Source organism: Cyrtonyx montezumae, unplaced genomic scaffold, assembly GCF_038088225.1.
Source record: "Cyrtonyx montezumae isolate F1298 unplaced genomic scaffold, pur_monq_1.0 scaffold_8, whole genome shotgun sequence".
In the NCBI taxonomy this organism is placed as follows: Eukaryota; Metazoa; Chordata; class Aves; order Galliformes; family Odontophoridae; genus Cyrtonyx; species Cyrtonyx montezumae.
In genome coordinates, this window is record NW_027072089.1 from 41,042,631 (window position 1) to 41,114,719 (window position 72,089).

Sequence of the window (72,089 nt, forward strand, 5' to 3'; positions counted from 1 at the left end):
ACAGGAACTTTCCAGCTTGGGAAGCTCGAAAGAGACCTGGGACAGGATCTGAAGGATTTAGGAAGTCATAAAAAGTGTTAGAGAGTCCCAAAAACTTATTTCTCTCTTCCTATTTTTTCATCATTTATAAGCTGATTGGATTAAAAATCTAAAAGCCCTGATACAGAGTTACACGGAGGCTCGTATGGCTTATCTTCCCATGGTGAGTGTAAATGATTCCACAGGAAAGAAAAAAAGGTGAGGCTGAATGGAAAGCCAAAGGCAGAATTGAGCTGCTGCTCTTTGAGCAAAGCCTGAGAGACCAGCAAGATACAACTGTTATTAGGTGAAGGAACCAAAATAACTACCAGCCACCGATGTAGACTTGTCCTTTGGTAACAACAGCAGAGACACCAAGTTTAAGGGAAGTACATAGTGCCATTTTCTCTTCTCAGTAAAAAAGCTATTCTACAATGTCCCAGGAATTTTCTACCCTAACTACTACTTATTTTTCTCTTTTCTGAAGCCAGCTGTGCAATAATAATTTGCAAAACTTAGAAATAGATGCAATTTAATAAAGAAAATCACCGGATAAAGAAGATTAGACATCTACTTCTGCATCTTAACAAAATGTGTTAGGAGATTAAGATGCACTAAACACCTTAATAATTAGTGATTAATAATTAATGAAGTCACTTACATATGACTGAATAGATGTTAGGGCATTATATGGCACTTCATATGAGCTACACAGCATAATATGTCTTTAAGTACATCACCAAGAAGGTATGTAGTTTTAAAGACTCCATTTGATTGACTGTGAATACCTATGGCATACACAGGTAACACTGCAACAATTTCAGATGCCCAGAGAAGAGTAATACTAAGAGAACTAAAGTACTGGCATTATTTCAAGCTGCCACCTGCACTGGTTGCATTAAACTATTTAACTGTACTTACAGCAGCTCCTGATGCCATTTGATTAAAATACATTGGCCACAGGTATTTTGCCTATGTTCCTATTTACACTAATTGAGTTGGCCTAATGTTAATAATGCTAACATATTTAGTTATATATTTAGTGATATTTATTGATTTTTTTAGTGATATTTATATATTTAGTGATAGTTCATACAATCATAAAAAAAAAAAGGTTAGAAAGCAAGGAATGTTTTGTTATGTGAAAACCATATGGTAACAAATAATGTACAAATAATGTACAAATAATTCTAAGAAAAGAAAATAACAAATAATGTACTTACACCATTATTTTGTGCCTTTCACACTACCAGTGCTTCGAACAATCACTAGCTTAGGAGTGTGCAAAACCTTTGGAAACTATTTTAAATCCAAATATATATGCGACAGTAAAATGAAGAAGTGTGTCAGATTATTCCCAGCCTCTGCCCCAAGAACCTCTCAACCTTTTTTTTTCCTAACCAAAGATTAAATGCTGTAATACAATGCCCTCCAAAAGAATGGCTACCAGCTTCTCACTTTGCTATCATCACCTATGATGAGAAAGCAAGTCTCAAGAATGAATGAATTTCATAGAATTAAAATGTCAAAGCACAATTGCCCAGGGAAAGGCCTTTATGGTAACCAATGCAAAAGAGTATTTTTAGACTCTTATTTAATTCTCTCTATACTCTTTGCATACATAAATAAAAATTTTAGATACCCTTCTCTAGGATATTAGTGTCTAGCAGAGCAATCAAACAGACCAGAAGCGGCAGTATTGGATGAAGTAGTACTAGACATAATAATAGAATTACAAAACAAAATAGCCACAAAACTACTACTAGAAGCAGTAATATTTTCAAAACCTGTTCAGTCAAATTTCTTCTTTGCCTGTAGTATTTGTTTATTTTTCTGACTTGACACTGTATATAAATACCTCAAACTGATTATATTCTCAGGAGTGTTAAAAAATAAGATTTGAACATATGCCTGCATTTTGTAAAATTACGTTTCCATTTGAAGCCTGATTTTGCTCAACTGATCAGGTGAGAATCAGTATCTCACAGATAGAGAAAAAAAATCTTGGGCGAGTCTCTGTTTCCAAATAGAATTCACATGGTTCTGACTCATTTTTATTCCGGCATTCATTTTCGTTAGTAATTCTGAATGTTTTCTTGATATTAATTATGAACAGAAATATACAGACATTTATCTTAGAGAACTCACTTCCTAGGAAATTTCACCTTCCATAACAGTTTTGAGCTGTTGGGAAGAGAATTGGGGATCATGTCCACAGTTCAGTGATACATACATAGATCATAGTTGTCTTAACCCACAAACCAGTCCAAAAGACAGACTAATGTAGCCAGAGCATAGCCAAATCTTTTACCAGAAAAATGATAAAACAACTTTCAACTAGGCTCTCTCATTTGCCTGAACAAATTGCATTTGATTCATTAACTGGAATTAAACAGTAGTTGTTTTGGCAAACTGTCAATATCATACTGCCATTTTAGCATTTTGTTGAACACTGTGCAATGCTCTAATGTTCCTTCATTACATGCTGTTTGTATTTCTCTTATATATCCCGATCTGAACTACATATTATTAAAATGAATTTTTAGACATAGGCCCATGATATTAAATTCTGTCAGCTTTTGCTCTACGTTGCTCATGTCATAATTTTGCTATTCTAGTTCCTTCTTTGTTCATATTACTATGTCTGTACTATCACTCTACTATTTTCTTGATGTACTATCTTAAATGTCCCATTACTACACTGAATATAATCAAACCAAAATACATTCTAAGAGAAGTTAATTAGTGAACCATCTTTTTCCTGCTAAAAATAATGTCCCAATATTCACTCTCATTCTTCAACTGGAATTTATTCTATAGTAATACACATTCTAAAAGCTCTTAGGAATACATTATTAAATCTACATTCTACGCCCAAATAATTGCCCAATTCTTCCTAATCTTAAATTAATTTATGTATTTATATACGTTTACACACACTGTGTATTCCTAAAATGTATTCCCGACTTTATGTTAGGACAAGCTTAAGCCAGATTATCTTCTTAAATTTTATGAATTTTCACCACTGAAAAAATTAAAGCCTGGGAAATTGCATCAGACTAAAATACAGAAGAATGAAGTCCTTTGTTTTTTATTCTAAGGAATCTAATATAAAGTTTGAAGCAAAGTACAGAATACACATATTGCCATGAATACAAGACTCTTAAATACCAGCTGTAAAAATGTCAGCAAAACTCTGCCAATTAGTGGACTGGGTGCATTCACTGCCTGATGTGGTACCACTAGTATGTCAGCAAGAAAGTGAAGGTAAAAGGGAAGGGGTGGAAGAGAGAAGGAAAGAAAGGAGAGGAGTCACGAGTAAGATTTAGTCAATAAGGAATATTTAAGGAAAATTGGCAGCGTCACTTTCCAGAATAGCATAGCAATGCTTCTACTACAGACAAAGTGTCACATTCACACCAGTCCAGTCACTCCTTTCAACTGTTTGCTCAATTTATCCTGATAGGGCTTGGCTTTCTGAGGTTTTGGGAGCTAAGCAAACTCTCGGAATTGCTCCATCCTATCACTGCGTTTTACCAAATGAATGCTTCACTTAAAGTCCAGGAGTGAAATCCTGGGCTTTTGCCAGTGATTTCAGCAGGGACAGGTTTTCATACCTGAAGGCATGCAGAGTCTCAGCCATTGAGACCTGAACAGCCGGACTTCAAAGCTTAGGCAGCCATCCCCTTGGCATCTCTACAACCACAGCTGTGGAGAAAACCCACACCATGATGGCATCTCCCCAGTCCCTGCCTTCTGCCTGCTGCAGCTGTTCCTAGCTAGATGAGAGGTAAACATGTTGAAATTCCTTCAAGAGGCATGATCAAAATAAAGGGCAGCAAGATGTGCTGCAAAAGAGAACCAGTTGCCCCCAGCCACCGTGGTGAGCCTATCGGCTGCTGTCACAGCACGGCCAGTCATCATAGCTACGTGCCGTGCTCTGAGCATCCCAGGGCAAGACTGCAAAAACAACTTCCAACACAGCATGGATAAGAGTGCCACATTTCTCAGGAACCAGTCAATAGGACACCAAATTTGTAAACTCCCAACTCTCTGCACAAAGTCAGCGAAGAAACTACTCACTAATAACTGTATAAATAAAACAATGTAGTGTCATATATGTAAGACAGGATGCTTATTTAGCAGCATTCAGCTCCAATATCCCGAACTTCAGCACTTAATAGGAGATATTAAAAAGGAAAAATAACAATATCACGTATGAAATGTATAAAATATTATTATTATCTGACATTCATAATTCATACTTGGTCAAAGCACCATGAAGGCTGCTAAGGCTATGCAAAATCTGTCTGATGACCAAAGCAAAGCTGTATGTGCCTCAAAGTGGTTCTCCTCCATGTATATCCTTTCAGACATAGTTTACTTGTTTCTTCATGACCCAGAGAAGACACAGGTATCACTGAAGTCCCTTTTTTAACTGCAGGGTGACTTCCCTTGCTATCACTATCAGTGACAGTTCTCACATGCTCTGAAACTTCAGTAATGTGCCAATGAGGTCAACATTTGCTGTTTCGATTCTGCCCAGCTGCAATGGTAACCTTCTTGCTTGGGTTTGTATGATAGTTGTAGCAGATTTATGTTGATATTTATTCAGTTATCAAAGAGGGGAATTTGTTTTATGTCAATATGAATAAAAATATAACCACATGTCCTTAGACACTGCCACAGCAAAAATGTTAATGTGAGTCTGGGCATCCCTAAATGACTTCTGCTAAAGTCATGAGTAGTTTTAGAACCAGTACTCATGAGGAAGTTTGAAGTAGAGCACTGCATTTGTGTTGTAAATTCTAGTCAGCTTTCCAGTATCACAGTGAAGAACATTACAGTCTGTAATCTACATTAGTTCAAGAAGAGTCTATTAGAAACTGTATTTTATCTATTTTTCCTTGCTCTTCCAGAAATCTCCTGAAATTTGTTATTACGAAATTGAGATTTTGATAAAGGCATCTCAAGGCATGTTCTCTTTACCAGTAGAGAAAAAATGTTGCTTTGGCCTTTGGTACAATAAAGACTGAGAGCATGACTTATTTTTAAATGAGTCAAAGAAATATTACCCATGATAACTTATCACTGACTGTTTCCATGATACCTTCCAGAGTTCTAAGGAAGAGAATTGTAAATCTAGAATCTGGAGTCATAGCTGTGCATCAAAACTTGTAAAAATTCCTTTCTGCCTCATATACAAATTAACTGAATACATGATCCATAGGATTAATTGAATACAATAAAATTCAGTGCAGCAAACACTGCCAGCATATTAAAAGCAAGTATGAGCCTGTAAAACACTTCATAAACTTCACAAACATCATACTTATAGCACAGAGTTTTCTTGTCTTGTTCATTTGAAAAGCACCTTCAGTTTTAGTTGCTTGAGAGTTGCAGACCATATACATCCAATGCTTTTTGCAAGTTTACTACAGCTAAAAATTTCTCTCCATAATCAGTGTTTACCCTGATTATTTTTTTAGAAAATCAAAACTGTTCTAAAACATCCACTTTGATAGCTTAAATAGTCTTTGAATGTTCTAAAACGCTTCATCCTACTATTATATTGGCTTTTCTCTATATCAGTTCTAATTTATATTATCCTATGAGTATGGATGATAAGATCTTGAAATGACATTTTAAAAGACATCTTACAAGAAGGACATTGAGGCCCTGGAGCGTGTTCAGAGAAGGGCAACAAAACTGGTGAGGGGTCTGGAGCACAAGTCTTATGAGGAGCGGCTGAGGGAGCTGGGATTGTTCAGTCTGGAGAAGAGGAGGCTCAGAGGAGACCTTATTGCACTCTACCACTTCCTGAAGGGGGGTTGTGGTGAGGAGGGGGTAGGCCTCTTCTCCCTGATAAGTAATGACGGGACGAGAGGGAATGGCCACAAGTTGCGCCAGGGAAGATTTAGATTAGACCTGAGGAAGCATTTATTTTCTGAAAGAGTGGTCAGGCACTGGAATGGCCTGCCTAGGGAGGTGGTTGAGGCACCATCCCTAGCGCTGTTCAAGAAGCGTTTAGATGAGGTGCTAAAGGACTTAATTTAGTAGTTGGGTAGAGATAGTGATAGGAGGATGGTTGGACTAGATGATCTTATAGGTCCTTTCCAACCTTATGAACTTATGAACACTATGTACCTACTTATAGTACTACTATACTATGTATATTGCTAGTACAACCCAGTCTTTAGTGAAAATAACTTAAAATGCCCTTCTTTCACTGTGACAGAATAGTCTTTTTGTGACCTACCAGTAAATCCCATTCCCTTTCCTGTAGTTTTCAACTTCTGTTCATAAGCCTTCGATTTAGAGTAGAATTTCTGGATTTTGTTCCTATCTGCATTACATTCCATAATGTCATTGTATCCTGCTTCCTTAATTCCAGTTCATAATGTGTGACCAACGTGTTCCTATTACCAGTGGCATGATTTTTCAAGTGCTGCATCGTCCATGCCACAGATTATTAACATAAACATTAATCTAATTTTTAAATGGATTCCACAATTGCTCCTTGGAAAATAACATGGTTCTCCTTTATCCATCTGCACAATTCTCTTTTCAATGTATCTTACCATAGTCTTCCTCTCAGCTATTTTAATAATTTCATGTTCCTTGTTTTAAGTTTTAATTTCACTTCAATTCCTTTGATATTAATTTTAATTCCTTGATTTTTAATTCTTGATTCCTCTTCCTTTCAACATCTGCTACTTTATATTGTGGGATATTAAAGATAAATGGTTTTTTTTTTTTCAGATATCTTGATTTATCTTTTCAGATATATTTATCACAGTTACTACTCTCTAATGGGAATAAATAAAGTGTAATTCTCCAAATTGTAGTTTATTTTAAAATCACAGCTACTTGACATTATCCAAGCTGTTCAGATTTCACAAAATATATCCTTATTTCTGCTCACCATACCTGTGAACATTTGTATTTCCTACTTTGTTATATAATGTTTCCTTAATTATATACAGCATTTTCCCCATTAAAATTGGACGCTGTTCTATTAAAATTGGAAGTATTATTATCTGTGGTGTGTAGTGTCAGTTAATCTCCACCAGATCCCCAGCGTGGGGCCCTGTTTGTCCTTTTCATACTACACTACAGTACTGTGCCTAGAAATGTTATATTTTCCTTCAGTTTCTTCAGTGCTTAGCTCTGACATTTTACCATCCCATCTATGCTTTTGCATTTGTTTACTTTCCAACTGAAGATGCATTTTGGTAAATTCTCTGATTATTTAAAATGTCCTACATTAGGTGTTTCTTGGTGGGTCCATAGTTCTTCTTTACCTGTGCATTTCTTCTGCTTGAAACTCAAGCCCAGATTATTGAAATTTTCTCTTCACCTGATGCTAAGTCTCTTTTACATTTTACTCCATGGGTGCCAATTAGTTGTTTCACAGTCTCAAAGTCTGGTCCTCTAAAAACTGAAGCCTCTTCATTCATCTGTTTGTCTGTCCTGAATTTGAACCTCCTGTGGAAGTTTTGAACCTATTGCAATCACTCATTCCAAACCTTCTTTCTCAAGCAGCTTTTCTCCCTACTCACACCTTGCTCTTAAATTAAGATTCACAGCTTTTAAAGAAAATACAATATTGCAGCATTTATAGTTCAGTGATATTCCAGAAAGGAAAATTTTCTGGTGTTATCTCTAACAATATCTAACCTGCGATCACCATAACATTGATTACTATGTCAATCTATTAGGATTTAGTTTAGAAACTGCATCTAGGATAATCAAAATTCCTGATGACTGAGACTACTATGCATTTTTTTTCTCATAGTTCCAAACGGATTTCTATACATATTCAACTATGAATAAGAAATTATGAAAATTCTCCCCTGCAGTAGAGGAATGCTCTTTTACTTTTAAAATAACCTTTCCTGTGAGTGATTTCTACCTCACCGTTTTATTACATGCAGTGAATATAGACAAAGTATTTCAGTTTTGATACCTGACATAAGTAAAATAGAGTAATAAGATGAGTAAACACAGGACATAAAGTAAATACTTGATGATTAATACTCCAGCAGCTCGCATCATCCCCTCCTATGAAGTTTTACTATGTATCTTTGATGTAAGACAAAATAAAGACATGAAGAACAAATAATTCTCATTTTAAAATAAATCTTTAACAAAATATTTTCACTCTTCTATGATTTAATTTTAACTTTTTTTTTCCACTTAGATATACTACTTCTTTAAATAATTTTCTTAGTACATAACCAGACAAATACAGAAGCACGATGCACATACTTTATTTATGCCGTTGGATTTTTTTATAAAGCAATAAATCTTACTTTATTAACACACTCATCTTAAGTCAAATTTCTATGAAAGTTTAGAAGATAGATTTTATGAGAAGTGAATTAAATTAAACCGCATCCTATTGAAAGTCCAACAGATTCATCCTGTCTCCAGCAACGGATAGTAACTGATATTTTGCGAGAAATCAAAGCATGTGTGGTACAGACTTCTCCCTGTATGCTCTCCTACGCTGCCAATCAGTATTTAGGGACTTTCAAAGTCAGGATCTCTAGCAACCACTGAAGAGCACACACTTTGTTATTTTTTTCCTTATTCTTCTGCTGACATATTTATGCTTTTGTCCTCCAGTGTTACAGTACTGAATTCCACCATTTGTTTATTTGCTGTGTAAAACAATAACTGCTTTCATTCATTTTCTCGATTGCCTGATCATTTCGTTTGGTACATTCCACATTCTCACCTTGTAAGAAGTTGTGACTAATTCATCCTTATTTATTTTTCATTTGTTGGACTGCAAATCTGTTCCTCCGTAAAAAAAACCAAAACAAAATCCTTTATTATTCCCTTCATAGTCCCTTGGAGGTAGAATATTGATTCCTCACTTCAAAGTGAGGAATTTTGACCTTCAAAACTAGTTTTTTTTTCAGGCATTTCACATTTTTTTTATCCAAGATATATGCATGCAAATTTAAGTAAACTATTTCAATTTAATTTAAACATGCATTATCTTTTTAAAAATGAATTTTGTTGAAGGCCAAGCTATTTAATAAATGTATCAAATTCTAAAAAGATTGCTACGTGTAGATCTTAATGTACAAATATTTAAATGGCAAAGAAAAAAATCATCTAGGATTTGTTTGAAATAGCACAATGAAATATTTATTTATTTCCCAGTCTTGAAAGAGTAGGTGAAAATCAAACTATGCTGTGACAACAGGTACATTCAGATCATCAGAATGGCAGCTTTTGTTAGGCAAATAGTAGTCTCCATATAAGAACAATCATGAGAATTTCTAAGTCCAAACAAGAAAAGACAGCTTAAGTGCAGCAGATGTATAGACTCATAAAGCTGATATAACTTCAAATTTAGACAAAATTTTAATTGAAAGAAATTTCAAAATAGGAGATTTCATCTAAAGTTTCAGAGAGTATTACTATGAGCAAAAGAGAAGTCCAAAAGCATGGAGCTGTAGGTTCCAGAGTCTTACTAAATCCAACTGTCATGTGGAAATGACTAATGTGTAAAGCTTCAGACCACTGATGATAATTATTCTTTAAATTAAGGGTGAGCTTTATCCAATGTTCTTTGGTGACTAAGAAAGCTATGTTTTTAAAGCTAATTAGTTTCTTAGTTATGGTCATTGTTGTTTATTGTTCAGTCCCCTTTAGGGTAATTTAGGCTGACCTAAATTAAGAACACTTCATATGTTCTGTTGACAATGCACAATAACAGAACCCCCTGACCAAAACACGTGCTCGACTTTCATCTCCCGAGGTGGTCCACTTAGGAAGAAATATATCCAGGGATGCTTCCAACCCAAATGTCTGTATGTGGGTCCTTGCTTACTTGGCTAGCAAAGTTTATCATCCCACTCAAATGGAAAAAATAGCCTTAATGTTTTCCTAATCCTGTGATGATGTTGCATTTTTCCAAGCAAAGAGAGGACCGGAACGCTGCCAGCCAGGAAAGTTTTCTGAACTACATAAGGAATTAACAAGAACTGGCTTGCTCTTGTAGCCCAATGGTCTGCTGCCTTCAATGGCAGAAAGCAGGTGGTATTTAGTGAAAGAGCAGAAAGCAGGATATGTTGAATGTTCCTTCCCATTACACACCCTGCCAGCTTACAACAATAGATGTCTTATGATGGCAAAACTGAAGGTAGCACTGCTTGTAATACCCCTGATCAAACTGATTTTGTACTTAACTGAAAAACAGCACTCCTTCCATCTTACATTCCCTCTCCACCACATCATACCCATTGTTTTTTTGCAAGAGTATTGCTCTACATGGGCTTCATAATTACAATCTTTTCTTGGAGCTTTTTTTTTTGCAACTTTCTTGGTTCTACTACTCTTAATGAAATAATTAACTAGAATTGCCAACACTTTTCAATATATGTTCTTGTGGTCACAGAGAACACGAGGTTGTTTTTGTTGTGTCTGTTGAAACAATTCCTTCTGGTTTATTTCCTTTTGATTAACATTGGTTATGGAGCTGAGGAATCCCCAGAGAAGTGCCCCAAATCTCTTCTCAGTGATGTAAAGGCAAAAGGCTAGTGCCTGCAATTCTGTACTTGAGCTGTTTCTAATTTTTTTATTATAGTAATTTGAAATTTCAGTTATGAGTTTATTCACTCAATATGGTAATATTCTTTTGTAACTTCCTGCAGTGAGACATATTTGTTTATATATTTTCCTCATTTTAAACCAACTATCCATTACAGAAAGACCTTTCCTTCTATTGCAATTTTCATTTGCCTTTCTTGGAGATAAGATTTATCAAATTTTTGGAACTCTCCAGCTCTGATTGGGTAAAGCTTAGCAACACTCTTACTAGGTCCAGCAATACATTCTGGTTGATTTGTAATATATATCTTTCCCTTAAAAGTCATGCAAATTATTATCCAGTATTTCATATAGGCCCATGTGCCTACTAAGTCTAGCCTTTAATAATTCTGATTAGCAACGGAGACTCCAAGCTAACCAAATTACAAGTTATATCTTGTTACTTATTTATCATTGTTTTTTTCTTAAATCTATGACTCAGAATTTTATCAAAGTGCTAAAGTTCAATTTAACGCATTGGAGGAGTCATCCTGCAGTAACATGATCCTGTTGTAGGTATCTGTGGTGCCTTTGAGCCCAAAGTAGCTTGAAATGATGACTACCTTTTCCCTCTTGTCCTTGTTCTTTCACTCTACCCCTAAAAAGACTAAAGTTTCCCTCAGGGAACATCCAATATAAACACATCCATGGTCAAAAACCGTGCGAAGGAAGAAAGGTAATCCAACATCTCAGTTATGCCAGATTCCTCACGTTCAAAGCAAAGCCTCAAAATGCGTCCATAAACTCACAGACACAGCAAATGGGGCAGGAATTTACTGCAGTTGTGCAATACAGCTCTTCTGATGGGCAGGTCAGCTCATTTTCAAATAACCTCTCTAATACACAAATGCTTCCTGGAGATGAAAAAGCCGTGACCAACTCTTAAAAGTGCTGTGACAAAAGGCATTTACTCACTTGTGTGGATTTTCCAACTGGATTTTTGAACAGCAGAGCAACTTTGACACTGAGGAATGCCTTCATTTTCCGGAAGAGGCTCGGAGAAGCACAGGAGCAAACAAATGTTTATCAGTGCCAGAGGCCTACCTGGCACAGTTGTTCTTTTTCCATCAGAGGCCATAAAGCCATGCAGTAAAAAAACGGCAGTCATCTGACATTTCCAACAGCTTTGGACTGAGGATACCACGACACACTTCACTGCTAGTCCTGCATGTGTCTCCCTTATAACAGCATTTGCCATTTTTCTCTTTAACTCCAGCAATGGCAGCAGGAGCCATATGTCCAGTGTGTGAGAGCTGGTCTGTCTGCGGCCGAGGAAAACAAGAGTGGTACGGAGCCAGGGCAGTGTTTTAAGGTTCTTAATTAGGGCTTTTGGAATAGACAGTCTGGGTCATCCGAGTCTGAGTGCCTATTCTGACAGATGTGGGTTTGTTTCACACTGGCACTAAATAAAGAATTCAAAAGGTTGAGAAACTAATTTCTGACCACAAGGTTAGTATTCTAGATTATAATGTTTGGAAGCAATTGCAGGTCTAGACAAATTCATTCCCTTTCAATGTCCACAATTACTTGAATGGAGCATAATGAATTAAAACGTTTAGCACCTTTCACGGCCTGGGCTGCTTCAAAAAACAAATCAGGCATTACCAGGTCTCACAAAAATAAATCAATTGCCCATTGCAGCCATATTTTCCTGCTTCCCCTGAGTCTGTACGATGGAGTCTGGTGCAATGCTGTGCATTTATGGTGCAACCATCAGCAGAGCCAGGCTGCAGCTTGAATGTGCCATTGGGCACTGCAGCACATGGTTGTGAACATCACTGAATCAAAGAATTGTAGGGGTTGGAAGGGACCTCTAGAGATCACTGAGTCCAATCCCCCTGCCAACACAGGCTCCCCTTGACCCCAGGTTGCACACACACGGCTTGCCACTGCACCTCATACCCAAGAAATCTGATGCCCTTCTTCACCAATAAGCAACTGTACAGATAGCTCACAGGGCTAGTGGGGGCCATTGCTGTTCTTTCAGCCACTCCAGCATTTCTTATGCCTGTTCTGATGTGCAAGTGGGCTCCTGCCTGACTCAATATCCCTATCTTCTTGCCACCTACTACACTGGTGGCCTCTTATGCTTCCAGACAAAACCAGGCCTTTGCTCCTCCTCATTCAGCTTGAAAGCACAAGCAGCTGTAAAGTGCAAACGTTGTATAGGGGTTTCATGGAACTTCGGCTGCTCCACTGAGCATCTGAATGAAAGAAAAATACTAAAATATATCTATGGATCTACTTGATCTCCTTTTGAAGCGCTTTAAGAAAGCTAACAGAACTCGCTGCTAAGGGTGGTGAGGCTTTAAAAGCCAGCGCTTCCTCCTGCGCGTGCAACGAAATGTCTTTTATTCACCTGAAGAAACACGCTGAGAGACGCGCTCAGCAGCTGAGAGCACGGGGCATCTAAAAGGAACAAAGAGACAAACAAACAAACAAAAAAAAACACAACAAAACAAAGAACAGAGAGGTTGAAAGAAGGGTGAAAAAGGGAGCGATTCTGCCGCCGGCAGCCGCGTGCGCGGAACCGGCGCTCGGCGAGGGGCTCCTCCCGCCTCCTCCCGGCCTCTCCCCGGGCGCGGCTGGGCGCGCTGCCGGCGCCGCTGGGACACGGCGGGAGGGGCGAGGAGCGGAGGGGCGGGACGGCGCTGCACAGGTAGGCGGGCGGAGCCGGGCGGGGTGTCCCAACGCCGTGCCCGGGCCGGGCATTACCGAAAAGGGAAGGAGGGGAGGAAAAAAAAAAAAAAACTAATTAAAGTCGCCTCTGCCGCCCGCGGTCCCACCCTCCCCACAGGCCGGCTCCTCGGGCAGACGGGAGGGGACAGAGGGAGACGGCCCGCTGACGGGGACGCACACTCGTCTCGCCGCTGCCCCGCCGCGCAGCATGGCCCGCGCAGCCCCCCGCGTCGTCCTCGGCCTCCTGGTGAGTGCGGGTTGCCCGGCGCTGCCCCTCGCTGCTCCGGAGCGAAGGGTGTTGGGGGCGGGCGCGGGTCGGTGCGCGGTCGCGGTGCCGCTTGCCGTCAGGAGGGGGAAAACGGCGCTCCGTGTGATCGCCGCTTCTCCGGGCGGTCGTCCGGCTGCCATAGGGTGCGCTGAGCCTCTCGGAGCGGTCCGCTGGGCTTTCCTGTGCCGTGGATTAATTGTATTTATATTAGCGCATAGCTGTGGCAAGGCCTTAGCCGGGGGAGAATCGAAGCGTTCGTTTTTCTTTTTCTTTCTTTTTTTTTCCCTTTCTTCTTCTTCTTCTTCTTTTTTTTTTTTTTTTTTTTTTTTAATTCCTTTTTTCGCTGCTCCCGCCTGGAAAAAAAGATACTCTGTAGCACCGGAATTTATTCGGCGAACTCTATAGCCGAATTTATTATATTGTGCTATTGGATATGGATGTTTTAATGGGAACAGTGCTTTCCTAGACGTGCTGTGCATTCATGCGTTTGCTAAGATATTCCTAATAAATCTCATAGATATGCGGGTGAGTTTACTCATCCAGATAATTAAAAAGAAAACAAAATTCGCTTGTCAAACAGGAGAGAGAAAGCCTGCACACACCCAAACCCCAAAAGTTGCTGATGTGTGTTCTTTGAATGAAGTGAAAGAATATGGAAGCCGTTTTCTGCTCTGTATTTCCATTTAAGCTTGTTAACCCTTTGATAGCTCTTTGGATGGGTGTCAGACTGTCCCAGCATTACAATTTTAATATTAGGTGTCACTGATTCTGAAAACATTTTAGAACAGTGTAATAAGGTTATGTGACTTTAGTAATGTAAAGATTAGTGTGATATCTGTTAGGTCAGAGGATTTTATCAAATCTCTCTTAATAAGGAAAGTGCTGGCTAAGACATCAGAGTGTTTTATATATGCATATTTTTATGTCTCTGTATGTATATACGTGTGTGTGTATATGAAACAGTATGAACAGCTTTTATGATGTATACACAGCATTTAAATTCCTTTAATGCAATGCTTGCACTCTCCATTTCAACTTAATTTTTCAGCTAATCTTAGTTTTTCTAAGGTTTGCTAATGCCTTAAAGATTTTAAAGTATTTTTATTTAAATGTTAATAAGAAACAAGTCAATTTCAGAATTACCATTAGTTGTTTTCTTCTCCGTACCTTTAATCCTAAAGATCTTTTTGCTAGACTCTCCTTTTTGCCACACTTTCATCCTGGAAGAATGAATGTACTTAAAAGGCTGAATACATTTATGTACATTTTTCTGTTTCTCTGTTTAACTGGCTGTGTGATTATTTTTGGATTTCAATTTTAAACGTGGATAAAAACTAGATCGTATTTATATAATCTGAAGTCAGGGCTAAATTGCTCTGTGCTGAGGAACATCTTTGTACCTCTATATGGTCCTGGTAAGGAGTTCTGGTTATCTGTTCCTCAGTTAACAACATGACATTTGAATTTTGAGGAGGACCTTGTTTTGTAACAGGTTATATGGGAGTGGTCTGCTGTCATCTACGATGTTTTATGTCATATCTAATTGCCAAAGCGAGATTTAACCAGTTGAGAATGTGCTTTGAAGATGCAAAACGAGATGTGTTGTCATATGGACTTAATAGGACACTTCTCCCTTTAATGTTCAGCCTCACCATGACTCCATCGAGTTAGGACTGGCTCACCCTTAATGCTCAGAGGCTTTGGCCCTAAGTTGTCTTAAGAGTGCTGCTGGGGAAAGTGTACTGCAGAGCTGAATTTCATATTTACAGGAAAGTAATTGTGTAGGCTACATCCCTTAGTCTAAGGGAAGCTTTTCTGCTGATGTCAGTGCCGTGATTTTGGAAAAACCTCACAGGTGGTGGGGTCCTGTTCCCAGTCCAGAGCTCTGCATTCTGTACTACCTGGTGACTGCAGGTTGCTTTCTGGACGTTTCCACTGCTTGTCTTTCAAAAAACAAAGCAACAACAAACAAAAGAAAGACAACTTGAGTATCAAAATTTCATGTAATTTTTTTTTCCTTCTTAATTTCCTTTTTAGGTATTGAGCTTGTGCTGTGATGCTTGCAAGAAGGTCACTTTTTATGTTCCCTCTGCACTAGAGGCTGGCACGTTGATTGGCAGAGGTGAGAAACTGTGGATGCCCATTGTAACAGTGAGATGTTGCCTCTTTTCTAGAGGTGCTGCTAACACTAAACGAGAGGGGTTTTTTTTGTTGTTGTTTAATGGAATGAATGGATGACTGCACAGCCAGTTGAACAGCTGGATCAGCCTTTTTGTGAAGGATACGCCCTGTATTTGTTACAGGTTTGAACACCGACTCTGGGCATCCATTTGACTTGTGCATAAATAGCTCCTGTCAGCTTTCAGTGTGCGTTTTAAAACTGAAATGACATTTCATGCTCTCAGAATTCAGAGTTCTGGGGCTTAGTATTCAAATCAGCGGCCTAATATTCCAGAGTGCATCCATAACCCACAGAGTCATTTGAAGAAGACAGTAATCATTTGGATAATGGGAAGGGAGAAAAGAAAGCAAAACCCACACAACCCAAGAGCCCAGAAGCCGCTTCTGTGTGTGACCAGTCTGAAATAGTGCTGTGACACTCAACTCTACTGGGTGCTCAGGGCATGTGAGGAGACAAGCTGCAGAGGCGCTCCATTGGGGCAGTGCTCCTGGTTTTGGATTAGGTAGGACAGTATTCATGGAATGGGGAGACCAAAGAATGCACCACTCTCCTTTTTATTCAGTATTCAAAAGGCAGCTTTTAAGGGCAGCTTTTAAATATAGCAGCTGCTCTGTTCATTGCTGCCTGAGACTGAGTTTGAAGCTTCAGAGGAGCCCTGTGTCAGTCCCAAGACAACAGAGCTGCATGCTCCAGACCTGTAACCCCAATCCAATTTCTACAGTAGGGGCAAAAGCAGTACGCTTGTAATTCATTGCAATGCCACTGCTTGGAAAATCTAGTTTTAGAAGTGAAAGTGCATTGATGTTACTGTTAGATTGCACAGTGAAAGGTTTATAACAGCAGTTTAAATGTTTTTTGTGTTCTTGGTGGTTCTGTTTAAATAAATTAAAATTGATTTTAAAGAAAACTTCACATCTGTACAGTGTTATAAAAAAAAATCCGTGACATTGACCTTGAACTTTATTGTTGTGTAAACTTTTAACGAGGAGTGAGTAGCTTGAATGGCATTCCTGAAACATTTATTGAGAGAGTAATCGTAGGATTATAGCATGACAATAAAATAAGTCAGGATTTTCTTCACTGAAACAAGGTTTTATATATTTCTGAGTTACATAATATATATGAGAGACTGTAAAGGGAAAAAGATCCCACAAGGCAACGACATACTGCGCGTACTGCTGTTTCACGTTGTCGTTGCAGACATTTCCATTCCAGTATTTTTGGAAGTGAAGTGCAGCAATATCCAGCAGTGTGATGGACCTTAAACGTGGAGATGATAATTCTATTCAGAACTAAAGTTTCTTTGCATAGATTGACAAGGGAGTGGAGTGCTGTTGCAATCCTATAGAAAGGAAACGAGGTGTTTAACAAAGCAGTTAAATGAAGGCCTTAGTATGGAGGAGGAAAACGAGCCATATTTAAAATCATGCTTTCCATCTGTTCTTACATTTTTGAAAAGGAAATGAAATTTATTTTATTTAAAATATCATGTATGTAGGGTGAAATTTAGAATCTAGTCTAGACTTTGAATTTTATAGCTGTAGAAAAACTCAATCCACCCTGATACCATTGAAGAAGTACTGAAGCAGGCTAGTATGTAGTCTTTTCTATCTTAAGACTTTTTTGTTAAAAACAAACAAACAAAAAAACCCCACCAAACCCGAACTATTTTATTTTGGCACTTGCTAAGAGAAAAAAAATATTTGCTTCTAAAACATAACACTAACACCTCCACATATGTTGCAAACATGCTTTATCTAGAGCTTAGGTGTGTGGCTTACATCTTTTTCAGTGTGCCAAATCAGTCTTAGTGCTTTGATGTTTTTGGGGTTAATTATGTTTATCCTGATTTTTGCCTTTTTTTTTTTTTCTTATCTCCAACTGTAGTGTAGAATTCCTGCTCAGTGAAACAATTTTACTGAAGTGTATTAAACTTATTTAAGCCATAAATATACAGCAAAGCATTAAAAGTACCTGAAAAGCATGCTGACATTACCTGACACTTCCTGTCAACTGCATGGGATTCTGTCTTGTAAATATTAATAAATTGTTCATCCATCATTTGTTCTAGAGTTAGTGTGTATCTCTCTCATCAGTCTGCCTCATAATTTAAAGGCCTTTGTCCTCCGAAGGCTTCTAAAGCAGATAGACCCAGTCAGTACTTTCCTCCTGAGGGCAAAACTTCCAAGAATATCTCCAGTGGGAATTTGCATTAGTTAATCATCTTCACTGATTATGTGGGGCATGGAGCACAAGACAGATGTAATACCCAGTGATCTACTAATGAATGTGTCTGCAGTGCTCCTTGCATTTAAATGTATTAGTTCGTCTCTTGTTGCTTCAAGAATTCCACTAGTGTAGCAGTATCTTTTTGAAAGATAGGTATGAATCACCCATGTCCTTTAGGAAATACTTTCATAAACACAGTAGTGGAAGTTTGTGTGAACTCATTCAAAGCATCAATTCAAGTATGGATGTGTTCTAGAATCTGTATTTGTATTGCTTGAATGCCAAGTGACCTGATTTTTAAAGACTGTGTGTCAGTAAGTTTTAATTAGGGAATGATTTTTCACTTCGAGTTGTATGTTATTGTTTCACTGAGTTATTGTCTGAATCTTTTATTTTTTTCTTGCAGTTAATTTAAATGAGTGCCTTCAGTCTGCAGAACACATCAGTTCCAGTGATGGGAGTTTCAAAGTTCTGGAAGATGGTTCTGTGTATACAACAGCTGCTGTTTCTTTGTCTGATGAGAAAAGGACTTTTACTGTATTACTTAAAGATCTTAAAGAACACATAGAAAAGAAAATACTTATTGACTTGGTTACAGATGAAAAAAAGGTGGGCGTCTAGTTGCAAGGTACCTTCCTTCTTTGGGTGAGGTTTTATGGAGTATTAGTTTCATACTGGGTAGCTGTAGCTGAATTTTCAGAACTCAAACAATCAGGCATCACACTCAGCAATTTAGTGTATATTTGTGGCAGTTGTTGATTGTAGTGTCATAAATCAGCAGACATCCTGCTTGAAATAGAGGATGCTAACAAGGGGCTTAAAAAGGAATGTTAAGAATCTTAAAAGCCATGTTTGAGGCATTCAGGCAGATCTTGTTTGTAGAAAGTATTACAGTGAAAGAAAAACCTCTTGGATTACAGTCACGCATATAATCAGAATTAGAAATCTTGGAAAAATGAGTAGTCAGTGCAGAAGAATGGGGTTGGATGTGTGGGAAAAGGATTATGAAAGTTAAGCAGAAATATACAGATATATGGATATATTCTTAACTGTCATTTTGACCCACACACAGAAGACTAGGCATGCTAGAGATACAGTTCTCAAGCGGACCAAAAGACGATGGGGCCCAATTCCTTCTGTTATGATAGAGAATTCACTTGGACCTTTCCCACTACAAATTCAGCAGGTACGTTTTATACAGATCCTGATTTTACAGCACAAATTCCTTTTATTTGATGATTATGATATATGAAGAACAGAAGCGAGCAGTCAAGTATTGTCCGTTTATACCATTTCTTCTCCTTTGTCTTGTTCTGTACTGTTTATGTTTCTTGAGACCCTATAGCTGAAATAACTTGTGATCATAGGTGCAACTGAAAACTTGCTACAGTTGTAAAAAGCAGAGGGGCATACTATTACAGCAGAGCTCTTCTGCCTGGAAATCAATTAATCTGTGATCTGTGTAATTTAAACAAGCAAGAAAAACTCCACAACAGTCCCAAAACATTGCTTTAAAGATTTTGTAGACACTGGGAAGATAACATTTTGTCCACTTGTCTATATTCTTTTTGGAGTAGAATTTAAGACTGAATATAGGCTGTGTTATTAGGAAAAGATCTGACAGTATGAAAAAAATAGACATGAAAGAGAAATACAAGAACTGTAGTTATCATGGAAGCATCTAGCCTCTAGATTACAGAATGACTGGTAGCAGATACGTAGAAATGAGTGTAATAACAGAGTCTGTAATAACAGAGTAATCATTCTATTAATTTTATCTGCCTAACTTCTGGTTTTCAGTAGATAAGAGAAGTATTTGGGGAGGGGGTTGTTTATAAATAGATAACTGCTGATGTTACCTCCTCACTGCTTGTAGTATTATGTGGAGAGGCTATTTGAATTGGCATGTACTTGGACTATGCTATAGGTTGTTTTTCCTTTTTCTTTGCTTTTTTTTCACTAATTACAAGCCATATTCTAAATGAATGCACTGAAACCAAAATCTTTTGAACAGAGACAACAATGAGAAGCCATCTGCGCATGAATGCAGCATTCTTGAAACAGATTTCAAAGTTATATTTTTTTCATGTATGTTCTCGTTTCTGTAGTTCAATGATGCTAAATGTTTGAGTTTGCATCAACTACCAATCCCCATGAGTGAACCTTGTAAAGGAAGGTGGTTGCAAGTCAACCTGTTTCCCTATTCTGAGAAGCTTAAGCTGTGAATGAGTAGAAATAAATCAGATTTTATTTTCATTATTGAAAACATCCTGCTTCTGCAAATGTGATCGTGAGAAGGGGAAGAAGAGTGCTGCTGATGTTTTACCCTGGTCTTAAAAATGTGTTCTTTGTAGGTCCAGTCAGACACTGCTCAGAACTACACCATTTATTATTCTGCAAGTGGACCAGGAATTGACCAAGATCCAAAGGGCTTGTTTTACATAGAAAGAGAAACTGGAAATATCTTTGCTACTCGTGCAGTAGACCGTGAGCAATATCCGAGTTTTCAGGTACTGGACTCAATAATGTAAATATACTTACATCTTTTATTTCTGTTGTGTGTGTTTGAAAGCTGGGTTACAGGGGAGACATGGAACAAACAGGATCTGTAATCAGCTATCTGTGCAGAGTAGGATGTCTAGTGTTGGAGTGATGAAACAGATGACAAATACAGAAATAGCTGGTTATTCAGAACTTGAGAGTAGTTTTGCCTTTCACTGCCTAGACTCTTAATTACAGCATAGTTGCAGTGAGCTGTTGGATTTGCATTGCTTCTAGGAAGAGTTCGAAGTCATCCCAGAGTTTTTCAGGGAGAGTTGAAAAGGTCTGCATAGAAAACATATTGTGACAAATTCCAGATGGCTCTATTTTTGTGCTGGCTGTTTTATTAAGAGGGTAGAGTGCTCTCTCTGCTGGCTGAGAAGTGTAAGAAAGCAGCTAGTAGAAATAACAGCTTCTGAGTAGCTGGGTTATTTGCACTGCTTATTTTTGCCTTGTGTGTAGACTATGTTGTAACAGATAGTTTTGCTGCTTTTCTTGATTGTGTTTTAAGTAGCAACAGTTATGCCTGAATTTTTAGTAGTGCTGAAGCTGTTTCAATGATACTTGAAAAATTGTGTTCAGAAGACTTGGAAGAGATGCTTGACAAAGTTGGGGTTGGGAAAGTGACTCAAATATTGCTAGCGAGGCAATGAAAAGGAGAAAGATTGGGAAACAGTTCAAGTTTTTGTGTTGCTATCACTTTCCCTTCCATGTGGCTGGTCTTGAGAAGGGCACAGTTGGAGCACTACATTTCATTTTGTTGACTCCTCCAGTGAGCTGAAAGTGTAATAATACTTCATGGTGCTTAAGTATGAAGTGAATTACTGAATTTGTCTTACAGATCATTTGCTTTGCAAGCACTCCAGATGGTTATTCACCGGAGGTACCCCTTGTGCATACAATCAGAATAGAGGATGACAATGATAATGCTCCATACTTTACACAGGATCTTTTTGAGTTTTGTGTCCCTGAAAACTCCAAGCCTGGTAAGAATAGTTTCAAACTGTTCAACACTACCCATCTCAATTATGTACTAATGTGCTATGTAGTCCAGTACAGTGAGATTTCCAAAGTAGTATTTCTTGACTGCAAAGATTGAATTTTCAAAGAGCAGCTCAAGATTTTTTTTAACAATCAGAAATTCCAAAATATTAAAGAAAAGAAAAAGAGAAAAATACCATGTCAAAGAATTTTTTTAAAACTGAGGTGATTCAGTATACTTAAAACAGTATAATACATTCAGAAGACGTTTTTTACATTTATCCAGAATGAGCTGCTTCCATTAAATGCTTTGATTGCAAGAACAGAGCAGCAATTTTTAAAAGATTAGTTTCCTAAATAACTAAGTTGGTGTTATTCTAAGGTGTGAAATAATTTTGATTAAGATGATAATGTGTGTCCAAGGTTTTGACTTGAAAGTAAGATGCTTTCTGTCTGGGCAGAAAAAGTTCATAGAATCATAGAATTAACAAGGTTGGAAAAGACCTGCAATATGACCTAGTCCAACTGTCCACCTGGCACAAATGTTTCCCTACTAAATCGTGTCTCTTAGTACAAAATCTAAATGTTTCTTGAAAACACATGAAGGACTTGTTTCAAGCTGTATGCATAGAAGGGCAAGGATTTGCCTTTTTCTGAATTCAGATGTTATAAAAAAGAAAAGCAGGGAGAAAACTTGGCCACAGAGAAAAAAGAAATGGAAAAACGATGATTTGCAATTCCCTGCCATTTCCTAGACTAGGTTTGTAGAGTGAGGAGAGTCTGACTTCCTTTGCATAAAAGAAGGCAGCGTCTTCACATTCACCATCAAAGCATCAGTGGCATTTAATTCTCTGAGCTATTCCACTTTTCAACTGGGTGAGTTATGAGTTAACAGTGAAGTCCAGAAGCACATAGACTTGGGAAGCAACTTGGCTCAAGGGACAGAACAGCAATTTGGACTGTGTCAGAAATCGCTGAACCTCATCTTCAGCTGTGTTTGGGATGTTCAGATAGAAGTAGCTGAAATGTGGACTGTTAATATTTCTTTCGATTACTCTTTTGTCAGTACTTGCAACATTGTTTGGGAAGGAGGAAGAAATAGAGGATTAAAATAGATAATTTTACACTGTTGTCATATTTTCCATACTGTTTACTCTATTTTCAGCACCACTTGTGTTTAAACCTAATAGACAGTCGTTATTTTTATCAATCTAAAATAGAAAAACCTCTTCAAATGATTTTTGGATATTTGTAGATTTTTTTTGAACTTAAAATTTCTATATTGTGTTCACAGGTGTAGTTGTTGGAACAGTGACTGCGGAGGACAGAGATGAGCCATATACTCTGCATACTACTTTGAGATACCGCATTGTGTCACAGACTCCCCCCATAACCCCAGCATTTTCTTTGCATGGTGACACAGGTGTCATCACTGTGTTATCGCCGCAGCTGGATAGAGAGGTGATATTTCCTGAAGTGTATACAGCACTAGACTTAATGCACGTCTCACTTCCTAATGCAATCCCTGGCATGAGAATCGACAGATAAAGCATTTGTGTTGCCTTTTTTTTTTTTGTCTGCCAAAGATTCTAGCTAAACTTGGCAGGAAATGTCCTGCTACTTTCCTATTCCACAGCAGAGAGTTGACTGTGGGCTTTTACTCTTCTTCTGTTCATGAATCCCATGGCCACTTTTTTTCTCCGAGTCAAGCTCCATGTGAGGTGCTCCATGCTGCTTTACAGAGAAGATGAACTAACTTTACTGCATATAGTCAATCATCCTGCATTCAAGAAATATCTCCAATTTGTAAAATATAAACAGTAACGCAATGTTTCCCAAGATAAACGCACAAGCCATTTATTGTTATCAGATGTCTTTAAATAGAGAAGGTAGTGAGGTTTTAGTAGGGAAATTGCTTCAAACTCAACACTGTCCCCTACAAAATACAGCAGTTCACTTTGGAGCTGAGTTGCAGAAGAGGATTAAAACATTTTTTTGTGTGTGTGTAACTATTTTTTGTTTTAAATAAACGTCTGTCTGCTTTTATTCTTTTCAGCTGGTATCCACATACACTTTATTAATCGAAGTGAGAGATATGGCAGGTCAGCCTTTCGGTTTGTGCACAACAGGAACAGCTGTCATTAAGATTGAGGATACAAATGACAATGCACCAACTTTTAAACAGATACAAGTAAGTCTTCATAAATTAAATGCCTGTAAAGGGTGAAGAAATTATTTTTATCACATTTCTCGTTTCCCCGTGTTTGCTCCCTCAAGTGTGATTCTTAGTGTCTCAAGACAGTTAATGCCAACACTGACCTTTGTGAATGCCATATTGATTGTTATGTTGTTAAGTAATTAGACCTGTTGCTGTATTAGTTGTTGTGAGTCAGTGGTCTTACATGAACACTGGGAGAAAGCAAACATGACTAACTTCTGCAGTGTGCAATGTGTAGAAATCTTGTAATTTAACCGTTTAACCTTACTATGGTTCTGTGATATTTATTTATTTATTTAATGGGTGGAGGGATAGCTTGACTCTTAAGCATTTCCATGATCCCTCTGACTGCTGATGTGTTAATGTCAATGAAGTTGAGGCAGGGATTTTCATTTCGTTATCTTCCCTTCTTCACTCATGTTTGAACATAAACATTTTGATTACTAGCTTTCAAAAGTTTTTGTGAGGAAACGAAGCTGACATTTAATGGCTCTGTAGGATTTAGTATATCTTAATAAGCATATATATAGCTGAAATGCTGTAGGAGATGTTGATATGTAAATGGATAAAATACAGTACTGAAGAAAAGCAGATCACTATCCATGAAGAAACACATACATAATCTTTTCTACCTGCTACTGTAGAACATCATCAGTAATATTAATTCAGAACCACTCATCTTGCTGCTTGAGCTTGTGCAGAATTATACAGCTCTTCAAAAAATATATATAAATAAATAAAACCCTTTTGTTTATTGTTATCCAAGTAGAGATGTGTTTTGCTTTTCTTCTAATTCTTGTGATTTCTTTAAATATATATATATACATACACATATATATATATATATATTTAATTTGACCTATGGCATTTTTTTTAATGCTGTACTTAATTACATTGTACGTAGATGAGCACCTGCAGCTGATGTCACTCAAGGGAACTGTGTTCATTTACCTTTCCTGGAAGGAGAATTCCAGGCTTTACATCATTGATAGCTGGGAGTAAGAGGGAGCTATGCTGGCAGGAAAGGGTTCCTGTTTCGATCGATGTGTGAAGGAGGTCTGGGGAAAGTACATTAATACATTAAAATGAAATAAGTCATTGCACCAGCTTGGTAAATTGGCCCTTTGAGTTTAAGTGTAGTTTTGTTGTCTAAAGTTTTAAATATGGCAGTCTTCACTCCTGGATTGTGGAGTGATGTTCTATGATTTAAATTTTACTGTTTTTCTTTTGATAACTCCAAGTATGAAACACAAGTGGAGGAAAACAAAGTGAATGTAGAAATTCTGAGAGTTTCTGCTGTTGATCTTGATGAGTTTGGGGCACCCGGATCCACAGCTGTGTATGAAATTATAAGAGGAAATGATGACCACACCTTTGAAATTACGACAGATAGAAACACAAATGAGGGAATACTGTGTGTTGTTAAGGTAAGTAAAAATGGGACTGATAGAGCAGCATTTTTGTCTTCACCTGTTGTGTTTAAAATTGATAATGTAGAACTCAGAATACTTCTTGTGTGTGCAGAATTCAAGTATTGCTCTGTGTTTCACCATCCAGCAGAGCTTTGTGACTTTGCCTGGTCCCACAGTTTCAGCTGTTGAGATGTAGGGATGTAACTGAGGAATGCTTCATGGATGGGTTTTTAACAAAAGTGAGACTGTATGAACAAGGGAGTGAGGAGCACCTCCTCCAGCTGTCTTCTTTCTGGGAGCTGATTAAACTTAGTACCTTCACCAAAAATTCTCCAGTCTTTGTTTTTCAGATTAGTTGAGTATAGGTTTGCTTTTCTGGGGTGCAGATGTGTGATAGAAGGTTTGTTCTGCCTGTGCTGCCTTTTTGATCTTAACAGAATCACAGAATTGTTTTCCTTTACTGTCTGTATGACATCTGTAAAAACTGTGCAATAATAGATGACTTCTAATGAGGAAAGAAGGTTAATATTGACATTTGAAGGTGTAAGTGTTAATAGTACAGAAACTGTTATTTTTTTCATTGTTTTTTTTCTGTTGCTGATAGAGCTTTTCATAAAGCTATACCCATATTGTCTTATATGTAGTGTAACTCTGTAGTATACGAGAGTGTATTATAACTTCAGAATATAAACTTTATTAATGGCATAAGATGTCCTCGAAGAACATACCTGAGGAATTACACTTGTAGGTACTTATTCATCAGCCCTATAAATTAGGACATATTTGCAGTGTATTCCCAGAAGTCTTTCTGGGAAAAATAAGTTTAGGTGCTGGCATGAATTATGATTGAGTTGTGCTGGAAAGGAAATACAGCTGGTTAGGTACAGGAAGGAAAAGTCCTTCCAAACATCTAGTTCTTTTAGTTCTGTTGGTAATTCACTAGCAAAATACTCATCTATATACGTATGCTGATGCTGATTGATTACCTTATTAAGGAAAGTTTTGCATGTTGTTTTCTTTGATAAACTTAGAACGTGACTTGTTTTATGGTTATTGTATATGTCTTGTCCCTTTACTGTGTCTCAAGCTGGATGTTCCAGAGTGATACCTGACTTTTGTAAAAAACAAAAAAAAACAAAACAAAACAAAAAACAAAAAAAAACAAAAAAAAAAAAGTGGTACAGCTTTACTTATTTAGTAATAGTGATTGGAAAACAATGCCAAATTTTACATTTGTTAGAAGTGGGAGGGGAAAAAGTGTGTGTGTGTATGTATATGTGTATATGTCTGTGTTTCAGGGACTGGATTATGAAAATGCCAAGCAAAGGATCCTCGTGATTGCAGTCAACAATGAGGCACCCTACATGCTGGCACCACATTCACAACAAGTTGTACAGAGCACCTGCACTGTTACAGTCAACGTCCAAGATGTAGATGAGGGGCCAGTGTTTAAACCCTGTTTCTTCCGCATGGATGCTAGTGAATGTGATGATATTGGGACAAATATTGGAAAATACCTAGCAGAAGATCCAGAAACTGGAAATAGCGAAGGCATCTGGTATGAAACAGTACTGTCTACTAGTTTGTTTGGAGTAAAGCAAGGTGGGGTATGGGAAAAGGGGAGTGGTGATGCAGGCAGTGTGTGTGTGTGTGTGTGTGTGTATGTAAATAGATGCATTTGTGTATGCATGTGTATATATGTATACATACACACGTGTTTTTGAGTTCTTTAGCTAAACTTGACAGTTATTCTTAACAGCTACAAAATACCACCTGGACAGTGTAACTGGGTCAACATTGATGAAAAATCAGGTGAAGTCAGAACCGTTAAAGTCTTGGACCGAGATCTAGGAGAAGTGAAACGAGGTCAATGCAATATCACAGTCCTCGCAATAGACAGAAGTGAGTACTAAATCTCATCATCATTTGTACTTTTTAAAAGAATTTCATGTGCAAATTTAACATAGCTATGGCTACATTGATTCAGACCAGATATTAGCTTAGTTTGTTGTCTTTCTTCTTTGGGATGACCCTATCAAATGCTTAGGTAACGTTTATTGCCTTTGTATGTCCAATGGCAGGATTTATTTTTAGCCTTTCTGTGGTAAAGCATCAGTGGGAATAAAAAGCATACCTTGAGAAGTTGCTTTACAGCTAGGTATCATAACTCTCCAAGGCTTGGATATTAAAATTACATTTAAACTATACCAATTGAAATTGCTTAGAGATTCTGTTGTATATAAAATGAGGATGATACAAGATCTGCAATTAGGTATTTCCAGAGACACTTTTAAAAAGTAAATTTGATATAATTTTCCTTTAACACTTAAATAAGCATTGACTATTCTTAGATTAGAAAAAAATCAGATTAGGATGGAAGATGATTCAGTTCATACATTATGCTTTTGTGATAAAGTGCACTTGTGGCTGAAAGGAAGTATACTGTATCTGAAAGTGGTAGTGTTTCCAGGGGAGGAAGAAATGGGTTGTAGGGAAGTATAATGTATATTCTCCTTCCAGGAAAAAAAAAATACTGGAAGCCTTCCCTTTCTGCTTTTGTTGCTCAGTTTGTCATAGCCTCCTTTACCCTGTTTCTTTTACTCGGTCTCCTGTTAGAGCAGTGTATGTACTTTCGTAAGTTGCATGTGAATAACAAAACAAACTGTCCACACACAAAACATGGAGCTTTGGGACATCTTTATTTTGCATTATTCTTTCTGTTTGTACCAGTACACATTGGTGCAGTTAACTATGACCAGATTACACAGCTGAAAAGAAATAATTTTCAAAACAAGTCAAGGAATTTCTGTATGGGATCCTGAACTACATCAGAAGATGCACCTCATTTTAGAGAAGCTGCTAACTCAAAATTTTTTAAATATTTTTCCAGTGCAGGGCTTACTGTGAAAAATCATCGTGTCTTTCTCACACAAGAGAGAGGATAAACTTGCAGTTGCAGACTTTCTTCTGCCTGTTCTGTACTTCCTCTTTCTTTTACCCACTCAAGGATTGATCATTTGATAGTGATTATAGCAATTTTTTCTCTGTCACCAGAAAATACAAGTTCCTTTCCAAACTTGCAACTTGATGGGGTTTTTTAAATTCTATTTAGCAGTTTTCAGCAAAGCAATCTGTTGTGTGATCAGCCAAGCAAAAACAAGAAGTGGCCAAAAGAAATCTGTGTGAAGTCCCTCTCTGTTTTGACCAAATCTGTAGCTGTTTTCCACTGTACTTCTCAGCTTGCTTGTTACTTCATTGTGAAAATTAGGACTAGAAATAAAGAATTGAATGAACGTTAGAATTAAACGGTAAAATAATTATTTTTATCTCATAGATGGAAAAACAGGCACTGGAACACTTCAAGTTGTCATCCAGCCTTGCAACAGGAATTATCCACGAATCACTACAACTGACTACATAATGTGCAGAGACAGAAAACCAATCTGCCTCTCTGCAGGGGATGGTGATGAAACTTCTTACAGCATGCCTTTAGTCTATCGCATGACTGACCGTAGCTTGGGTTCCATGTGGAAGATAACAAGGCACAATGGTATGTTGGGACTTCCTCCTAAGTTTTGTTTTGTCCTTCAGCAGTGATCACTAGGCACTTATTTTGCTAAGCAGAGCAGCAGACTAAATGGATTTCACTTCCCAGTGAATGTGGTTATTGTCAGTGCTTATAGCAACAAAACCAACAAATGGATGGGGTATAATCTGAGGTTCAGATTATTTTTTTCCACTTACACTACTGGAAGTCCTTTTAATAAATGACAGTTCTGCTGATAGTCTTTGCTAGCAAACCTAAACAGTGTTATTTCCCGTAACGAACTGGGTTGACTTCATAGTTAAATATTTTCAGGAGGTTATGTAAGTTTTGCTTTTCGATTCTAATATTCAAAAGGTATGGAAAGTATAAATGAAAATCAAATTACCACATTCTGTATGTAGTTCAGTGTCAGTACATCAAAACTAGCTTTAAACTCACTAATATGGATTTGATAGTGACATAAGAGTGAAAGATTTTTTTTATAGCGCAGTTGTGGCTGTGGAGTTTCAGATACTGTTAACACTGTATCTTGTTTATTTTTTCACAGAAAAATCTGTATATCTGTCACCAAGGGGTGATATTCCATTTGGAACATACACTATTCCTGTCAGCGTGTCTGATAGTTCAGGAAGGCAAGGAATCAGTGAAATAACAGTTAACTACTGTGATTGTGTTACTCCAAGTGATTGTGGAGCTGCTCGTAGTGCCGGGAGTGTTACTCTTGGAGTATGGGCCATCCTTGCAATGATCTTAGGATCACTGCTATTGCTGTGTAAGTACACTTTTTATTTTACGAAGTGCAGAACACTGTATTTTTGCCTGCTCATACTCGATTCAGGCAATATTATGTGATTCTTGTGTAACCCTAATCAGTAGTAGTTTGCTGCACGTGCTCTGTTTGTATCAGTGTCAAAGGCTTCTAGCTCTCATCTTGTCTTGTAGTTTGTGTGTGTGAATTTTTGCTCATTCTTTTAAGAAAGCCTTTTCTAAGATGTTCTGTGTGTTGATGTTAGCAAGGTAAAAAAAACCAACTCTATTCTGCATTTTAACCAAAAGACAATGAGATTTGTAGCATTTGTCAGATCCTGATGTCAGATGAGTGAGTATTGCAGTTTGTTCATGGTTCAGCTGGCTTTGGAATGCACATTTCTGTTTGTAGAAATGCTGAAATCAATTTCATGACTTTTTTTGTGACCTTTAATGCATCCTGGATGAAACCTTAGAGTCTGAGACACTGCATTTAACAAGAAGTTTTACAAGAACCCACATAATGTTGAAGGACAAGTTGGATTTTTCCACAGCAGACTAAATCTTTGAGTATGTTTTGTGTTACTTAAGTTGCTCAGACATGGATTCTGAGCAAGTCAGTGTTGCTGTTAACCAGGAAGATGGTGACAATGATATGTAATAGCAGGGCCAAGTCTTTTAATTTTTATTTTTTGTTTAGATGAAATACATCAAAATCTTATATCTCATTCTTTATGACATGGGGATATGCTACAGTACCAAATAGCTCAAGGCTCAAATTGTTTTTTTACCATTAGTGAACATCTTGCCTTGCACCTTTTCAATTTCAGCTAGCTGTTCTTGGACCTGCCCACTTGTTAGAGATCATACAGTTTCATGTTACACATAAATGAGTCAAGCTCCTGAGTTCATGATGCATCCAGGAGGGAGAATCGTCAGATGTGAGGATGAAGAGTATAGGGGAACCTTGTGAAACATTGACTAGCTTTTTGTCACTGCCCCTTGACTGCGTCCCACGAAGATATACTTGTTTTATTGTGGTTAGGTTTTACCCATTGTAGCCTGTGGTCAGTGATTTCACATTTGTTTTCTTTGTGTCTACCAGCACTGGGAAGTGACCCATCACAGTCATTGATGCAGAGCTGGCTCATGGCTGCATCAGCTAAATGAGCTTCAAAGTGGCTCCTGGGCAGTTTCCATAAAAGCTTATATGTTCAGAGAGGATTGCTCTGTGAACTGTTAGGCATAACTGATTTATTCTTCATAGACTTCCTTGTTTTTAAGCTAAAAATTGGAGAGAGTGGTCATCTGAATGAAATATTTAATTCTTTGTTTTGGAGGGGGTTTAGTTGCTAGTGATTCTTTTATAAAAATTATTTCTGGCTGAGTCTTACATGTAGTATTTCTATAGGAAAGGAAAGAGGAATTCAAGGTATTAAGTGAGATCACTCTATAACATACTTGAAATCTTTCAGGATTCTGGTCATCCTTTTTGTGAAGCAGAACTTTCTGATTCCAGGGCCTTCAGCCCATGTACTTCTCATGACATAATTTGACATCTGCTTATCCATACACAAAAAGTGCGTGCTGTACAGTTTTCTTATAGGGGGAATACATGATTTTTCTACTATTTTTTTTTTGTTTGTTTTAATGTGAAATGTTGCAGTTTCTATTTTCGTAAAGCTAGCATTTGTTCTGCAGAAATCAGAGTGCATTTTACAGTTCAGCAGTATAGTGAAAAGTCCACATAGTACTTGAAAGCAGTATGTATTGTGTACTTCTGAGGATGGGCATTTTCAAACATAATGATTCTTTTGGAAGATAAATGATACTTAAGCATTTAGGCTAACACAACTAATATGTTTTCAAACAAAGTAGACACTGTTTTGAGGTAAATGTTCATAGCATCTTTCTCACTTATTTCTTCATAGTAATCCTGATAACAATTTGTGGCTGTTGTGGTGCTGGGGTAATGCACAGGCAAGTGACTGATGATTGTGCCAATCACAACTTAATCATTTCAAATACAGAAGCTCCAGGGGAAGAAGTGATGGTAAGTTGTCTCTTTACTTCAATGTAGAAACATGTAATCATGCCATAGTATTTTGGTTTGAGGAGAGACCCATCAACGAATAAGCAATTTAGTAATGGAAATAAGTAACGAACACAGGAATCATTTATATGCTTTGATATTTTACAAGAATTTGTAAATTCTTACTTCAGGCACAGTTATTAGCACTGTATATATTTAAGTTAAATAATGGGTGTAAACTGCTGAAGCTTCTTCTTGGCCACTAATAATTCTTGTAAATTTTAACTGTTGGGTTGGAAGTTCCAGTTGAATTTTATAATCTGTCGCTTTCAAAAATGAGATCAGGTGGAATTTTACTCTTTTACCGATCTTAAGTGTGTGCAAAACACTGTAGCTGTTCCTTGGAAAAATAATTTTAAAATTAGCATATAATCATTGTGAGTAATCATTTTCCTTCTCCTCTGTCCCCCACCAACAAAAAAATTTCTTTAAAAACCATTGAGCTTACTTACTGTGAAAACCAAGAAAATCTCCACTAATGATGACAAATGTCAGTTTTGTTATTGCTTACAAAATATAATATAGTCTTTAATTTGGGATTACATACTAGTTTCTCCTTTTTTTTCATGTGATATGTAGACTTTATGAATAAAACAGAATGAAACTTCTTCATATGGCTGTATATCTAGGTTAGTGGATTGCAGGTGTTTGACTTTGCAAACCAAACATTTTATGTAATATTGTAAGAAACTAACATATGTGTTATAGTGCACCTTTCATCAGAATGAAGATTCAGTTGTGGGATCTGGTATCATATCTAACTACAGGTTTTACTCCCATCCTAATACCTTTCTCCTAAGACTGCTTTTTGATCTTCGTAGACTCAAGTGCTAATGATGGCTTATTGTTCAAAATGCCACTGTGCAAAACTGAGCACTTCAGTGTTTAGCATGGAAAGTGTCTGATTGCTGTTTTGCCTTTCGAATTTAAAAAATACAATAAAAATGATAATGAAAACAAAGGTTTCTTCACTGTTAACATTTTTTTTATTAGGATCACAATATAATTCCTCTGCAAACTACTGATCAAGTAGGATGTGGAATAAAAACAGGAGATCAACAAACATTTGAAATGGTAAAAGGAAGAGGGCATACCTTGGAATCAGTCAGAGGAGGTGGACATCAGACACTGGGATCAGTCAAGGAAGGAGGAGGAGGAGGACAGGCTATGGTGGACACATGTAGATACTCCTACTCAGAGTGGCATAATTTCACACATCCTCGTTTAGGTGAAGTAAGTATTCCAACACTGGTTTCCTGGAGTGTAGGTTATGATCAGTGTATATAGTATTGTTAAGAAAGGCACTTGGGCTAGGAAGATCTTTGGTTTTTTAGTTTGTTTGTTTTCTTTTGCATGTCTGTCTCCTGCTCTGTAATATTGTCCTTTCAAAAAATCATCCTTTAAGATATTTTGAGATATAAGCATAAATGACTTTCTTTTCTTGGCTTAAACTATAAGCAGTATGCTATTTTTCAATTATAATATTTACCTTCATTGATAATAATTACTTAAGCTTTAATGAGTTTATTTTTGTTAATTTGTTTGCTTTTATTCTAACTGCTTGCTTTGTACTAACTTAAATAATGATATTAATCTTAGCAGTGGTGTAGGGATGTATGTCAGATGTTAAAAATGTAGTTACTCCACTCTTTGGGTATCAAAAGCTCACTCTCACTACTTGTCTAACTACTTACATGTATCAGTCACTCAGGTTTAAGTGGATTTTAGTTGTCTGACTGGTCATTTAAGCAGATTCTTCCTCTTTTATTTTTACGTACTTAATTAATAGAAATGATTTCTTTATTAAATATTTATATTTTATAATCTTAATGATATAGACCAATCATGTGCATTTTTTGTATGTAGGAATCCATTAGAGGACACACTCTGATTAAAAATTAATCAATGAAAGGTAAATCAAAAGAAAAATTATTTTTCTGCAATATATTTAGGATAACAATTTAAGAAAATAATGTGTGTTCTCTTCCTATGCAGAAGGTGCACCTATGCAGACAGGATGAAGAACAGAAACATTCCGAAGATTATCTCCTTTCATATAACTATGAAGGAAAAGGATCCTTGGCTGGCTCTGTAGGCTGCTGCAGTGATCAGCATGAAGAAGAGGCACTTGACTTCTTAGATCAGCTGGAACCCAAGTTTAGGACATTAGCAGAAACGTGTATAAAAAGATAAACATGTCTTCTTTGGTGCTGAAAAAACTGTAAATAAGTGGCTGTCCTAGTTTTGTGATATTAGGTATTTTGGAATTGAATGCTACAGATTCTTCCACCACTTGTTTTCTGGGAGGAGGTTTATCAGTTAATGTAGTGGTAAGAGTGTAAGTAATACTTAAAATGTATGGCGTATTTTTTTTACACCTACTAGACATCAAAAGTAAGGGATTCAGAACCTCTTTTTTCTTCAGACTACATTCACGGAGTAATGCTATTTTCTATTTAGTTTATACTTGCTATTCTTTGTGATTGCTTAAAATGCAAAACTTAGTGCTCTTAGTGATTGTTTCAGCCTCAAAATTTTATTGTGTTTGGCTTTGGAGGAGGAAAGCTTTTCTGTCTGTTTCTTTATTTTCTTCTAGATCTGTGGAAATAAAAACAAAAATATTACTGGTGGATATCAAATACCTTGTTAATTTCTAACATATGAACAAAACATATGTGAGATAGAAAACACTTTCTCATGTTAAAATAAAAAAAAATACTGGTGACTACATTAGAAAATTTTATATTTTGATTGAAAGTTAAATATATATATTGTATATATGTAAAATAATATTCAAAAATATATTTTTCTCCTAATGGGTTACTACCCATCAAACTTGCTATCCCAAGGGATTGATGGCATCAACACATAGGATATCAGCATTGTATGCGCGTATATATTTTTCTTTTAAGGAAATAAGAAATTAAAAAAAATACTGGAAAAAAGGGGTAACTATTGCTCTTTAAATGTATGCAAGGCAATTTTTGTGTTTACTTGATAGAAGGTTGTACTTCAATTTCTTGTGAGTTTTGACGTAATATCATTACAGAAATGAACGCTGCCAAGAGTTTGTCCAGCATAGTTACCACTACCTTCTTTAATGCTCTAGTTGTGGATATCATGAGACTGACTTTCTGTAAGTAGAACTGGCAGAAGATGCAGCCCAAATGGACTGAACATGTTCTACATTAATAGGACGTTTCAAAGGTGACTCTGTTTCAGATGTAATGGGATTAAAAGGTCCGTTCAAAGTGCAGAGGTTGGAGAGGTGTGCATTCTTACAGTTCTTTGGCAGAAATGATCCGAATCCCATTTGTTGTCTTAAGAGATTAAGCATATATATAGACTATATGTTTTGTATGTACACTGTATATTTAGTGTATATACAAAACTCTGTAATACATATAGCAAATGACAGTATGAATGTTGTCATAAGCTATTTCTGGAATTCAACCTCTGCTTCCTAGGTTTTGTGTATTTTGAATGTCTGCACTCCTGGTTAAGTAATATGTCCTCTGCACTCTGGGAATTCTCTTGTGCCTTGAAAGAATGTCTTCCTGTCTATAAGTAAGACAAATTTTGTGCAGTTACTTGTTTCTGATTTTGTAATTCTGCATTTAGCATTTGCTCCATAAAAATAAGCTTTAGATACTTTATGTAAATTTACTGTAGTTTACTGCAGAGAGGAAGAATTATTTTGTACCAACAAAGAGTCATGCTGCTGTGTTTCCGTGCACAGCTCCTGCTGATTTCTAGTGACTGCAGCTTGTTCCACAGATTGTGGTCAGTGAAAACCCATAATGTAAGTTATTAAGTATTAAAATAGTACTTTTAAAACCTGCCTCATGCAGTTAGTGAGCTTCAGGCAATTTCTGCTAAGAACTAGCTATTGTTAATAATATTAACTGTACTTTAGTGTTATTTCAGATTGGAGATGAGCTACAACCACTGCCAGTGAGTGGTGAGAGTGACAGTCACCAACAGGAGAATTTTAGATCAGAATCATGATGTTCAGAACTTTACTCAATTTTACAAAGAAGTTAACATTACTCATGCAAACACAACTGTTCCTTATCAGTAATATAAATGAGTTTTGCTATTCTTTATTCATGCTTAGGCAGGTCTGTGGCTGGTGTAAGTCAGGATGGCACTGCTGATGTCAGTGGAGCTGTGTTGATTGATTCAAAGTGGAAATCTATCTTCTAGTGATGTTCTCATTTTCTGTCTTGTATCTTCATTTATTCACTATATACTTCTTAAGGTAATGTTAATACCCTTCTCTCCCCCCCCCTTTTATTATTATTATTATTATTTTTTAAGTTACGTAAGCATCCTATAATACAGGATGACCTAGGATAAATACAAAATAGACTCTTTTTGAAAATTACTTATGTGGTGGCATAGAGAAACCCCTAGAAATAATTTCTTTTCTCATAAAATAAACGTAGTATTACTTGAAAGGAGTGGACCAAATTTATTTGAGCTTTAATTGACTTCTATGGTTGTTAACTTTATCTATGGAGTAATAAGTAATAACTTATTGAAAGCAAAATAATACTTTCTACTCTAATTCACATTAAAGATGTATTTTTATTTTTTTCTTTTACATTTCAACAAATGTAATTAGTTAATTCATTTGAAATGACCTAAGTGAATGGGCTATTTCTGTAAAATAAAGAGTAGAAAGGTAATTGAGATGCTTTAAAATGTGACCTGTAAAACATTTTCGATGTATATTTTAAAACATGTGACTGGACACTTAGTATATTGCTTTAAAGTATACAAATACTAGTTAACAAATAATATTTGTATAAAAAATACAAATGAAATATTTTAAAATGCATAATCCATTGACTGTTACTGTCTTAAATCACCTTAAAAATTGTGAAAATTTGTTCTATTCAAATAGATCACATTCAAACTATAGTTGTGCAAGCAATAACATTGTTTTACATATTTTGTACAACAGTGATTAATAAATTCTTTTGCGAAATAAAAGGAACTTCCACAAAATGAATTCATTTCTTATGCAGTTTTGTATCACATGCTGGCCAGTTGTCTTGCCTTATCCCATCAGGCTCTACCAGGTAGATCCTTGAAGTGGCTGAAGTGTGCTCTCCTGAAGAGCAGGGCTCTGATCTTGTTTTTCACCCTCTTAGGATCCTGAACTGTGCTATCTTATCACTGCAGCCAAGGGTGGCTTTGATTTTCACGTACTCGGTGAGCATTGTGTTGTTTGTGAGAATGAAATTAAGCAAAGCATCTCACTGCCATCTGTTCTGTCAGGAAGCTGTCACTGATGCTCTTCAGGAACCTTCCTTATTGCTATTTTCTGCCCTCTAGCAGTTTATGGAGGTGGTCAAATACCATAACCACCAGATCATGGTCTGTGAAGCTGCTTCTAGCAGAAGGCCTCATCCACTTACTGGTTAGGGACCCACAGCAGGCACTTGCTGTATAATCTCCCATGGTGTTATTTTTTTATGGTTTTTGCTGTTGACACATGGCATATACTCTTCAATCTTTAATCACAAGCTCTCAATTGACAGCAGCAAGTTCCTCTAGTCAAAACTTTGGGTTGAGGGATGTGGGCTTTCATCCCCTGCAGCATGAAGTTGCCCAGTACTGTTAACTCTTTCTTCCTGATGCTCCTGCTAAGGATCTGTCAGGCTCTAAGCTTCATCTGAAAGCATGCCCTGTTCCACCTCATCACTGAGGGCAGCAAGCTCACCTCAGTCTGCTCTCAGTATTCAGGCAGTTGATGAGGCAGGGCTGGAATTCATGCTTATGTTACCAGTCCTAACAGCCAGTGGGTCAGCTAGTGCTATGGGGCCTAGTGGGAGGAGCAGAGTGGTGAGGGTCCCTGCATGCCACTTCTCCTTGCTGCCTCACTGAGCAGTGCTGCTCAGAGCACTGAAATTCTCATTTGAATGCTGGTAATGTCCGTGAACAGAGAGCTGTTACATTCGTGGCGCTGAGTTGCTGGCACACTTGAGCTTGGGAAAAACTGGGGAGAGACAGAAAAAAACAAGGCCTGAAATGGAGTTAACTGAGTTGAATCAATTATGCTGAGTCTATACTTAAGCTTCACAATGAAAATGGGATTCAAAGGCTTCTACTGATACCTGGATCTTGTTTTTTTCCTCTTGAATTTAATGATTTTCCTATGAGAAGGTGAAGGGGACAAATAATTCTTTTATCAGAATGTGCTGTTCTTGCTCTTTTAACTCTATACACTGCTTTCTGAAGTTTTTATTTTATTTTACTTTTTTTAGTTGAAAACATTGCTAGAACAGCAAGGTACTTCAGATGAAAAGGGCACCAACTTGTCTAACACAGACTTACACTGAAAATAAACTACCATGAAATCTGTCTTGTGTCATGGATCTCACTTTGGCCTTAAAGCATTAATAGATTAATGTTTCTTGGAGGTGCATGTGTGCACTTTTCAATGAAGTATCTTTGATTTCTGCCAAAATGTTGACTATTATCCTTCAGTACATCTAGACTATATATTATGTGGAACCTTTAGTGGAACGACATGAATACTCACTCAAACCTCTATAATCTCTAACAGCTTCAGATAAATCTGTGGCATTAAATATCAGACACACAGAGAAAGATTATGTGTTGAAGTTAGATTTGCCAGGTGAGCAACCCTAAGCAAGAAAATTTATAGAGGCAATGTATAATTTTGCACAGTTTTCAAGCTCTTGTATTGGGTGGAACACAGTGAAATCACTGTACATGATGGCTTTCTGTCAGTAAGTGCCTTAAAGAAATCTCCAAGCCCAAAGTGCTAGCTTCATATGGCTTGGAACTGACATTGGAATTTATGTTCAAACTCCAAGAACTATTTGTTCTGTTCTCTGAGCACAGCCTCATCCCACTAATTTAAAACTTAAACTCTTTAGCTCTATCTTCCAGGTTCCCCTCTTAGCCTAGTTCTCCCTTCTCTCTTGCTTTGTTCTCAGCCCTTGCCCCAGGGCACGTCTCTGTGTAAATACCATCACTCCAAAAAGACTTGTTTTATATTTATTTATTTCTTTTCATACATCAAGCTTCCCTGTTGAAGTTTATCCTCTCTTTTTCTTGAATTCCATTTCGGCCCCTGTGCCAACGGCATCTGAGTGGGCTGCCCGCACACCAGGAGAGGCAATGCAGGGTGTGTAAGGAAAAAACAAATAACTTAGCATGATCAGCAGAGATTTAGAATCATAGAATCATAGAATTGTTTGGTTAGGAAGAGACCTTAAGATCACCTAGATCCAACCCACTTGCTGTAGGCAGGGATGCCTCACCCTACAGTTGCTCAAAGCCCCATCCAGCCTGGCCATGAATGCTTCCAGGCAATGGGCATCCAGAACCTCGCTGGGCAATCTATTCCAGTGTCTCACAATGTCTATTCAGTTTTGGACATGATTCTTTTCAACTGGAAGTAAAGGCCACTGGTTGATTGGATGAATCTCACCTGTGTATCTAATTTTGGTTATGGGAGTCATGGCCGCTTTGACAATTGAAAAGAAAGTTCTGGTCAGCCTCAAAGATTTATAGATGAAATGTGCTTCATAAAGTCATTATTTACAGAAAATTATAAGTGACAGGTACCAGAACTTGTGAGCAGGTTGGCTGTGTGTGCGAGGAGATAGTTTTATGTGTTTTTTTTTATTATCATTTTCTAGGGAACCATTATACTATTGAGCTAAAACTAAGCATTCAGTCAAGGAAAAAAAAAATAAAAAAATTTCAGCCTCCACCTGATCCCCAATAATTTTGCTTTTCAATGAATTTGATCTTAATCTATTGAAATTATTCTGAATGACTTAAAACAGTCTTGGGCAAACAAGGAAACATTGTGCAACTCTTTAAATACAGATAATTTTGCAGGGTAAACCTGTAATTAAGACATTCCAAATAACTACAACCAAGCCACTACAAACTTATCACATAAATGCTTTAACAGATCAAATAGACTCATAAAGACCAAAGTCTTTCCTCCCACTTTAAGGAGGCTGTAATTTGAGCAGATCAAGGAGTATGTAATGAAGTTTTATGCTCCACCTCTGCTCTGGAACACAAAAGAAGCTGGCAGCATTTCCTTGCCACCCTAACATCACCCTTAGATCACCTCATAACTTGGTTTTGTTTTGTATACAGCTCACGCTGTCACTGCATCAGTAACAAAAAGGGAAAAACGAAGCAAACACAGAAATCCTTTGGGCAATAATCAGAAGATACATGATCTTCTCATGCTACTATTAAATTCTCTCCTATCAGAAAAGAGCCTTTGCTGATGATCAGTGGCTGGATATGTCACTGCAAGTTGATTTTTCCTCACGCCTTGAAATAACAGGATGATAGCTAGAGCTCCAGGGTCACAACACTTAAAACTGCCAGCAAGCATTTACACAATACATAATATTTTACACTTAAAAATGAATGAAGAAAAGAAGAATGTCAAAATAAAAAAGTGAAGACTGTGCCAATATGTGAGATAGTTCCCATAGACATCCATAACGTTTGTGCTGTTGGCTTTATTAGGTTTTTTTAACATAGAAATTGTATGGTAAAAAAGATTGTTTGATTCACCCTTATGTTCAATATAGACTCGGGACAAAAAAAAAGAACTTTTTCTCTAATTAATGATGTTCTTCTTCCTAAGGAGATTGTTTCCTAAGATGGCTGGATTCAATCTCAGTTACTTTCATACTGCTGACGGTATAGCATGGATCACACTGCTCTGTAACATGATTATCAGGAAAAAAAGAAAGCTTTGTTCACTCTTATCAAAAAAATGGTGATATGACAATGTTAAAAATATATTTGTCCTCTTTACTCACTATGGGATCTCCCTTATCTTTGAATAAAGTCAAGTGTAACTACTGATTGATGCCTAAGCATTCTCATTAAAATTATTTCTTTTTGCCAAAGTCTATTCTGATTTCTGTTAGATGTTTGGATTTTCACCTGTCTTTTGTTACTTTACGTTCCTGTATCAGAATAAAATCTCTGAGACAGAAATTTAGGAGAAAGATGTATTTTTTCTAAGTATACCATTGAGGAGTGAAGAAAAGTGACTTCTGCTCCAAGTGCTCCTTTAGTAGTAGACATCCATTCAAATAGGAAGTGCATGAGAGGACAGAGCAATTTAAACTCTTATTCAAATATGACCTCTTAGCAGGAATTAGAGTTTCTGTCAGCAATATCTGTCTCATTTCTTTCACCCTTCCCTGCAGCAAGGGTGTGCATCTCTACACTATTGTCAGCTCTGTGTCCTGGCAATTTAGCCCTTGCTACTGAGCCACAGCAGGAGTTGCAAAGCATAGGAGAACACAGCAGGCCTGCATTCTGCTTCTGGGAATGGGTTTGCATATAAGAGCAACAGTATCCATGGAAAAGCAGAGTCCAGCCTGGAATGCTCTGTATGACTGTCAGAAATGCAGCACTATATATTTTCCAATATTTAGTAAAGTTTCAGGAAGGCTGAGACTTACATCTGAATGTTGTTTAACCTTGTCTGAACATGAGCCAGCACCGTGCTCAGGTGGCCCAGAAGGCCAATGGCATCCTGGCTTCTATCAGAAATAATGTAACTATGAGGACCACAGAGGTGATGATTCCTCTGTACTTAGTACTGCTGAGGCCACACCTTCAGTACTGTGCTCAGTTTTGGGGCCCTCATTACACAATAGACGTTGAGGCCTTGGCCCATGTCCAGGGCAGCTGGTGAGGGGTCTGAAGCACAAGTCTCTTGAGAAGTAACTGAGGGAGCTGAGATTGTTCAGTCTGGAGAAGAGGAGGCTCAGGGGTGACCTTATCACTCTCTACAACTACCTGAAGAGAAGTTGTAGAAGTTGATGGGAGTCAGCCTCTTCTCCCAGGTAACAATGATAGGACGAGAGGGAATAGCCTCAAGTTGTGCCAGGGAGGTTCAGATTGGATATTAAGGAAAAATTTCTTCTCCTAAAGAGTAGTGTGGAATTGGAACAGACTGTCCAAGGAGATGGTGGTGTCACTGTCCCTGGAGGTGTATGAGGAAAGTACTAAGGGACTGATGTAGTACTAGGGGGGCATGGTTTAGTGGGCAGTATTGGTGGTAGGTGTATGGTTGAAGTAGATGATCTTAGACACTCTTTTCCAACCTTTATGATTCTATGATTCTAAAGACTCCTTTGACTTTCTGCTAGAGTAAACCACAATGACACCACTGTGGCAAATGTAAACTTTAGAACTCTTTTGACACCTTCCTATACACACATGTTAATAAATAAATAAGAGAATGGAAATAGGTAGACAGGGTAAAGAATCTGTCTGATGTTGTTTAGCACAGAGGCTGAACCTCCCTGCATTTACTTCTGTTAGAATGATAAGAGAGAGTTTAATCTGTGAAAGCAGGATAGGGATTTTAATAAAATAAACTACAATTTTATTAGTTGTTATTGCAGTGGAAAAGCGTGATTTGATTTAAACAGAAGATAGCCTGTCTAAACAGCTGATCCTGGGAGCAACGTTTATGTTTCCAGATGCAAACTTGTAATAAGATGTCATGCAGTGTGACTGTTGGTGTCCACACACATTCATGTGCGTGAAGGTCTACAAAGATCTGACTGACTGACAGACTCAGCTGCCTGTTATTTGCATATGAAGTTATTAGTGCAGTATTGTTTCTGTTAACAAGGACAACAGCTATGACAGATGGCTGGTTTCATTAATGATGGGAACATGATTAGGATAGAAACTGACACTGCAAAATCCAATCAACAAGAATGGGAACATAACATTGCGTAGCCATTGGTCAAATCATAGAATATAAATATGCTATAATGCATGCAAATTTAGAATCATAGAATCATTAAGGTTGGAAAGATCACTAACATCATCTAGTCCAACCACCAACCCTTTGCCTGTGACTGCTATAGATCATGTCACTCAGTGCAACATCCACTCTGTTCTTGAAAACCTCCAGGGATGGTGACTCCACTGCCTCCCTGGGCAGCCTGTTCTAATACTCACTAGTCATTAAGAAAAAAAGTTTTTCCTAACACACAACTTAAGCCTCCTCTGGCACAACTTGAAGCCATTCTGTCTGGTCCTGTTGCTGTTACCTGGGAGAAGAGGCTGACCCCTGTCCTGCTACACCTTTTAGGGAGGTGTAGGGAGTGATGAGGTCTCTACTGAGCCTCCTCTTCTTGAGAATAAGCACCTCTAGTTCCCTCAGCCACTCTCCATAATACTTGTGTTCCTGACCCTTCACAACTTTATTGCTTTTCTTTGGTCACCTAAATATAAAAGAACATACTAACTGACCAGTAGTCAACACATCCATCCTGGGCTATGTAAAATATTTATTTGATCTCTGTGGCCTGCAGCATGATGGAGATTGCAACAAAAAGTAGAGAAATTATTCTATATATAAATCTAAATGAGCATCTCCATATAGTCTGATTTGGAGAGAATGAATCATAGATAACACTGATCAATAAGTATTTTAATGAGAATAGAGTTAACTTCAAAACCATTATTTACTCTTTTACTGTTCTTCTCCTGGTAATTTTGAAGGCCAGGTTGGATGGGGTCTTATGCAACCTGATCTACTGGATGGCAACCCTGCTTATGTCAGGGATGTTGGAACTAGTTAGTATCTTTAAGGTCCTTTTCAAATCAGGTTATACTATGATTCTTTGATTTTTCAAGTAAAATGTGGAATAAATTTAATGAAAAAACTGGGGAGAAAATGAAGTTTGGAAACTATTTTCTAGCTATATAAATCTACTTGGTTGCAATCACTTCCTTTTCCTATCATTTAAAATCCAGTAGCTGGGTCATTGAAAGACAACACCAGAAATGATAGCATGAAGTGGATGTTCCAGAATCTTCTTTCACACTCTACAACTGGCTGATCAGATCCTCAAAGATTGATCCAGCAGGGACTGCAGAAGTCTCAGGCTACATTTATGTTACTAAATAATCTGGCATACTAATACTTAATCACAAGTTTAAAGCACCTAGTACAAAAGCTTCTGCTTATGCATGGAAGATGGTTAGGGTGATTTCAGTTCTCCTCAGTAAGGATTTAGCCTGATTGCTTGACCTGAGCATCCCTATTCCTGTGATTAGATGTTATTCAAAGGGTTAATCACTGGTTGAAGCTTTCTATCTCCATTAGGGATGAGCTTGTTTGGAGGAAACACAGAGCAGAGCTTTTGACTGAGTTTCCTCCTAAATAAATCAAGTTTGTTGGTACCAAAACTGGTCTGAGAACTGCATGAGAATTAAGTTAGTGGGGATGATTACATCTGGGACATTCACTTAAAAATGCTTCAGAGCAAATTGTCAGTGTAGATACTGCTACTATGACTGGGCCACTGTTGCCCAGTACAAGGGACTCTGTGACCCAGCAGCTTGTTAAGGGAATGCAAGATCTGAGATCTGCTGTAAACCTCTCTCCTCTGTCTGACACAGCATGTATCCCTAAATGAATATTGCATGGAATTGAAGAATCATAGAGTGGCTTGGATTGGAGGGAACTTTAAACATCTTCTAGTTCCGACCACTCTGCCTTGGCAGGGACGTCTTTCACTAGACAAAGTTCCCCAGAGCCTCATCCAATCTGGCTTTGAACATTTCCAGGGATGGGGCATCTCTAGTTTCTGTGAGCAACCTGTTCCTGTGCCTCACCACACTCATACAAAATAATTTCTTCCTAATAGCTTATGTAAATCTATTGTTTTTTAGTTTATAGCCATTAAACTAAAACCATTACCCCTTGTCCTATCCCTGCAATCCCTTATGAAGAGTCCCTCTCCAGTTTTTCTTGTAGGCCTCCTATTGTCACTGAAAGTCTGCTCCTACGGTCTCCTTGGAGCCTTCTCTTCTCCAAGCTGAACAACCCCAACTCTTTCAGCCTGTTTTCATATCACCAGCACTCTCATTATTCCTGTGGTCCTTTTCTGGAATTGGTCCAATAGGTTTATGTCCTACTTATGCTATGAGCCCCAGAGCTGAACACAGTACAGCAGGTGGAGTCTCACAAGAGTGGAGTAGAGGGGACAATCACATCCTTGCCCTGCTAGTCACACTTCTTTTGATGCAGCCCAAGATGCAGTTGGCTTTCTGTCCTGCAGGCATACAATATTGGCTCACATCCAGTTCATCAGCAACCAACACTCCCAAGTCCTTCTCCTCAGGGCTGATCTCAAAGCACTCTTCGCTCAGGCTGTATTCATACTTGAGACTGCCCTGATCCGAGTGAAGAACCTTGCAGTTCACCTGTTGAACTTTATGAGGTTCAAAATTCTTATGTCTTTCAAGGTTTCTCTGGATGTCAGATTTTCCCTCCAGCATGTAGAATGCACCACACAGCTTGGTGAGGTTGCATTCAATCCCAATGTCCGTGTCACTGATGAAGGCATTTAATTGTGATGGTCCCATCATCTGATGAGCACTGCTTGTCACTGGTCTCTGAGAAGACCAGTTCTTCATGGGATTATTATATTTCAGTAATTTAGAAAGGCTACATAATGAGTTAATATTTTTCTAGTTGCCTTCATCAGCAGCTACCATATTTATCTGTGACACTCCACACAGAGACAGGTCTTTTGCAATAAAAGCAAAATGCAAATAGGTTTAATAGTATAAAATCACCAAATTGTTGATATCATTTAAGTCAAGGTCATATGCACCCCAGGCTATGAAACTCAAATACACAAGGAAAATAGGATTTGTTTGTCTGGATCAACTTGTAAGTCTGTCTCTGTAGGAGCTGGTATACATATTAAAAGGGAAGCACAGAAAACTTCTGATGACATAGTAGGTGCAGAATCTGGGACAACTGATAGCATCATACTAAGAACGAAGAGAATATGAAAAGCAGTTAACATCAAAACAGAACACATATCAAAACTAGTTAGCTTTAACAGATAATGGCCATGTGAATATGTGTTGTTCCATGCAACTTTCAAAGCAAATTTAAAAAACAAACAATATTACACTGTCCACAGTCTTGAGCTTATGTAAAATATCCTTACAATTAAAATGCCTTTGGGAGGTAGTTCTTCACATTCACAGAAGGAATATAATATTCTTGGTGATCTGAAATAAACATTTTCAATTTTTCAAAATAGTATTTCCAATTTGCTTGGCCTTAAGATTTGCTGGAGACTCTGCTTTCCCTTCCAGGCAAACAAAGGGCAAAGACAGATTGACAGGGAATGATCAGAGATTATATACTCCTGCAAGCCTTTCAAAATGCTAAAATTCCTAGCCAAGCACTAAAAAAATTAAAAAAAAAAAAGAGCAGAGCAAAGAAAATGTAGAAGTACAAATATTTTAGTTACACCGACTTCCTTCTTAGTCTCTATTTTAATAATTTTAGCCTATTTTTAGCCTATTTTTATCTATTTTAGACTGTTTTTAAAAGGAAACTGAACTTCATAAATCTGTTGATGAGGTTTCCTGCTTGATGTGAATTATTATCACCTTTACTGAATATTCTTCTTCTTCAAGGCAGTCTCCTACTGTCCAAACATGTCTTGCCAACAAGGTTTAATTGATTCTCATCAAAATGAGGATGACAATAACAATTCTCAAAGAACAACGATTGCAACATTTTTCTCAACAATGACTCAGGCATGGACAAGCTCAAACATAAGTGTAATAGCACCAGAGAGATATTGAGCAAGTAAAGCTGACTCCTGCCATATGAGACACTCAGTAAAGCTATTTTGACAAAAGAGGAAAGATTCTTTAGTTTAACACTCCTGGAAAGTAACATTAATATACAAAGCCTTGTCAGACAATCGGACCAGCATGGTAGTCGGAAAATGAAATTTGAAAGGAAGATTAAACTATAAGGAAGATTAAACTCTTCAAAGTGAATTGGTATTTCAGAACACCAAACTATAAACGTGATCATTGAAAGCCTGGAAGCAGGAGTTCAGAATCTGAGGCGTGGATCTCTATTTTAACTTGCTTAGCTACACGTAATCAACGTAAACTGTTTTATGCTTGTGAAAGCGCTTTGTTCTTCCTTTGTGTCCTCCTTTTCATCATCCTATTTTTGCTGCTTACCTTGGAGAGTGAGACACTCAGGAATACACAGCCCATTGGATCAGAATAGACATGTCAGTATAATCTCCCCCAAAACACATGCAGGTTGGACACTGGGTCATCAGTGTCAATTGGTTTGCTCTACACATCTGTTCATACTCTTCTGCATTATTCAATGCAAACAGAGCTGCTGTATCACAGTTTTTTTTCATTGCTCTTCCTATCAACTGCATTCTCAAATGATTTGTGATGTTCATGTAAAATAATATTACTGTTGTACAATAGCTACCAGAGGAAGCAAAGACTAGAAGTAAAAGAAACTTTGTGAAAAACAGCCCTTGTGGCTAAATAACAACTCTTGAGTTTCACAGGAAAATTGAGGCAGAATGGACAGTACAGACCTCATTGCCACCTTGCAATAATTGTTTCAAGTTGCACCAGGAGAAGTTTGGTTTTGTTATTAGGAAAAATTTATTCTCAGAAAGAGTGGTGAGGTATTGGAACAGGCTGTCCAGGGAGGCAGTGGAGTCATCTTTTTTGGATGCTGTTAAGAAAAGTTGTGGATATCTCACTGAAAGACATGGTTTAAAGCAGTCACAGACATGGGCTGATGGTTGGACTTGACGATCGTAGTGGTCTTTCCAACCTTGATGATTCTACAGTTTAAGATAAAAATGCAGGCAAGAGCAAGTTGAAAGTATTTCTCTAAGTTTTGTGACCTTTGAGAATTTTAGCATTCAACTCTCGGGCTGATTTCCCGTGAATTTGCATCAAGAATAGGAGGGTAAAGCACCAGGAGCTCATTCACTCATTGCAGATCTCAGATTCCACCACAAATCCAATAGCTGTCAGTTCTGCTGTCAGCTATGGAAAAAGGCCTTTTTCAGAGACTAAACAATGTGGGTTGATTTGCCTTAAGGTTGCTGGAACCTCACCTGCCTCATGGATTCAGTGGTAAATTATGTTCACTTTTACAGCTGCCACTCACCTCCTCACAGGCACACACCCATCTTAAACATCAAAATCACGTTGTTCTGTGGAATGAGCTTATAATTCACAGATTATTTATGGTTTACTTAAGCTTCAATTTGAGTAATTATGCATTCATGACAAGCTATGATCTTAGAGATCTCATAGCATTCTCATATATGAAAGAAGGCAATTTTACTTCATCTTTTTTTTTTTTTTAAACACAGACAGGGCAGGGAGTGAGAAGAAAGCTTTGATGCAGAAATGTGATTATAGCATTCCTTATTAAATTTCCTGTTTCCATTACTTTTTGGTTTCTATTTACATTTCCCGAATGTTAAAAAGGCTATTTATTATTGTGCTTTGACAGTCATTATCTTACACTCGAATTGTTTCAGGTTTTTCACCACATTTTAGAAGACAGAAAATAAAAATCCAGGATTTTTGAACATCCAGAAAGTGAGAGAAGACCGTGCATACCTTAGCTTGCCACTTTCCTTGGAAATATTGTCAATAATTGCTTATAATCCCATTATCCTGGAAAGAAGAATGCAGAAACCTAGTGTAGATGTTTACATCTATGCCTACATTCAACAAGGTAAATTGTAGTTTATTGCACAAATTCAGGCCAAGCCCACATAGTTCATTTCATCCTTAGTAAAATGAAACATATCTATGGATCATCTCAAACATAGGTCAGGATAGAACCTGTGTTTCATGGTCAGGCTATTGACTCCTCTACAACTGTCAAGTTTTTCTTTTTGTACTTAAACTGATATATAAATCCTGAAGGTCTGGATGTTTCTAAAACTTCTGCAGCAGTGAAATGATTGTCTCTTTATATTTTCCTTTTCTATTTTTACAGATGAATGATGACATATCATCATGATGTCATCTTTCTTGTGATATCATTTCATTACAAAGGCACTTTTATATTCCTTCAGCTGATTCCTTCCCACTGTCATCAATATGACAACAATTTACAGGTATTGCACATTTCATACTTATCCAAAAACAAAACAAAAAATACGTGTTCATTGTTGACCTCTATTATATTGACTCCAGGTTGAAGTTACTTTTATTTAAACCTAAGAAACTATAATATTGTTTACTTCTTGCATCTAACAGAACATTCTGAATATATATTTTATACGTCAATAAAATGAAATGCTGAATGATAATTTGTTTAATGGTTACAAAAAGGATAGTTTTTAAAATTATTATAATATTTTAAGGGTTTATCACACCAGAACAGACAATACACACATACAATAAAACCTTTAAAAATGTCAGGATCTCCTCTGGAGACATTCAGAACCCACCTGGATGTGTTCCTGGGTGACCTAATCTTGGTGTTCCTACTCCAGCAGAGGGATTGGACTAGAAGATCTTTCAAAGTCCCTTCCACTTTCTGACATTCTGTGATTCATTGTATTTCAACCATTGCTGTAATGAACAATGGGGTTAACTTTTGTGAACAATCTATCTCCTCATTTCCTTCTAAGAAACAAAATCTCACTGCAGTTTCTAAAAGTGGAAAGCAAACTTCAACATATTGGTGTCACATTTACCCTGCAGGCAAAAAATGACAGAACCCTTTAAGTTCTATACATAACATCTCTGATCATTTTTGAAGATCTTAATATTTTTCTTTGACAGAGTAGTTTTATAGAAACTCCGATGCCTTCATCAGGTATCTCTCAAGTCTTATAAAATCTTCTGAACTTTGAAGAAACAATTTTCTCATGTGTCTACTCTTACGATAACTGTCTTTAATGTACACTGAACTAATTAAACAGCCTAATAGCCAAAAAACAAAACTAAAACAAAAACCTGGCCATCGAAATAATAGCTTTGAGAGAAGTATATTAATGTTAGCCACTGATTTCTAGGAATCCTGCAAACAGAAACACTGTTTTTTGTTTGTTTGTTTGTTTGTTTGTTTTGTTTTATTTTAAAGGAATGACAGTGGCCAGTAAAGATCTTCTAAAGATGTTCACAACTTTTGGTCATAGTTCTCAGAATATCGTGGAAACTACATCAACTGTGAAGTCTAAATTTGAAAAATCTGGAAATAACATGCTATGGAATATAATTTTCTTGATCTAAATTATAGAATTTCAGAAATCTTTAAGAAGATAATGGTAATGAACTATTTGGAAGAATAAGTTCTCTAGAAATTGCTGGAACTGCTCCTCTTTTTTCAACTTTTGTCTAGGATGAAACATACGTTATTCTAAAGATTTCTGGTATGTAATGTTTGTAGTGATTGAACAACAGGTCAAAATGAGTATAGATAGCTATTTCATGTAATACTTCTAAAAAGACTGAGAACTGAAAGCTTATTTATTTTCATACTGTCTCTGTGTAACCTAGATAAAAGAAAGATCAATATACCTTTTTACCGGTGTAATTTTGGCTTTGGGCTTGCATTGAGTTATAATTCCTTCCCACACCATTCCAGAAAACTTTGCCTTTAATGACAAAATTTTCCAGCCCCTTTCCTTTAAAAAATTATAGAACATTTCTCATTTATTTAGGTTGCATACACATGCCTGCTTTGCAATATTTTCCCTAGGTTGCCAGTAGTAGAACAAAGTAATTATTTTTCTACATGAGTGACAATCCTATTACAAGGAAATACAACCTGATGACAAAAGCTCATCTGAAGTAATCCATTAGTTTTGAATAAATTAAAAAAATGAAAGCCCAAACATCCCTTTTTTATTTTTCTTATATATATTTATATGTTAGAAAAACAGGTTCTGTTAAGGTAGAGCTCAACGTAATATCTGAAGTAAATTAACAGAATGAAAGCTGCATCATTCTTTGTCTTTTGTAAGAGGTACAATGATAATTCTTCTCTGTCTTGATCTGTTTCAATTTTAAGAGAGTTTTTTTTGCATGGAGGCAAATGCTTGCATACATCTGTGAACTACCAATGCCATCCTCATCCCAGCTTACATCTTTTTATTCCTCACACAAAGGACACAAAATTGTGAGGACAACTCTGAGTATGTAGTTAACTGAGATCCATCCAGAATAGTTTCCATATCAAGAATGAAGACCTACTGCCTTAATACTCAGTGAAGTGAGATGACTAGAACAAAACTACTTTTAACGGAACCCTTCTCACCCCTCAGAGGATCGGGTCTTTAGATGTTCTCTTTCCTTCAGACTTTTCCAGCTTTCACCTCAGGCCAGGCTCATCTGAGACTCATTTTGGATACGTTTTGAAAGAGGTGTGTGAGGTCTGCCTGTACTGAATAGATGAATGATTATCTTAATTGCCTAGGATATTTTTTTGTTATTCATAAAATTCAATACATTTTTCCTTTACATAGAAAACTTTCCATTACATAGAAAACTCTCCAAGAACATAGATTTTGAAATCCATCATCATAGGATAGCTTAAGACAGCTGAATTTGACTGCAAATCTGCAGTGCCGATCCCATGATATGGCTATGCTTAGAGATGAGGAAGGAGAAAGTGAGCATTATTCGATGCACTGGAGGTTTGAGTGAGAGTATGCTCCATCACACAGCATTCTCGGCTATGTCTTGACAATTGTTTCAGTGACAAGTGTAACACCTGACTGTACACAGGTCTCATACAACACCGCTAGAAGCAAAAAAGCTCCGGATTATTCTAATGGTTTGTACATAACTCAAAAGCTTTCTTGTCAAAATATATACAGAGACTGTACAATTTTTGAAGTTTGAAATTAGCAACAGCAGTTCATGCATTTGCCACTTCCAAGTACAAATCTTGTATTTCTCTGCAGAAAAATCTGAAAATAATAAGTAAAAGAAAACATACTTATCCTGAGCATAGCAGTCCATTGGCTCAGCAAAGCAACCTATCAAGCAAATACTCACTAGTTCTCAATTTTCTTCTCTCACTCTCTATTTAATTCCAGGACCTAATTTACAAAGTCATTCTGATCAAAATATCTGAAGACCTGAGGTCTTACTAAGACTTTACCTAAGGTAAGGTCTTAGTAAGACCTACCTAACTGTACCTGTTCATGGTCTCAAACAATAGCTATACACCATCAGCACCAAGAAGTTCCCAACCTCCGTAGAATCATAGAATCATAAAATTATCAAGGTTGAAAAGACCTACAAGATTATCCAGTCCAACTGTCCACCAATCATTCTCCATATTTGTGCTAGTAGAATTTTCTGGGTTGTCAAAAATTACTTCTGAAAAGGTTAACAGTGACCACAAAGCCTAAGAATTTCATTTTTTCAAACAAAGGAGGGCAAAATGAAGAGTCTCTTTCATCTATAAAAAGTAGACAGCTAAATTGCTTTTGAAGGTGTCAACATTTATCACAGTGGATGATAACATGTTAGAAACACCTCTCAATTAAAGCATAACATGTTAATGACTCCCCTTCTAGTCTAGAGAAAAGTCTTACAGTCAGAAAGTATACATTTATCTTCAGAGGATTCCGGAATATAATTCAGAGCTACTATATTAACATATTTTCTATCACAGTAATATTATAATTAACCAGATAGGTAAAATTCTTTTTTTTTAATAATTATTTTTAGTAATTGCACATTATAATATTTCATTGCAGTTCTTCTAATTGTAACTATAAAAAAATCCTGTTTGCATCTCAATGGCATTTATTCCATGTAGTGCTTCTAATCTGATCACAACTGGCCATTTCTTCAGATGTCAAATAGATCATATGGGATATTACTGTTTCTCTAATGAATTATTTTAATAGTGCTTTTGGGTGAAGAAGGGTAGGAGAATTCCTAACACACTTAAACACTATTTTTAAGAAGAAATTAAGATGAAAAAAGAAAATTAAAAAATGTTTTATACTGAAAAATATTGTACAAACATTAATTAAAATCTTGCTACTCTTGGAATATAAAATAGCTCTTAGAATCTGACGTTTTTAATGTTTTCATTTATGGGACCCTAAGGCAATTTACAAAACTCAAACATTATTTTACCTACCATTATTGAAGTCTAAGTATTTCTGAAACCTATTAGAAATGACATTCTCAGTTTTATAAAAAGCAAAAAACAAAAAACAAAAAACTGTGGGACCTAAGGAAAGGGAGTAAACTGTCTATGTTATGACTTCATATAGAGAGATTGATATCCGCAGTACTCTCACTTGCAAGTAAGTCCTATAAGTAAAGCTGGAAAATTTACATTACTCTAATTACTATAACAAGGCATAGTCAAGGATTTTTAAGATGCTGTTTAACGATAAATGACTACAAGATGAAAGTATCAATCATTTCTTCCTTTTCTGAAGGGACACAGGTCAAATGGGTTAAATACAAGGCACACTAGAATACAATAAGAGATAATTATACCACAACACAAAGATATCAAAGATATTACCAGAGAAATAAATAACAGTTCCTTTTGTAGTACCATGAATCTCTGTGGTAATCTGGGAAATGAAAATAACCTAATCAAATACACCTTTCTTTTTATATAGGCCTTAATAATTCAGTCTGAAGCAGAAAATGTACATGTTGGACTGTAGAGAACTGGAAAATATTTTCCATAGCTCCTTATGTCTGTATGTCTCTCAACATCTGAAAAATGCTAAATTTGACTTTTAATTAATCACACAATCTCTATTATTTATGAAAGAACCTCCTTAAAAAAGCACCAGTATGTGCTTTTAATTTTTGTAGAATAAACAACAGTCTGTTACAGAGATTTATAATAGTTTGCTCTGAAAGTAATGCCTTCTAATTATTGTTATTTTTGGAAACTACAGCAGATACAAAGAACACAACATTATTTGCTAGAGCAAGTTCTCAGCTACAAAACACTTTTGTTCAACATAGTCTCCACCATTAGCTATGCACGTTCATCAGTAATGACTAGGAGCCTGCATGTAAAAATCTGCATGGCTGTCCAGAACGTGGCATGTCTTTCAAATCACTGTTAACACTGCTGAAATGCACCACCCACCACCTCACTGTATCACATTCACTGTTTGGACTCCAGGAATGTTCAGCAAGCATCAATGAATGCCAGTGGGTGCCATTTTTTCCTCATAGAGGAATTCAGTGGCACACATTTGATTCATATGCACTTCCATATCAGACACCATTTTGTCAGACTGCCCCTCTGCTGCCATCTGCCACACAGCAACAAAAGGTAACAGAATGTTGGTGGGAAGGTTCGACATACCACCACCATCTGCTGCTGATTTTGTGGGCCAACATAGTAAATAGGAGGAATTACTTTTGGAGCAGCCTTTGCATTAGGGAAATAAATGGCATGTTTATTTCCATTTCCTCATGTTACTAAATGTTATAAAAGACAACAAAAAGCATTTCATTTGGAAGCATTCATATTAAGAACAATAGACATCATATATTGCAGAATGTTTGATCATTTATAAAGAAAAGAAGAATAAAATCAGATAAAAAGGACATTTTTTTCTTTTGCTATATGGACAGAATTATGAGAAACAACACTATAACCCACTGTGTTCCGAGAGAAAGGTAGAATGATGCATGTAAATGGTATCACTGAAAGGCAGTACAATAAATTATTTTTTGTCTCTTTTTCTCAAGAAAAGCTTGACAAAGTAATAAATCTCATCTATCTGAGGTGATGGTACTTGAATCAGGGAAGCAGCAAGCCTGTAGGCTAAAATTATCTAAAACATCATATCAAACGTAGTGAATTTTTTGCACCACAGAAGTTATGCCTTTATCTAATAATACAGACACTGAGAAATTCTCAAAAGCAAAACTTTGTTATTAACAAGCATAAAGAATGCTCATTTTTTTCCCTTATTTTTCTTTTTTCTTTTTTCCTTTCCTCCTGAGATGTGGACTGAATACAAATTGGATTTCCAGACAAATCATATCTAGATAGTTGTGTTTAAGGAACGATCATGCTCCCAAGGTAGCAGAACACAACAGAGGAAATAGGCAATCAGAATCAGGTGTCTGAATAACTCTGTTTCTGTAATACAGGCAAGCAAATAGAAACATTGTGTGATATGAGTATGCTCACGACACATCATTCCACCCGTGAAAGGCACTCTTCCGTTGAAGAGGTCTACCTTAGCTGCACCCATTTCAAACTAGTTCACTTGTGCAAGGCTTAAAAAGAAGTGTTCAGAGTTTACTCTGTAATACCTCGTTATAACCAGTAGAGCACTCCCGTGAAATTTTGTCATCCCGTGGTCACCCAGAAAGAAGAATACGTGCAGGATTGGGCAGGAAGGATAGGCAGTGAAATTAGGTCCGAAAGCCAGTTGAAATAACAGCAAGCTGCCCTTGAATTTGGAGAGATTTACTAGTTTATGCACTGTGATAGTGTTAGAGAGATATTTACACTCATACTTGTAATCTAGGTTAGATTCCTGATATATTGCCCCCACATTCTATTCATTCCACGGACTATTCTGTTCAACCTTGTCCCTCTATCAGATACAGAAAAGGTAGCACAGTGCAACAGGAACATCATATAAATTGAATGATCTTAAGGTGAATTAGTATTGCTTTAACATTTTGCATCAAGAACTCTTAGAAAAAAGGAAAGCATTGAAGTGTGTTGAAGATTTATTTACCTCAGCTTCCAGCAGTAATAAATCACAGAGAAAGGAATTCCTTTTAACAACTGGAAGTTCTCCAGACACCTAATGTCACTTATGTTGCTTTTACATCTGTACTATTGCTTTCTGAAAACAAATAAAATTTCTGGGATGTAGCATCTAACTTGAAACTGACTCATAGCCTCAGCACCATTCCCACCACCACAGCTGCTTTGGCTAAGTATGTTAGAAGAAACAGTGGAGAAAACATCTGGAGACTTCTGCAGTTCCATTTGTCAGATACATTTAAATAAACTGGAGAGATATTACAGGAGAAAGTGCTGGTGTGTGAAACTGTCTTCTGAAAGGGATGGCTTTTATGCTGACATTGTCTTTCTGATCTCTGCTGGGATGGTTGAGGAAATACACAAGCCTGAAATGAAAAAGACTTTCAGGAAAAGTGAAAAAAAGGATAAGTGATGTATGTGGTGATTATGACTGCTAGCATGAAGTCATTTTAGTTCTATACATTAGGATAAATAGCTTTGTTTTACAATAATGTATGTAGCAATGGGATACTTGGAGGTGGTAAATACCTCATTTGTCTGACGTCTACTCAAAATCATATCACAGTTTTTGTTTCATATCTGCAGCTAGGAATCTCAGCCTAAGAGAAAGAAATGACTCTTCAGAAATCAAGTAGTGTGTGGCTGAAGGCAGAGGAATGCAGTACTATCTAATTACACTGTAAGGAAAGAGAAATGTTTAGCAAGGGAACCAGTGCAGGGTAACACTACAGGTAAACCTGGATTTTTTATGTACACTCCACAGACAGGTATGTAGTTCCATATTGAGTTCATTGTACTTTTAGCCAATACTCTTTTGTGGAATCACTCTCTTTTCATATTTCTTGTTATAAAGTTAAAGAAATCATTAATCTTTAACGAAAGTTGAATTACAACATTCATTAATAGCAGCAATAATACCGGGAAGCTAATGCAAATCGATAATTACAAAACTTTTTGCAGGATTCCTTTAAACTTTAGTTGCACATTCGAGCTATAATGCAAATGCATTATCAGAGCAAAGGCAGCTTTGAGCAGTTTACTTACCCTATAACTGAGGATGGCTCCATTTCATCTATAAAAGAGGTCTGTGAATTTTTAACAGTATTTTAACACTGTTTGAAGCCTGTTTAATCCCTGTGTTAATTCCTGAAGTATCTCATAAATAGAACTAACTCTGAGAGACTTGGCAATTTTTATTAAAAATTCCTTTATGATACAACCAGGAAGTAATTGCATGCAACACTACAAATATACCCATTATTGGCATCATCTTTGCTCCTTTATATTACTCAATACATTATGCACCATGTGGTACTATAGCATTAGTACTTCCTCCAGAAGCCTTACAATGACAAAATCACCTTGGAGCAAACCAGCAGGGATTAAAGCACATATCACAAATGACATTAAATCAGTTTTTCCCTCTTTCTAATCCTACTCTTCCCTGAACAGTACAGAAACAAAAAACATGACTATAAGAATAGAGTAGGAATATCTCTTTCAGGGGGGAGGCACTTCTGTCAAATTATATTTACTCCTTTCTCATTCTCTGAATTAATAGATTGAAGTAGTCACACTCATCTATAACAATAAGCAAATTAACAAAAGAAGATAAACTAACTTTTATTATTACATATTAAACTCTTAGTTTGCAATGTAATTCCTTATGAATCACTTAGCATGCTCTGGGTTTTTTCTGCCCCCTCTTCCTTTTCCTTGTCCCTCAGAAATGACAAACTAGCAGCTTGGCCAAGCTGCTTATGTCTCAGGAAGATGTCCCACTTACTGAATATTCCCCTTCCAGCTCTTCTTTCTCTGTGACTGTGTGTGTTGTATAGATCAATCTGATGATTGTTTTTTTAATAAATATTTGTGCAACAACTGGAAAAAACTGCCCTCTAAATTATGCTCACTGATAGCTATAAGGGAAAGGGATGCTCATGTCTTCTTGTTCCCACCCTTGGATAAATCAATCTTGAGACAAGATCAGCTGGTAAATTTTTTTTATTTGCAACTTTGAGAACAGAAGAAGTATTTGGACCTTCAGAATATTTATAAGAAACATCACATAGTTGAAGTAATTTTTATTAATTAGTTTTTGAAGAACTGAAAATTCCTGCTTTGGATATAGGAACAATCTGTGATTAACAAGTGGGTTTCAGCAATCCCTTCCTCCTCAATCACGTAATCTTTCTCTACATAGTGTCAGCAGAGTGCCTGAATAACATTAACTATTTTACACCTTACATTTACTTGAGCCAAGAAGGGTACTCTATAAAAACCACGCACTGGCACATTTCCAGTACAGTCTGAGCTTTTTATAAGATCTGCCTTTAAGATTTTTAGTCTGAATTTTTAATTATTTGTAACCAAAAGTCACTGAGTTTTATTTGCTCTTCCATAGAGACAATTATAAAAAAACATGTCCCCCATGCATCTTTTCCTTAACAGCAATTCAGAGTATTGACTAAAGCATTTATGAAACCCAGAAAGACAGCTGAGAAGATTTACTAGACTCTTATGAATGAGTCACTACCTCAAAAGCAAAGTGACAACTGGCATGATGATGAACCTCATGAGTAAGGAATGCCTGAATAATCTTGGCCCACAAAAGTTGCAGGTAAAACGAATTAATACCTCATCACTCTTTTTATGAGTGTTGATGAGTATCTATCTTTTTCCTGCCAAAAGGGTCTCTGCTTAAGCAGATTAAAGAACAGGTTAAGCTCTTACAGAATCAAAAGTGTCTTGGGAGCAAATTCTTTCCTGGAGTAAGAATAGTTAAACCTTATGAAAAGTAAGAAATGGAAACAGTTTGCAAAGACAGAACTAAAAAAACAACCAACCAAAAAAAACCAAACCTGTTTATATTGTGGGAAGAGAGTTTTTTTTTCTTCAAGCCAAAATCAGCTCTGAACAGGAGGTCATTTCAGCCTTAGTGCACTATTGGTCTCTACAGAGAATAAAATTAAGGTGTTCCAAATAACATTTTCATAAGTTCATAAGTTCATAATAAGTTCATAAGTTCATAAGTTCATAAGGTTGGAAAGGACCTATAAGATCATCTAGTCCAACCATCCTCCTATCACTATCTCTACCCAACTACTAAATTAAGTCCTTTAGCACCTCATCTAAACGCTTCTTGAACAGCGCTAGGGATGGTGCCTCAACCACCTCCCTAGGCAGGCCATTCCAGTGCCTGACCACTCTTTCAGAAAAGAAATGCTTCCTGAGGTCTAATCTAAATCTTCCCTGGCGCAACTGGCCATTCCCTCTCGTCCTGTCATTACTTATCAGGGAGAAGAGGCCTACCCCCTCCTCACCACAACCCCCCTTCAGGAAGTGGTAGAGTGCAATAAGGTCTCCTCTGAGCCTCCTCTTCTCCAGACTAAACAATCCCAGCTCCCTCAGCCGCTCCTCATAAGACTTGTGCTCCAGACCCCTCACCAGTTTTGTTGCCCTTCTCTGAACACGCTCCAGGGCCTCAATGTCCTTCTTGTAGTGAGGGGCCCAAAACTGAACACAGTACTCGAGGTGCGGCCGTACCAGAGCTGAGTACAGGGGGATGATCACCCCCCTGCTCCTGCTGGCTACACTATTTCTAATACAGGCCAGGATGCTGTTGGCCTTCTTAGCCACCTGGGCACACTGCCGGCTCATGTTGAGCCGAGCATCAACCAACACCCCCAGGTCCTTTTCCTCTCTACATTCTTCAAGCCATTCTGCCCCAAGCCTATAGCATTGCATGGGGTTATTGTGGCCAAAGTGCAGGACCCGGCACTTGGCCTTATTGAACCTCATCCCATTGAGCTCAGCCCAGCTGTTCAGCCTATCCAGATCCCTCTGAAGGGCCTCCCTACCCTCAGGCAGTTTGACACATCCTCCCAGCTTTGTGTCATCTGCAAACTTACTGAGGGTACACTCAATTCCCTCGTCTAGGTCATCAATAAAGATATTAAACAAGATGGGCCCCAAAACTGACCCTTGGGGGACACCACTCGTTACAGAACCTTTTATTTTAGTACCTTAAAGTGAACTATAGATGTATTCCACAGGTTTTCTTGAATGAATTGCATAAGAAAACACATCAGGGTCTTTTGAAATTTCCTGGTCTCTACTAATACCCTCAAAGTTCTCATTTTATCTCTAGGATAAACCACTCGATAGCTTTTCTGTCCAGAGAGAGAATGCACACAGAGACAAACTCAAGGACTTATGCGAGGGGATTAATAATGTCATGGTCACCCTAGTATAAGAAGTCAGTAGTACCACAGAGCAGGTTGTTAGATGGCTTTTGATTGTGGAGTTCTTACATACAGCAACTTCAGTGACTCTTTACTTTTAAACCTATTTTCTTAACTGGGAACAAATTCTTATTTACTTTCCTCTTCAACTACCCGACTTGTTCATCTTTAGCTGAATATGTAGCTGATAATAATGTGAAGTACACACAGACCAATTCCTCACTTGAACATTTAAATACAAAGTATTCATTTAAAATATTTATATATATATATATCTTATTTTTTAATGGCAGAGATAATGTCTTTTGTCAAAGTATAGGTCTGAACTATTTTATTTACATGATAAACATCAGGGAAAGAATTGGTATCACTGAGATAAAGGTTGGAAGTAAAAAAATATTTAATGTGCTAGAGGAAATATTTTATATGCTGGAGAAGATTGGTACCAGAGTTGTAGACAAAGCCTCTAGAGTCTTAGGTTAGTGAAGTTAGGAGTAATGCTGATAGGATGGATACTCACTGGGACTATACAAGCAGATTACAAACAAAATCAGCCCACCCTACAGAGTGTATATTCTGAAGTAAACAAAAAAAGATATACAATACTGCTGAGCACACCTGTGTCATCTGCTGTCCACAGATGTAACAGTTGGGCAGTATTCCACCTGATTTTTATCATACGAGGATATATTTTGTGCTGCTTTTCTTGTATATTCATAAAAGTATAGGTAATTACATTAATCTTAAAATGGAAAATACTTTTTTTCCCCAAGAATGCTAAATATAGTTTTTGTAAAACATTTAAATATTCACAGACTTCATATTTCTTAATTTATTTCATGTTACTGTAAAGGGATGAAAGTTTTCTGAGTTTTCAGTTCATTTGTATTTTTCCTCTTATCCTAACACTCATATATGAAAACCAAGTCTTTTTCCTGTATTGATTTTTATAATTATAGAGGTTTCGAGCCATTTTAATATTCTCACAGACCTTTTACTATCTGTTTTCCTCCAAGCTCACTTCTCAACTGATAATCAAAGAAATCTTTTACAGGCAAGAACTGGATCAAACCACAACTTTGCTTTGAAGAAAAAAATATTCATTATTAATGAAAATATAGTTGTCTGTATTTAGAGATAAAAAAATATTTGTACAAATTTGTGCTTAAAGAGGATGTTTTATTTCCTGAACTAATTTCCACTAGACCTAGCCCTTCAGTGTTTCCCAAAGAAATTCACGAAGAAACAACTAAAATTCCATACTCAATGTATTTGTGTGTGTGGACGTGCTGATCCTTACAACCAATCTCTCACCAGTTCTGATGTGATGGACTGTGCTACAAAGCTGTAACACTTGGTTTCTAGTTAACTGACATCCTTGAGAAAGAAGGGGAAAAAAATGGGAAGAAAGTAGAGCAAGTGCACGAATAAGTACCTAGATAAACATTTGCACACACACACACAAAAGCTACATGGGTTCAGCACTCTCCACAGCTCAGTGATGGGAGATGAGAAAAAATATTGTATATGGATTCACAAAGAAAAGAACCTACACAAATTCTCATTAGTCCAGTTAAATATTTAAGCTTTTAAATAATCCCCTGTGTTATCATGTATATATATTCTCTCTGTATTTCATTGCATAACGTTAATACTACGTTTCATTTCAGGTATTATTTTTTATGACCATACATTAGAAATAGTGTGCAGCTATGAAAATTACATTGCATAATCACTCCGTGGTTTCTAGAATAACATTTAGGACTCAAGGAGAACAGGCTGTACACCACCTGCAGATAGATAATGTACAATTCACAAAAGTCAAATAATTGTACTGGACAGAACTATACTTATTTGGAGAAGAGGTAGGATATCAAATTAGGCTTCAATCATAAAAATAGAAATTTTTGTCCTTGAGCAAAAAATGTAACAAAAGATTGTGTTTATGAAAAACATTATTTACAGTATTTAAATTACCTGCTTGGAATGCCACTAAATGCTATCTCAAACTACTTCTGAAATTGTGTTAAACTGACTCAAATCCAGGGTTATACTTCCCTGAGCAGTGAAGTACAGAACTTAGGATTTGGTCTATTTCTACTGCTAATATGTGCTGCAAGAATCGGCCTCAGGATGGCAGCAAACGACGTAAAACAAGAGTTCAAAAAGGACCTGTTCTAACCACAAACTGCTTTTTGGTGTACTGCAGACATGCAAAATAAAAAGCATACAATGCAGTAACTCTTAAACTGCAAAAATCTATAAAACATGTTAGGATGAGACGGAATGAAAACAACAATATTCCATATTCAGATAAAATGATGTTATTTTTCATTACACGACTTTATATATATATATATTTTTTTTGCAAAGATTGTGGTTTTAATAGTTCAATTTATAATTTGTCTGCTGTATACTTCTTTATCATCCATGATGAAAAAGAACCATGGGGATGGGAAGAGAGAATTAATTTTGTTTAAAGGAAGCCCAGAAACAAAACAGATGTTAAAAGTCTTCCCTTGTTACAGCCTGTTTTCCTTCTTTTGGCAGGATAGATGCCAGAAGCAGCTGTATGTGGAAAGTAAGTTTTCTCTTAGGAACCGTCATTGCCTACAAGTGTGCTCTGTACTTCTAAACCATAACCTCAAGCTTGTGTAGGTGGAGCAGATCCCAGAGTGCTGAAAGTTTAAAGAGAGCAAGAAAAATTGAGGGCTGCAGGAAAATAAAAGATGGTCACTAAAAAAAAGATAATTCTTTGTAATTCTGAGCAGAAATATCTATAGGATCTCAAGAAGAGGGTCTTTACTGGAAAAATGCTACTGGTAGACCTGAATAGTGTATAGGAAGAAGTCAGCTTTGTGCTTTGCAAAAAATCAGCAACATTTGCAAGGCAGAAGAGTCAAAGTTAGGTTATTCTGTCTGCTTGACTTCTCTGTGTTTTTCAGCCTGTGCTGCCATCATGTGGAGTATTAAGTGTTCACTCATGGGAAACGAAAAAAATATTTCATCTGCTCTCCACCATTTATTTCCTCTCCCTTTTTTACTGCAGGCAGTCCTGGTACTGCCTGTCAGGAGAGACTGAAGACAAGAATCCCCTGTAGCACCTTACAGTTTTCTTGGAATCTTTACCAGTTTTGTCTTTTGCTTCCAGAAGTAGCAGAAAATCCTCCCTGTCATGCAGGTGAACTCCTGTCAGTCAGAAAAAATCAGAGACAACTGAGTGTTTGATGCTGCAGACTGTTCTCAGCTTCACTGGGAAAAAAAAATCCCATATATAGTGACCAGAAGCTAATGAAAATATGTCTTCTATTAATTACTTCCTTGTCACCTGAAAGGAAATATCTGTCTTCATTTGGTAGTAAAGTTTCACTCTCTACCTCGGTATACAAAAACAATATACCAGTTTTACTATTAACACAGGAGAAATTGGAAAAAATCCCCCTGTATTTTGACTCATGCTTCAAAAGTAAAACAGGACAACTGCATTTGTAAGAAGCTAGGTACCTAAGAAAACTAATTCTTGAGAAGTTTAACATTTCATCTCCAGTATCTGTTTTCTATCCTGATGATTTTCATGTGTATTGATATAAATGAAGATTTTAATGCAAATCCTACTAAATGCAATGAGAAGATCACATAAATCACAGAAAGTCTTGGGTCATATATTCTGTGGTCAGGTAGTTTCATTGCTGGTTAGGTGATAGGAGTCACCAAATTAATTTAAATGGGAAAATAGACAATCCAAACCATACATGCTGCAAGCCCCATGATCAATATGAGAAAAGATATACCAGCAACTTTCACATTTCTATTAAAGCAATAATTACATAAACAAACACTGTAACGTTGTTCTTCCAACAAACAAACAAAAATATCCAATATCTAAGCAGCAATGAGAAGCCTACAGATCAAAACTCTGATTTATTTTATACAGTTTCATTAATATGGTAACACATGGTTCCTCTTCACATCTAGAGCCCGCAGATTGCTCAATGAACTGATTCTTCTGGGAAACTGGTTGGAAGTCTGTAATATTACACATTTCCTTTTCACTCTGCAATGGTAAAAAAACATTTATTTTCTGGATAAAGGAACAAATCACAAAACAAAAGCCCTACTCCTCTTGGGGAAACAACTAAAAGAAGTCCTTTCCCTTTACCTTCATTTTTTTCTTCATTTTTTTTTTTTTCTGCTGGCTGTCAATTATTAGGTAAGTGACACTTACTCAAATGGCTCTAGTAATCGGTATCCCTCCTGGTGAACTTCAATTTTGTTGTCAATAATTCTATCAACTGCTATTTAGCTCAAAGTCAATTTTATCTTGGGTTTTACTTAAAAATTAATTTTATAAGCTAAGGGTTAGCACCACTAAAGAACAGAGCTTCTTGTACATGTAGGAATTGCATCCTGAGCTTTTATTTGTCTTATCTACAGAATGGGGCTTGCACTTATGCTCCCTCTGTAGGAGTACATCTCCCAGAATCATGCTATTGCATGAAGAAATAGCACAGATTATTCACCAGGGAAGAAGGAGAATTCTCATTCAGCTCAGCCTGTACATCCCATTGAAAAGCACCCTACAGTATTGGGAGAAGGAGGCAAATGGATTAGGCCAGACACTTCTTGGTGGTGTGTAGCAATAGAGCAAGAAGTAATGGCCTAAAACCTGAACGTAGGAAGTTTTGTACTACCATGTGGAAGAACTTTATGGTAAGGGTGACAGAGCACTGAAACAGGCTGCCCAGAAGGGTTGTGGAGTCTCCTTCTGTGGAGATACTCAAGACCTGTCTGAAAGCCTACCTGTGTAAACTATTGTAGGGAACCTGCTTTAGCAGAGGTGTTGGATTCAATCCCTTGAGGTCCCTTCCTACACCTGCAATTCTGTTAATGGTTTCTTGGCTCGTACTTTCCTCTGAAACTCACTAGTTGTGAACATAAAGGAAGAGGATCTACATGCTCAACCTTAAACCTATAATAGAAAGGAGAAAATTTTCTGCGCATCATTTTCCTTGGAATGGCCTTGCTAGCATTTTTGGGCCCACTTATGCTTAGCTTACGGTGGAATGAATACTGGAACCATCCACGGGTAGATGGAATCTCACGGTACTTCCCCTCAAAGTCTTCTCCTTGCCTTTCTGTGGTGATCTGATTTCCATGCTAAGGAAACATCAACCACAAGAAAACTTCAGCCCATGTGAGTACTTCCAGAGACCAAGCACTTGATCAGTTCCTACTTCTCAGTGCTAGAAGCAAAAAATCCTCAAACAAACAGAAAAAGCATCCCCTAAACCAAACCAAATCAAAAGCCACAAAACACTCCAGTGTCACACCTATGTTGTATTTAGTTTCTACCAGATCAAAAAAATTAATAGGATGAAAATATATGTGGGGAAAGAGGCGTTGGATTGCAATTCTCACTACCCAAATCTTGTTGTAACTTCTGTCTTAATTTTAGATATCTAAAGATAGAGCTATCTAAATTTTCAGGTCTATTGAATGAAATTGTCTGTCTGTGGTGGGCAAAGAATGTGAACAAAAGTAAAAAAAAAAGACACTCTCTTTCCATAAGATGCCTTATTTTAATATTAAGATCTTATGAGAAGCTTTCATGAATATCTTAATGGAACTTAGGAAGAAGAAAATATGGCCCTGGAAGTTATTTTCTGCTTGTTCTGCTTGGATGAAGTGACCATTTCTGTCATAGACCGTAACTGGTAAATAAGCTTTTGAGAAAAAAGCTCTTTCCTGACTGAACAGTATATTATGTCTGCACAAATTTTCTCATCTTTCCAATAAATGCTGAGTGTAGTAAATATCATGTTAACAGCCTGAGTGTAAAAATGCAGTCACCCTATCAACTGCAACTATTTAGTTATGATAATCAATTTAAAGCATTTTTAATTTCTTTCTTCAAGAAAAATATACATTCTGCATAAAGAAATCAATGCGAAAAGAAAGGAGTAAACAACAGCTTGCAGAATAAACATCATGAACCAATTCCCCACTGAAGCTTCAGTAATTACTATATGAAGTAGGCTGCCCTTAATACAACAATTAATTATTTTTTCCAAATGAATTATGCAAGCCAATATTTTTTCTTCATTAATGTTTTGTAGGAGTCATTAAGTTCCATTAATGAATAACAAAGAAGCAATTGGAATTTTATTCTGGCTTATGTGTGCTAATGTGCTTAACTTGAACTAAATGTGTTTCCAGTATGTAATCAAAATTGAATCAATCAAATCAATTTACCACTCAAAGTCCTTTTGGAGCTGCAGCTGTTTTATATGGATGTCTCTTCTCAGAGAAAAAATACAGACAAAACCGCAAAAGACTACATGGCTCTGGAACATACAATGTAATTAGGAACCAATCTGTCTGACTTTTGTTAGAAGGATACTGTTTTCTTCACTTAAAGTTCTATTATAAGTCAAAGTGGCTAAACTATTTTCCAGGAATATATCATCTGATGAATTTAAATTTGTTTTTCTGTTCCTGAAATCTTCATGAGTTTTAGTGAATTTCTTACTTTCCTTCCCAATGGAACAGCAGATAGTGAATAATTGGTGATATGATGACCTAATTGTAACTAATTCATCTTATACTTTTTTCCCTACAGATCACTGTTTTCAGAAATGAATGATTCATTTTAAATGTGGTCAGCAGTGATAAATTCATTGATAAATTTCACAGATGCCTTTCTTCATGGAATTTCAAGGAAGGATATTACTATTGCCTGATTGGAAAATACAGATATGATACACCCAGACTTTCCATGGAAGTGAGCAGTGATTAAACTAGAGGCAACGGACACAAGTTGAGGAAGGACATTTTGATTTATTGTCATTATGGGAATAAATTGCTCCAAGAAGCTGGGTTATTATTATTATTTATCTTCTTGTTTTTATCCTCTATTTTCCTAATACAGGTCAATTCAAGCTCCTCAGTCACACTTACAGAACTCAGTTTTAAAGAAAATCGATGCCCTTATTTAACAGCATTTGAATGAGTTCATATGGCTTCTGTAAAAAAACATAGATCCAATATACTTAGTTCAAGGGTTTGCTGTGATGTTAATATGTTTATTTAAAAGTGATGCATGCTTGAAAAATAACTGAGAAATAAATTGCACAAATGCTATTTGCTTAGGAAAATATTCCTGTAAATGAAGTTTTTCTATCTGTTTCTTGATTGGTAAGATATCTTTGAGTAAATAGAAAAAGGAATTGAACAAAAATGTTAAGCCCAAATATTGCCAAATAGTGTGTCAGGGGAGAATATTACAATGTTAATGCTGTATGTAATGTTACTGCTGTTGCTTCTCTGGCTGTATTAGAATGTTCTGGATGGTTAGACAAAGAGTCTTAGCAAACATCTCTTAAAACAGCTTATGAAAAATTTCTATACAATCCTATGGAATATATATGAAGATAAAAAGAAAGAGAAACTCCTATTTTGGAACTGCTACAGCACGTCAGTGCACTGTTAGTATTTGCAGACTATAAATGAGAACTGAAGGTAGAAATGCTTAACTTCCCATAACAATCTCAAGCATAATCAAGTTAAAATGAAAGACTAGGGAACACTATAAAAATGGCAGTAATAGCAGACAAGCGTCTTGTGGTTTCTGAATTTTTTTCTACACTCAGAAGTATTGGTGTTCTCATTTTTACTATCTTATGCTATTTATTTATGGCACCCCGAAAGATAAAGTATCACATTTCTTTCCCCTAGCACTGTGAGAAGAACCTAAGCAATTGATAGTATCTGTGTTCTGAAAGGGAGAAAATGATTACATATAGCAGTGCTTTACAGATTAACTGCAAACTGGCAAATCAGAAAAGAAAAAAGAAATTGAGAACAGAAATAGCTGCACAGAATAACACTATAAATAACAGCCCTTGTTTCTGAATATGCCTAGTTAAGGAAGCTGTCTCTAAGTCAATTTACCCTAAACCAAACTATATGCTAATAAGCTTTTGTTAGTTACTTTATAGTTCAGAGTAATCATGAAATGTTATTCCACTTAGTGTTCCATAGGTTTGATTATAAATGCCACCTACTGCCTTATAGTTCCTAGTGATAATTTTTACATCAGAGTTTAAAAGTTAGTTCTTGTGTTTAAGCAGTGATTAGGAAAATAAGTTTTTCTAGTAAAATATCCTTTGACATATGTTTGTGGATAATTTATAGTGATTATAGTGATTGCAACGAATGGAATCAGTGCTATAAACTGATTTTTTTTTTTTAATTTCTTTTGGAGATAAAGAACAACCAACTAAGGCTCACTGGCTTCTGTGGACATTCAAGGTAGCCTAGGTTACCAGAACGTGGCAAATCAGGTGGTGCAAGACTGGGGAAAAAAATTTCAATTATTATTGCTGATCCATCTGATGGAATACATTCAAGCATTAGAAAAAGCCTTGGAAGCCTTGGGTGAAATGTTATGCATAAAGAAATGTAAAGTACAATTTAATCAGTTGCAAACTTCGTTGAAGTTCAAGGAATAAAACATTTATCCTCCAACCTCCATGTACAAAATAGACTCCTTTCTTGCCCTTTGGTGAGAAACTAGCCCTTTGAGAAATAAAACAGTTCAAATTCTCTTCATCTGACAGCAGAAACTCTGGAACTAGATGTGTAGGAAAGGTCTCCTTCAGTATCTGACAATTTTTCTACTGTCAGTCAACCTTAGGGCAAATTGAATACATTTATCACCCATTAAAAATCACCTGTATCATAGATGTTTCATAGACATTTCTTTCACTCATGCTCATCAGATAATAATGAAAAGATGCTATATTTAAACATTTTTCTTGTTAGACTGGATGACTGTAGTTCTTTCATACTAGAGGAAGAGGAATTAGTACAATGTAAAGGTGTTGTGTAATCTGTAGCTATGAACACAGACTGTCAGTGCTATTAAACTTGAAAGAAATAGGTAATCACTCATGGGTTATCATACAATTCCTGCAAAAGTGGGAAGAGTAGATCAAATGGATAATAATAAGCATAATTTCTAGATTCATCTAGCATTTCTCTATCTGGGGCAGGTGCACAATTAATTATAAAAGTAGTTACTTGTAATACAAAAGGCAAAAAAAATTACTCAGAACTCTTTACAGAATTTATTGATAGCTGGGAAATCTGCATTTTGCCTGAAGGTGACAGTATAGCAAAAAAAACCAAAACAAAACAAAAAAACAACAAACCAAACCAAACACAAACAAACAAAAGCAACAAATGGAATTTAAATCTATAGGCATATTTGCATTGCAGCTATGATGATGGGAAATACAACAATTTGTATGCTTGTGAAAGCAATATGCAGGGGAAGAGAAAAAACCCAAACAAGTTTCCTTCTTGCTTCCCAAACAAATCATGAAGCAATGGGAATAGGAAACAGTTCATCTGAATCTCAACTAGTCAATACAAGTATAGGGAAGAGCTGTATCATCGTGAAAATGTCTAAGCATGGAAAGGAAAAAAATAATTTTAAGTCAATTTCTTGTTCCTTCATGATATATGTTTGGAGGGGTGAGCCAATTTAAGAAGTATAGGAAGTACTGAGGGAGTGTAAGTAAACAAAAATAAGTTATTGTATCATTGCATTAAATAGCAGTTAATTCTGGAACTTTTTTTTAAGAGTTTCCAGAACCAAGGGAATCATTCAGTAAGGTCTCAATCTTTCCAGGGCAATGCTTGCCATTCATTCATTGTGAAGAGCTCTGTTGACTGTCAGTTTGGAACAGGACATCTCATCTTATGTGAGAGACAGATTTGTAGAAAAGTCAAGTAATGTAAAGAGCTCCATAATCTGTTTCAAAATTGACTAATTAAGAGAAAGATATTCTGAAATGAAAAGTGTACAACTGAGATTAATTAATTAAATGCTTCAATTTATCACAGACTAAAAAAAGTCACTGGAATAGGAAAACGTGTTAAAATGAATAAATATATTAACAATTCGTAAGTATCTGAAACAAAAACAAAAGCAAAACAAGGAATAAAGCAACAATGATTTTGTGAGAGAAAACTAATTCATGTCAATTCGAGTCAACAGGTCACTGTGTATAAAGGGATTGCATAGTTTTCATATCAATGGGTTGGATTTCTTATATGTACTTGAATAATATTTGCATTACTCAGTTAATAAATAAACAAATAAACACTGTCAATATGCAGAATGTTTACTTTAAGTGCATAATCTCCTAGGTGGCAAGGCCACCACAGCCTTTTGGGACACCAGCTGGCACACTGAGAGGCAATCATATTCTTCACTGTGGCCTGAATTTGAATATTTATCTTCTACTCAGAATAGACAGAGTTCCAGAGGACAACTCAAGGCAGGAATTCACCTCTGGTAGTCTGTAGAAGCTTTCTTCATGAAGAACATACAGGGCTCAGGTTAATTTCAAATTCCTGTACTTTTCCTGTGAGAATACTGCTGCCTTTTCTTGTTACTTTCACAGTGTTATACCGAAGCACTAGAAAGAAAAAAGACCCAGGGAACTGTGAGAGTAGAAATGGAACACGTAACATTTTGTGTCTGTTACACATTTTACTCTTTTATAATAAAGCAGCTGACCCAAAGCCTCAAAGACCTTATGAATGCAATAGTCTGATTCCTCAGGATCGTGGGACAGACATAAAAAGCTTTTCTACCTTCCAGGATGTTCTTTTATTTGTGTTTAGAATGAGCAGATTGATGAAACTTTGAAGTTACTCTTGCTTTGATTGAAGGTCCCTTCCAAACTATTTTTTCCTGTGAATATGAATTAAGTTCAGAATACTTCCCCTTCTCATCCGGTGGTATTGGCACTGAATCCTGTAGCACACTCATTTCACAGCTTCTATTCTCATTAAACAAATGGCCACCTGGACTTCTCTCCAGTTGCTACAAATGACATTACACAATTACTAACATTACATTTAAGGCAATTAGCTTAATTAAAGAAATAAGTGCTAATCAGCAGGAAGTCTGAAGATTCCTGAACTTCCCTTACTGGCAAGAGTTAGCATAAGGATGCAAGTGGTGGTAACTCATTGACCTGCTCTGATGATCACAAAAGTTTAAGCTGACATAAAACCACTTGGTGCTCCCATTTACTATGTTAGGTTTTTCTTTTAATTCTTCTTTTGTAGAGCAAAATAAATCTCTGAATTTGAACTCATAGCTTTTTGGGAAGTTAGAAATCATTTGAATCACTTCTCAAAACCTTTGCATTTTGCTGTATAACTGAAAAGGAGTATGACTTGGAGCACACCAGCACACATCCATCCCTCAGTTATTCTCATTAAACAGTATGCATAGGATTCTCTGTGTCTCTCAGTTTTAAAGCTCCTGTCCCACTGCTGGTGGTGGAGTTAAACATCAGGCTGCACTGCAAAAGAATTCTGTCTTGCCTTAAAAAGCATTTGAAACATGCAGTCATTTTCTTGTGGTTCTTCCTTTCATCTTTTAAACACAGGAGAACAAAAATTTTGGTCATAGTCTTATTTGGATCAGAGATATGGATCACTTGGAGAAATATTTCCTGGAATGAGAATTCTGGACTACTTTATTAGTATCCATTGGAAAAGCATTTACAGATTTAAGAAAAAATCCCAGAGAATGTTCATTATGTTGACTGACTTTAGAAAGTTCTTTTCTTCTCATGAGGTCTCACAGTGCAAAAAAGCATTTAATCTGGTCTCCTTTAGCCTTAGGGGTTACAAAGTACTTTTAGAAAAAAGGAGCTGGGCTAGTAGGCTGATTTACAGAATTTTCAGTAGTTATAGGATTGTGTTACCCATACAGTCTTGGAAAGGGACACAGCCTGGCTATACAGAACTTCTGATAAGACTCCCCAGGGTCAAAGACAATGCTAGAGGGGGCTACTGGGATCAGAAATTGTTTCCAAGGTACTTGTCAGTTTCTCTTTCAAGCTGAATTCTACATTACAAAGAGTTTCAAACATTTGCAACAATATCCAAAAGGACTTGAGATCACATAGTTTTGTCAGAGATAGTCCTTATGAACCTCACAGTAAGGAGTTTTGGGGATAAGGAGGGAGGGAGGGAGGGAGGGAGGGAGGAAGGAAGGAAGGGTGTATCAACCACAAAAAAATGCTACTTGCATACTCTGAAGTGCAGAGAATCTTGTCAGGAACCAGGTATTTATGTATTACGAGTTAAGAGGTCTGAGTTTTTCATACTAAGTATTGTCACATATTGATAAGTTGGATAAGATAAAGCAGTAAGAGTTTGCAAAATTATTTGTTACACCTTTGATCTAAGAACAGCTTGCATATTTATTTATTTTTTAATAATATAGTGAAATATCACCTTCCTCGGGGAACTTATACATTAGGAAATGAATTGTTATCTTCTCTGCCTTGTGAGTGAATTGAGTGCACTGTCCCTATTCTCCTATGCACAGAATAGTTTCAACCTAAATATTTTTAGAAGAAAAATCTGAGGTCCCACACTGAGACACAACCTAGAGTAGCAACTACAGCAGTTAATAGGTGAAATACTTCATATATATGCTCTTGACCGTTTCTTTATTGAGCAGTAATGGTTTAGTTTCTGTTATTTCTGGAAACTATCCATATTATGTCACTCACACCATGAGCAGCACTAAACTCTACCTGGCATGGCAGAAAGGCCTCAAAGGCCATTTGATGCTATGTAAGGAAGGGCCACACATTAA

General features: G+C 36.8%; 1 protein-coding gene across 2 annotated transcripts; it reads left to right on the top strand.

The window, feature by feature from the left end:
* Positions 1-13,202: 13,202 nt before the first annotated feature.
* On the top strand, positions 13,203-34,260 carry LOC136059326 (desmocollin-2-like). Of its 2 annotated transcripts, XM_065753445.1 has the most exons (17): positions 13,203-13,552; positions 15,611-15,695; positions 18,391-18,593; positions 19,057-19,170; positions 20,339-20,494; positions 21,367-21,511; positions 22,801-22,967; positions 23,563-23,697; positions 24,966-25,151; positions 26,435-26,694; positions 26,896-27,038; positions 28,471-28,686; positions 29,231-29,455; positions 31,362-31,483; positions 32,516-32,755; positions 33,389-33,434; positions 33,518-33,657. In XM_065753445.1, the coding sequence occupies exons 1-16, from the start codon at positions 13,514-13,516 to the stop codon at positions 33,422-33,424; spliced, it is 2,472 nt and encodes an 823-aa protein (XP_065609517.1). In that variant the 5' UTR covers positions 13,203-13,513; the 3' UTR covers positions 33,425-33,434; positions 33,518-33,657. The 2 variants fall into 2 exon arrangements, with proteins under 2 accessions (XP_065609517.1, XP_065609515.1); XM_065753443.1 differs by lacking the exon at positions 33,389-33,434 and having other exon boundaries at positions 13,254-13,552; positions 33,518-34,260.
* The last annotated feature ends 37,829 nt before the right edge of the window (positions 34,261-72,089 follow it).

Coding starts and splice junctions, on each gene's coding strand:
- LOC136059326 (XM_065753443.1), top strand. CDS start 13,514: ATGGCCCGCGCAGCCCCCCGCGTCGTCCTCGGCCTCCTG. Junction 28,687..29,230: donor GAAGATAACAAGGCACAATG/GTATGTTGGGAC, acceptor ATTTTTTCACAG/AAAAATCTGTATATCTGTCA. Junction 32,756..33,517: donor CACATCCTCGTTTAGGTGAA/GTAAGTATTCCA, acceptor CTTCCTATGCAG/AAGGTGCACCTATGCAGACA.